The following is a 63,919-nucleotide window of genomic DNA, read 5'->3' as shown; positions in this document are numbered from 1 at the left end:
AGGACTAAACAGAAATTTTGGTAAAAGGAAAACAAAACTTGGTGGAAAGGAAACCTCCCTTCTTTAATCGCTCAAAGACTTCCAAAAGATTAGGGTATGAGGGAGCAAAAATATTTCCCATCACTCCCTCATTCATTCCCAGTATTCACACAGAAAACAAGGATTCCTTTAAGGTTTTTTATTCCTGTGTTCTTAATACTGAAAACTGAAGGACTTTTTTATGATTCTTGCTTGCAAATCCTAGCATACACATCATTACTCCTCACACGTATCTACTTGTCACAGGACAGAGAAGTATTCTTTTCTTGCTCAGTATTTACTCAATGTGCTGTCACCATAACATTTTAGACCCCAAACCAAAAAGATAGTGTAGTATCTGCCTCGCTGATATGGTGGTAAGAGAAGTCCATCAGAAAGACTACCAAAACCCCCTTACATACCAGAGGACGTGTATCAGCAGTTCCACAGCTGGAACTGACTCCAGTACCACCTTCCTACTTAATGATATTTAATTACTTTTTCAAGCACAATTTCATTTTAAAAAACAAAACAAAAAAAACCCAAACCCAACCAAAAAACCATAACTCCACCCTCCACATTTCCCCAGCATTCCCCACACGGAAGAACAACAGGTCTGCATATGTGCTAGACACAATTCCGTTCCTTTGCCGTTGAAGCCTCTGCAATATTCACACAAGCATGTAGTGAATCTCTTACTTCTGGAGACACTCATTTTATCCTGTCCTTCCAGGCAAATTAAACCCAAGCAACGGGAAATCCTATTTTAATCATGATTTGTATCAGCACCCAATAAACTATGACTGAAATTAATCTTGTTTTGTGTTTATACTTTGTGGTTTCATAAAGAAGACACAGAATAACCACCAATCTCACCATGCCTTTATTGCTTTACGTGCATTACTTTACAATGTTAGCAAGCAGTTTATGTAAGCATATGTAAGTTTTCCACCATTTTATTATAAAACCGTAAGTTTCCAATGATTCTTTCTATGACAGACTGAATTTCTAATGCTACTGAAGTACACTTAAAGGACGAAGAGTTGTATTTAACTAATAACTGCATTTAAAATGGGCTTAAGACATTGAATGCATAAGAAAATCCTCTCTACACATTTTTCACATTTAAACACTTCATCAAAATTAAGACGTTCCATTGTCAGTTATTTCATTTTTATGACCTTTAAGATTTCAGAAATAATGAGCCTGTCAATGAACCAAGCATTGACTTGGATTAGCTAAATAAACTAAAGTGACATAAAATTCTGGTCCTGCAACTCTGTCAAATCCGGTTCCAATATGTCAGTAACTTTTCCAGAATTTTCCCTCTTTTGACTCTAACATTTGGTCAAAAATGAACAACGTTGTTATGCTGCTAAGTGTAGGCCCTAAAACGAATTATTATTTTCTTTGCAAAATGGTGATTAAATAAAAATTCTTCCTTTCCTGTTCCACTTTGTCCACAACTCTTTAGTAATGGTGAACCAGAAGCAATCAGTTCAACTAGTTTTTTCAAGATGTGCTGCGTTCCAGCCTCTTCTGTTCCTGCTGCCAATGTTCTTCATGCTCCCTTACTTTCCTATCCATGTTCTTTCTGCTCTTCATTCTCATACCACCCTTCCACGTTGCTCCTTCCACACCAACATACAGCTTGTCCTCCTTCTCACTTCTTGCCCTCTCTGGTTCCCCCCACCTCTGACCATTTATGATTTTGCTAGTACCATCCTTTTCAGGTTCCTGGCCCTACTGCATGTCCATCAAGCTTCAGTCTCTGTTCCTCGCCTCTCCCCGAACATCAGTCTTCATCCCTCCGTAAGTATGACTGCTGCCTAAGCATTCTGGGGTTGTGGGAGAAGCACAGATAGACTATTTAGGATTAAACTTACGCAGCACCTACTGCTGTGGGATGCATCATGCTTAACTACTTGGGTCCAGATGATGACTGCACAATCAGGTGACATGCAAGGACTAACAGACAGGGAGATACTCATGTTACGTGGAATATTCATACAGTTTAGTTAATATTTGCTGAGTAACATGCATGAACAAGTTCTTCAAGAGTTTATGATTTGTTGAAGTTTCTCAAGGAATAGCCATATGCTCCATGTGAATGTTTATGCTCTCTTCCCCTCTCTCCTCTGCAACGCTAAATTCCAGAACCGAAGTGTTGATATGCTCTTAAATAAGCCAAACAAGCATTTTCCTCCCCTTTAAATTAACTTATTTACTTTCTCTTAAAGTCATTTTCAAAATGCTGAGTCATTTTAGTTTAAAGTTTCCAGACTAACCCTGCTCAAACATACTCATCATGGCAAATTTCAGTATGACTAAAACATAAGATACTGAAAACATCATCTCGAAAAAAAACAACCCCAAACCAGGTAACCCTACTGGCATCGCTACTGTTATGGCCTAGAACACACACAAATGAGCTAGAACACATAAATTAAGTGATCATAGACTGATCTGGAAGTTCAAGTTCTTTAGTTATAAAACATACAACACAGCACACATTTTCGTTCCCATATTCTCTAGGCATGTTAAACATATATAATGCTGCAATTTCTGTTTCATAACCACCTCTGTTTCCTTTGAATACAAAAGACTTGGACTTTATTTTTCAGTAGTAAGGATTATAATATCCTTTTCCCTTTGTTTTGTTTGCTAATTTGAAAATAGCTAAGCAGGATGTGAAGTATAGCCACATTTCCTAGCTTTCTCTGTCCTTAAGAAAAAACACAGGCAATTCTAAAAGCTCACATAAAATATAAACTGGAATTGATGGTTTAAAAAAATGGATCTCTCTTTTAGTACACCAGCAGTAAGCTACCATATTTTACTTTTTTGTCTGCATTTACTGTCAGCTGTAGAAGATGACAGTTACAGACCATATGTATATATATATTTTTTTTTTTTTTTTTTTTTTCAAAAAAATCACTTTTTGACAGACTGAGTACTTAAACGGCCTTCCTGTTTAACAGCAAATAGCTCTTTCATACATACATGTAGAAAAAACGAGAACAACATGGCCTGGAGTAGTTGCTATACTAAAAACGAACAAGCATGTTCATATGAAGGATGGTAAGCAAGCATGTGATGACAAGCAGACCTAAGTTTTATTTCAACTTCTAACACCAACTTCCTTTCTGTCCTTCAGTAACACACATGACTTTGGTATCCCCACGCTGCTGGCAGGGGAACCTGCCCTTTACCAACTTCATAAAAGGGTGCCAGTGCTCCATTAACAACAAAGACTGATACTTCCAGACTCTTGATGTCATCATTTTATTTTCTACCCCACTCCTAGTTCCATTTGATGATACCCATGTTCTACAGTTACAACATCTTCCTGAACAAAGTGAAGCACCTGCTAACAAATGTAAATACTTCAGCATTCAATTATCTTAGGGAGAGCTATAACGGTCTCAGTAAAATACTTTGGTAACATCTGGCAGCAAGTAAGCAAAGGAAAATGCTATCAGCAGCTTTTTTCCTTTCTCTTGGAGTCCTCTTGCTTAGAAGAGCAGTAAGTTGTTTTACATTTCGTACAGCATTGAGCTGTGGTAAAATAACCTCCCCCCAGAGACTTATTTGTAAACCTACAGACTCTGAACAAGTGACACTGAAGCAACCAGCTGCAAGAGAGAAGTAACATTTGTGGAATTTTAAATTTCACACACACACACAAAATTCAGTCTTACTTACACCAAAATAAAAATATTAATCTGCTTTATTGTAAGCTTCCACATGTGTGCCAGTTTTGCAGACTTAACATTTGGCTCCCAGACCACTACATAAGATTCTGAAATACAATTTGGACTACATCTCTTTTCATTCAGGACATTAACAGAGCCATTAGGACAAGCAGTTCCACTATCACGGTAGTGGTTCTGTGGATCATTCACCCTTGGCTGTTAGTAGAGGGCTTAATAACAGCAAAAGAGTTATTCTTGTCCAGGAAATTGAATTGCTCCTAAACACTTCTAAACTTGCTGTGGTAGCAATCAGAATTATTATGACTTTATTAAAGCACTGCATTTACAGTACAGGGAAAGGTATGAGAAAAATACAGTCGGAAAGCAAGATTCTGAAAAAGAAAATACAGCTTCTAAAAGACATCCATTTTACAAGACTGAAGTATTTAGAATAAACACATATATTTAATTCTAATTAAATTTAATTCTAAGCTCCTTTCAGTTGCGCTAATGTAAGACTGCAAGGACTTAATTTTAAAGCGTTATTTTTATGTTCAACAGACAATCCAAATCTTCAAAATTCTATCTAGATTAAGAAAGAGCACAAATCGAGGCTGTAAGTTACTTAATATTAGATTAACTTTTTACATGCCAAAGTGAAATTTCCAAATACAAAATAAACCCCCAACCAACCATAACAACAACATATATAAAATGTGACGAATTCTTAAGTTTTCCCATTAGCCCATACGAAATTGCAGTCCAGCAAAGCACTTTAACTACATGATAATAAGACCCACTTCAGACAGGAGACAGGTATCAGTATTCAGTTTATGTAGACAAGGATACACAGCCACAGATAAAAAAAAAAAAAAAAAAATACATGCCCTAAAATCACTCAGGAGATCAATGAGAATAGCCAGTATCAGTCTTCAAAGTCTCGGTGTGGTGGAAATATACTCTACACTACCTATCTTTAACCTGCGAATGAAGTAAACGGAGCTATGCCTTTCACCACTTAAATGAAGCTTACATTAAGAAAACATAGTGAAACCTACACTGAAGCTTTCCTGTAGATACTTTAATCATAAGATTACAAGAAAATACGTAAAGCAGTAACAGTCAACAGTTACTGTTGTATACACTATACTGTATATATACATATATACATATATATATGTTACTGTATATATACACTATACACTTCATAAAATAAACTGAAGATAGAACATACATGAAAAAAGATAACCAGAATTACTTATTTTGGATAGATTAAAAACAATGGCATACCAAGAAGCGTGAAACTGTTTCTTCAGACTAAATAAATTTGAAATGTTTGGGGTTTTTTTTACTCAAGTTTTTGAAAACTTAAATGTAATGATTATATATGGCTACACACAGACTCAGAAAAGGATAATTCTGCAATTTTATTTCACAGAGTTATTTAGAAAATGCACTCGCTGTTGCTTGATACTCTACCAATGACAAGGTCTGGAAATACATTGAAGGATAACTGACACAATCACAACAATTTGTTTCTTGGTTCGGTATAACCCATTAAGTTTGTACACGCAGCTAACAGGGACTAACCAGGACTCATTCTTAAACAAAACTTCAGCGCTTACCCAGCTGCAGAAGCTATATCACTTCTACTACACATATATAACTAAATGGAGATATATATATATATATATAAAAAAATAAAAGGATATAACCCCATGGCACAGGCAGACCATAAACAGTTTATATCCCACAGAGGAAAGGGAACAACCTGTAAGTGTATTCACAGTATGGAGAATAAGAAGGCACTTACACTATAGTTGTTATAATTCCCCTAATCAAACAATCTACACTGGTAAAACTTTGTGCAGAGCATGCTCTAGAAAAAAATTATGAACAGTACTATGAACTAACTATATGTTCATGTTTTTGTAAAGACTAAGAAAGAATTCTTTAGCTTTTTTATAAAACAATTAGATGAGACATTTAGCATACATTGAAAATTATCTACACCCTCCTGCTATCCTCCACAGGATGCTGGCTCAAGTGTTTTCCAACATCCACAGACTAGAACATATTGTCCATGCTCCCTATTCTTGTGATCTTTTTAATGGAATGCACGTATCATATTCCAAATAGGGGCAAGGACAAAAATGAATCTTGCCTTGACAGCTCTTAACTGCATGTGACACACACACAAAAAAAAAGTAATTCATTGCATGGCATAAAAATTCACTTGTAAGGGTATCGTACCAGATCTAGAATCTCATTCTCCTTCCCAAAAACCATACTAGTCATTTACTTAGGAAAAAAAAAAAAAGTAGTTTTAGAGACACAGTCACAGTATATGTTCCCATTTAGGACAACATAAAAATATTTAATAATAAAGACTGATAAGCTACACATATAAGTATCAGACAAATGTGTTAACTACTTATATTTTTAACTGATGAACTCTGGGCCATACAGCTGGCGTTGTGGGAATGAGGGAAAGCTATTGACTACTCCGTGGAGACCCGGGACATGTGGCTAATTGAGGCAATATTTCAGGATAAAACCAGCACTTGATTTATTATTGTTTACACACATCATAAGCAGGGCCTCTGGGCAATGTCAAGTTTCAGCTCCTAATTGCGGCTGTGTAAACACCCGGGAAGCCTCGGTCTAGGTGTCAAGAAGCCTCTACTGGTAACCGAGCCAAGAGACAATGAGGTCACATCGAAAATAAATAAAAGAAAAAAAATAAAAAATTTAAAAAAAAAAAGGAAGGAAGAAACCACTTCACGCCAGAACTGCGCACACTGCCCCAAGTGCCAGCCGCGAACAGAATCTGCTTTCTATGAATAAGAGGGGAGACGGAGCAGGGGGGGAGAGCATAGCCGAAGACACGCAGCCCCCGCTCTCCCGAGGGCCGGGCCGCCACAGAAGCAGCACCAGGGCCAGGGGACGAGGTCTGGGGGTTACCCCCCCTACACATGCCGGCCGGCACCCCACGGCGGGCTACGGGCGCCCGCAGCAGCCAACTGCCGCCGGCATCCCCCTTCCCCCCGCCAACGCCCCCTCCCGGGGCCGCGCCCGACCGGACTGAGGCAGGTGCGGAGGGGGAAGGCAGCTGCCGCGGCGGCTTGATCCCCGCCATAAGCGAGGACTCCCCGGGCTGGCTTGGGCCGGGTCTGGCACGACAGCGAGAAGAGGCGTGGGCGAAGAGGACCCCAGAGAGTCCCTGCCCCCCACCCGCCCCCCTCAAGGAACGCCTGCCAACACGGCGCTGGCCCTTTAAGCATCACGTCGCCTCCCCCCTCCCGTCGCCCCCTCCTCCTCCTCCTCCTCCTCCTCCTCCCTCCGCGCGGCGCCGACCCGCGGCCCGCGCTCCCTCTCTCTCGCCCGCCCGCCCGCCCCGTCTCCCCTCCCCGCGCGCGCCCGCGCGGCGCCGGCGCGCGCCCCCACAAGAGACAACGGTTACACGGCGGCCGTTCCAGAAATTTCCTCGCTCCCCCCCTTGCCCTCCCTGCGCCTGCCCGCCACCGCCCCTAACCCCCCCCTCCTCCTTCTCTGGGCCAGTTGCGGAGTAGCGGGTGCCCCCTCCCCGCTGTTCCGCCTGCCGGGCTTTCCCCCTCCACCCCCCCCGCCCCCCCCGCCCCGGTTCCTTCCCCAACCAGCCACCCCCCCCGCCCCCCCCCCCGCCGGTGTGGTGGTAGGCCTGAGCCCGGCCGGCGGTGGTGGCGGCGGCGGCGGCGGGCGCGCCGTGATGGATGGCTGGCTGGGAGCGGGTTTGAGTGACAGCGCTTACCTGGGTGCCAATCTTCGTCACACTGACAAGCGGCTGCAGCAATCGGGACCCGCACCGCCGCGACACGCGTCACCGCGCACACACGCACCCGGCCAATCGCCGGCCGCGCCGCCCGAGACGACACCACGCCGCGCATCACGCCTCATCAATATTCACCGCGGAGGGCGGGGCACGCGCCGGCGTAGGGAGGTGGCGCGCGATCGCCCCGCCCCGTCGCTGTGGCGGCGGGGCGGGGCGACCGCGCGCCACCTCCCTACGCCGGCACCTCCCGGCTCGCGGACATGAATATGGACGAAGGGGGCGGGTCCGGCCACGCCTCTCCCCCGGGTCGGGGGGAGTGAAACCACCTCCTGAGGGAAGGCGGGGGGGGTGGGGAGGGGGAGGAGGGAGATACCAAGTGGCTCCGCCACAGGGGGCGAGGGCGGCAGCCTCTCCTCAGCCGCGGCCCGTCGCCCTCCCTGCGGCCGCCTCCCGTTAAATGCGCCCCGTTTCCCCCAGCTGTCCTTTTAAGCGAGGAGTTCTGAAGGTAAGGGGCAGGAGAATCCTCGCCATTTTGCTGTTGGGGTCGTTTAAAAGTTTGCCTCCTGCAGATTTGCTGCTGTGCAGTCGGGTCACTGAGGCGACCTCTCATCTCCGGCCTTGCCCCTCGTTCCTAAGGGCCACCTGAAAGACCATCTCAGCAACCTCTCCCTCTCGCCTTGAGGGCAAAAGTTGCCAAGGAGGGGGAGAAAATGGCAACACACCGAGCAAATCTCATTTTGGGAAGCTCAGCTCGAAACCAGAGCGGGTTTTGTAGTCCCTCTGCAGAGCAGCAGCGGGGAATCGACTCAATTACCCTGTACGCTGGGAATGCCCTACGTTTTTTTTCAAGGTCCGTGCCACTATTCCTCTTGGTTTTAACAGCAGCGAGCCACCTAATTTCTTCTGTATAACACTGCCCTGAGCCAGGCCGCTTACAGAAGATGAGGTTAACAGGCCCGCAGCAGAAACGGCTGCTTCAGTGTTGCTGCAAGCCCCGTCTGCCTTCAGTCCTCCCAGCGTAACCGCTGAGTCCAGACCCTGCTCGGCCAACACAGTTGCTCTCCCCTCTTCAGGGATCCAGTCTCTCTGTGCACACTGCCACCATTTGTCCGCTAACAAAACCGCCGTTTCATCCTCTCAGTACACCGCCTGGAGCACTTACAGGAGTTCGGTTTTGAGCCATTTTTCCCCGCGCAGTCAGAAGCATGTGGTTGTTGGGCTTGTGAACAGAGAAAGAACTTGTACGCCTAGCAGAGAGAGTGGGAAAGAGAATGAACTATGCTAATCCAGAGTTGCTCGGATGTGTGAATAGGGTCTCAAAGTTCATGTGAATCACTTACATAAACAAGATTAAAAAAAAATACAACTCTTAGTTTGTCTTACTCACAAGAGCCTCTTTCTCTATTTCTGCTCTTGGGCTGTGTAACAACACCTCTGAGAGAGTTCCTGTGGCCAGGCTGGCTTCTACCGCAAGTTTCATCTCTCATTATCCCTGACACATTCATTAGTGACACATTCACTAGACAGTGCTTAAAATTAACTGGTTCCCATGCCCAGACCTGCCTCTACTTCAAATTTGATTCTCCTTGCAAACCCTTTGTTCTCCTTCTGCCTTGCCTGCACTTCTTTGGATAGGAGTTCACCGATTTCTTCTGAGAAAGTACAGATTAAATTCAAACTAATTTAGTTTCTGTTTAATCTCCTTTCCCAGTGATCTTCAAAGTCTTTCTTGATGCCTTTCCTAACTTGAAATTTCTTTTCTCCTGCTGCTTCCCTTTGCTTTTCCTTCCCTTCCTGCCTGCCACTTTATCCTCCCCAGCTCCCCCCTCAGACATGACAGGCGTAGAAATTCTTCATGTGCTGTCTTCCCCTCACCCCGGTAATCCCACCTCTTGGTCTCCTTTCCAGTTAAGGTTACTCTGTCTTTTACTCTCCTCAGCCTCTTACACTTCAAGATATCAATAAATATTCTAACTCTGTTGATCTTAAGCACGTGACTCCCCAAGCACCAGAATTAAGAAAGCCTGGTTCCCCACACATTTGTGCCTCATGGTTTGTTAACTTTAGGGTCTAAGGTGCAAACTTTGACTGAAATCCTTCCAAAGTTGTGGTCTACATAAGGTTTCTCTTTAGTCAGTGAATGCTGTTGCCTAAAAGCTCCTGCTGCAGACTTTCCATCATTCAAGGAGTACATGATACATCTTCCTGGCTCCACAACTTATTTTCATGAAAGTTACAGGACCTAAATTATTCTGACAGCTTTAATCCTATCTGGACTAAGTTGCAAGGTTCAAATGTTATTAAACGACATGGATACACCCCAAATATACCTGTACATACATGACATGACTATATAAACCTCATTCCCTTACGAAATTAACCTAAAAATCACCCTTGATCTAACTTGTGCCTTCCAGCAGCCCATCTCTAAACTCACTGAATGCACAGTTCCCAACCACTGTCAAGAGGTCCCTGCTTTTCATTTTATCTTCAGTTGTCTCTGACACACCCTCTGCAGGCTTGAAAGCAGACCTTAATTTTAAAAATATCACAGCTGAAATGACTCCAGGAGATGAAGATTTAAGAAAAGCGCTGTCGTGGTTTCAGTTGGGATAGAGTTAGCTTTTTTATTAGCAGCTGGTATAGTGCTGTGTTTTGGATTTGCGATGAGAAATGCTTTTGATAGCACACTGGTGTTTTCAGTTGTTGCTAAGCTCTCAAGGCCTTTTCTGCTCCTCACACCACACTGCCAGCGAGCAGGCTGGGAGTGCACAAGAAGTTGGGAGGAGACACAGCTGGGACAGCTGACCCCAGCTGACCAAAGGAATTTTCCATGCCATATGATGTCATGCTCAGTATATAAAGCTGGAGGAAGAAGAAGGAAGGGGGGGATGTTTGGAGTGATGGTGTTGTCTTCTCAAGTAACCATTACATGTGATGGAGCCCTGCTTTCCTGGTGGTGGCTGAACACCTGCCTACTGATGGGAAGCAGTGAATGAATTCCTTGTTTTGCTTATTTGCATGTGGGGCTTTCGCTCTACATATTAAACTGCCTTTATCTCAACCCACGAGTTTTTTCTCACTTTTGCTCTTCTGATTCTCTCCCCCATCGCAATTGGGGGGGAGTGAGTGAGTGGCTGCGTGGTTCTTGCTGCCGGCTGGGGTTAAACCATGACAAGCACTAAAAATTAACAAGGCTTTTGAGAGAAACCTGCAACATTTGGAAAATAGAAGGAGCTGGGAAGAGAGGAGCAGCGGTGGGAAAGAATGAAGAAGTGACCAAGAGGAGTGATTCAAAGACAAACAAAACAAAAAACAAACAAAAAGGGAAAGGATAGGTACCCCTTTCTTTCTTTGTTTCTAATAGTCTAAAAATGTGCTGTCCCTCTGCAGTTCTGCAAAAGGAAAAAGGTCCAATACATAGGACAGAAGACAAAAATAATGAGGAAATTCTCCATACTACACATTTTATAAGGATTATTACACAACTGATGTAGTTTTATGCTATGAACCTCCATTGGTATAGGTGTACTCACTTAAATGCAATGGTGAGAGTGTTGCTTTTTTTTTTTTCCTAAAAAAGCAAAAGCTACATGCCAGGGTGAATGAAATGCCATTTTAATATTTTGTACTTGCAAATTACAAATACGTAAAAATGAGGTTCTATAATACTAACAACTGCAAATAACAGAATACTCAGATTCTCAAACTTCTGTTACTTTCTTCACATTGTACGTATTAAATATGCTCATTAAGTACAGCTCATTCCTTAAAGCATGCACGGATATGTTTGTAGGGTCAGGGCCTTACTTGGTTACTGAGAACAGTCCCAGATTATAAGAGCATTCCTCACAGTTGGACCAAATATTTGCAAACTCTAAACTATGAAGGTCTTGTCTCACCAAATGAGAAAAGCACTCTCCCAAATCTATTATCTGAAACACACTTTCAGTTGCCGTTTAGTGATAGTAGGATTGTGTAAATGTATTGGAGGGCAAAACTCCATCCTACGTATAGTTCCTAGGTGAATTAGGCTTACTCTGCCATCGTTTGGTAATTTCCACGCTCTAAATATTACAACTGTATGCATAATATAACATTCATATGCATTTAACCTGTTCGGAAAAAGGAGACGTCTCATGGCTCTTGATTGTGTACTTTGCAACTCTTTCATAATTAAACTTTCAAAGGAAACATTTACATAGAGGTGAAGGCTTCCATGTAGGTGGCAGTAATCTGTACTTATAATTTATTGAATAAAGACTGTAATTGCAGTGATAAGACTGGAATAATCTAAACAGAGCAGGGTTTTCCCCAGATCCCCATAAAAATCAGGTGAGTTTTTAAGTGCTGATTTCTCAACAATGGGAGGCCTCTGCAGCAAACCAGTTTCTTCTTTCATCACTCCAAGAGAAAGAAGTATGTAATAAGACATGTCAACGACTTAGATGTCCTCTGGCTGTTTGGAGAGTGTTCCAAAAAGCAGCCTCTGTGCGCCCTGTTTGCAGGCACAGCACATTCACATCTGCAGCCACAACTTTACGTGGTATAGGAGGAGCCTGGGAAAAATGTGTGACTTATTTTATAGTGGATATGGCTTTTAAGATTTTAAAGCTGAAATTAATGAGTTAACTCAGTCTAAATAAATGGCAAGCTTTGCTTGAAGTAGATCATGGAGATCTGTGTAACTCAGCTGGGAACACTCCCTCTGGAGAAATTAAGAGTTCGTGTCCCACAGCAGGACTTGGGCTCGGACCAAGAGCTGGCACTGCAGTGCAGTACTACTGCAAGGAGTTTCTATGTGGGGATCAAGATGCCATCCTTTTGATGAGCTGTTACTGTCCTGTTTTTCCACCCTCTCTGTTCAGCAGAAAAACCAACGTACTTAAAGCCTTCTTCAGAAAAGGAAAAATTATAAATGTCTTATTCAACATTTCTCCTCTTGTTAAATCAAATTTGAATTTCCAGAGCTGTACATTAGCTGAATCACTGGCTGCATACTACTCACTCCATCTGTTTATATGGTTGAGTCACTGCATTACCGATATCTTAACACGTTACTTGGAAAGAATTTTAGGTGATCTGGAGGATAAAACCCCAAAGCTCTATAAGATAATGTTCCTGTCTGTATGGTCTATAGTACCACTGCTCGCTTTCTGCTATCAGAGATGTTAATTTGAACAAACTGCTATTTTAGGAAAAACAGCTTATCATAAAAGCACAGCTTCCACTTAGAAGCTGAAGACTGAGCTGTGATGCAGAAATCCACTGTCACCTCCCCATGTACAATGCCTTGCCCTGGGAACTGCGTGAGGACTTCCATGGTGATGGAACAAACATCTTTCACAGCCCAATGTATCTTTTTTTCCACTTGAGATACTGTAAACAGATTACCTTCTGAGGGCAAACTTTCTGCTTTTAATGATGCCAAAAGTTGAGAGTATCCTGTTGCTTGACTGCAAAGGTTCTTCAAAAATGTGTTAGACTTAAAAAGACATTTTCATTTACCTCATTGTGGAAAGGGGGATGGGGACAAAAAAAAGGGCAGAGGGGCAGAAAAGCAGAGTCAGAAGGACAGAGGCGGAATTGCTAGTATATATCTTGATTTTTATTTTATAAAAAACATAAAAAGAGAATATTTTGCATGAATCTCACCATGGAGGACTATGAATGCATTCGTGTTATTCTGGGAGTTGAGAAGCAGAAAGTGAAACAAACTGAAATAAAAGAAAACCAGTGAGACTAGTTTTACCTTCCAGACCAGGGGCTAGATCCAACTCTCACAGAAGTCAGTGGAACAATTCCCACTGGCTTGAGCAGGATTTGGATTCTGCAAAGTGAAACGCAGAAAAAATAACCAGGAAGCATTAATGAGAGGTTCTCAAACACTGGTCTACAGACCGCTTTCTTCAGTCCATAGAGACCTGTCTTTCCTCTCCATTACTCATTTACTTCCAGCTGCTTTTACGGGTTTCTGCATTTTGGAGCCTAGAAGAACTGAGAGGTGTTGGTAAAGGAGAATGAGAATGGCCGGCCAGCCAGCCTGCTCCTGACACTGTTTTGCAAATGTGCAAATGAAAGAGAAAAGAATTCAATTGCTGAGCAAATAGAGAAAAAATAAAGAAGGGAGTATCTGAAGAAGTAGAAGGCCATTAAACTAAGAGGATTAGGTGGCCTTCAGTGAGGATTAGATGCTTTGCTGCCTAATGCAACTGTCTAGTCAGGCACCTGAGCTCCTAGCACAAAGTAAAAGTAAAGCTGAGCTCCCCACAAATGTCTGCACTCAGCTAAAAGCAAATAGGAAATGCCAAGGGCAGAAGCGTTCCACAAACATTCCCCTTCTCGTCTCTGCCAAGTTGGGATTTGTGGAAATGACCATGCACAGCCTCCCCTGGGCTGCACGTAGACAAGCCCGTCTCTGATGGTCCACACTGCAGTACTTACACCGTATCTTCCAGGCCCACATCCACACTGTCCCTCCAGATGTGACACATGTTCCTACCATCACATCTAGCTGAAGCCCTTCCTCTTTGGAGCAGTCACACATCTGGACCAAGCTCTGGAGCAGCTGATGGTTGATGTTGGGAGCAGCATTCCCACTAACTCTTTCAGGCAGTTCCTCAACATGGAGGACTGTTGTCATCTGAGTACAAGGCTAATATGTGCCCACGTGATGGACCAGATGGAACTAGCTGGCACCCAATTCTTAATTTTAGGACAATCCTTCCTTCCACATGTACATGTGGGTCAAACTACCATGAGTCCAACACTGGCCAGTAATAAGTGCTTAGGGAAAGAGTGTAAAGGAACATGAAAACAACTGGGTCATCATTCCTCTGGTGCATCTTAGGAGCTCCTGGGGTTGATAGTTTAGCACCTTTCTGAATCAGAAATTGCAATCAGAACATCATATTCAATGGCCACTGACGGACTTCTCCTCCATTAATTCCTCTATTCCCTTTTTTAAACGTGTTTACAGACTGCAATTCTATAATGTCCTTTTGCCAGCCAGTGAGTCTCTCCTGGAGTTAGACTACCTAAGTCAGCCTTTCCTTGTAAGAAAGAGGAGATACAGGAGACTTTCGGGACATTTTTTCTAAGATTTATTGATGAGAAAACATTCTAGGAAAGAAAGGATACGGCACCAGCTTGCAGAGCAATAAGGTACAGAGATCCCTGTACTGGCTCTGCATGAAATAGCTTTGGATCTGGAAGAAGTAGAAGTAATACCAACCTCATGCTGTGCCCAGGTTAGTTGGTGGGCTGAGAGGCAAGGCACATTAGCTGGAGACTGAGTGCTATGCTAGCAAGGCAATACTGCTTCTGGGATCCAAGCTTGTATCCGTGCCAAGGTCTGCTCCTTCCTATGAGAAAGACTAGCCCATTCAGACCTGGGTTGGAGATCTGCAGCACAGAGCTGCATTGTGCCACACTGGCACATCCCAAGAGGCACGCTCCCAAATCTTTGCAATGCCTGAGGATACAGACCCACCTCCCCCATGGACTGTCTAACATGGAAGCTGCAGGGCAGTGACTGCTCAGCTCTTTTCAGTTTGCAATATTTTGTTTATTTCCCAGAGGAGGTGCAGATTCCCGGGGAGAGACTTAAGCCTCCTCCCATAGAAAGGGTGCATGAAATCCCACAGATCTGCAGGCCACATACCTCATACCATTGCTATAGGGCCTTCTACGATAGGAGCCGCACCCATCCCTTACTGAGATTCTTTCTCATCACATCTATTATTTATTTACCAGTGCAGATGACAATGCTACAATGCTCTCTAGGATTATTTAAGCACATCTGATCCAGAACCAGACCAGAAATAAAATTTGCCCTGGGCCATGCCCCGATCGCTCTCATGCTCTGCATCGAAGCCAAGTCACATCCTGCATCCATCAGAAAGCCCCATACTTCACATCGTGCTCTTAGGCAGGAGCTGAAATGCAGCCCCTGAGACAGGGTGAATTGCTTGGTGTGCCCAACAGCATGCTGTTGTCACACACCTCTTCCTGCTGATGTGACCTTGGTCAAGTTCTCCAGCAGACCTTGGTCTGCTGACCAAGATTCGTCCAGACTAAACGAGTAACTGTGGTCTAGCGAGCAGCACACTTACCAGGGAGAGGGCAGACCTAGGTTCCAGCTCACAGCCCCAGCCAACAGCTAATGCAGTCATGCTGGCTGGCTTTTCTTCTCTTATCCGAGGAATTTTGAGCCCCGGAGAAGACAGTTATTAGCAACTTATTCCCTTTTACTCATGTAAGGCATAAGTCACATCAGTAAGTGTTGGAGTTTATGTTTTTTAAATCTAGTAAGTGAAGTTCATGTAGATTGCATCTCCTTCCTAATAATCTGTATATTTCGGTAGCTTTACTTTCATAAATACGGCATTGAACAGGGTCAGAGAGAACACACTGGAATTGGCAGAGGCCTTTCAAAAAGTACCAGAAACAATACTGCTTATGGCTTTGTAACTGTTCACAGAAAGCAAGAGTCAGCATTGCAGTCCATTTCATAACTAACCCATACACTCCATAAGTAGTTTCAAGCATCAGAAAAGGCAGTGACGAAATCCACTTTTCATTGAGTTGACTCTTGTTATGCTCCCTCACCATTTCAGAGATTTACAGTTCAGCTGTCTCGAGGGTTTGCTTCCCTCAGTCCTACTTTCTGAGTATTATCGCTGAACCCTGTCAAAATTGTGCTTTTGTTTTGCACTGCCTTCTCCAATTCCCTTCTAAAAATGATCACTCTTTTGCTTTTCCTGTCGCACAGGAATTAAAAAGCTGTATCAAACCCAGCATGTTTATCTCAGTATGACATCCCATGTATAAAATGTGTGCCTATTTCAGATATCAATCTTCATTATTTTCTTTACTTCAATCACACCTAGGAAAACAATCACAAAACATGGAGGGCATTTTTTTTTTTCTTCCTCAGTACTATTTAAGAGTACTGTATGCATCCATAGGATGATGGCAGTCCTTTGACTGCTGAGTAAGCCTATTCCCTGACTCCACAGACTCCAAAGGCAGAAAGTAGCCAAGCTCCCATGCTGCACAGTTTGTACAACAGACTGCGTTTGCACAGTGACATTCAGTTCTATCTACTGGTAAGGACTGTAGCTTGCTTTTTCAAACTCGGGAGCAAAGTTTTACATTATTAAAGGCTTGGTGTTTTGTGTTTTTGTTTTTGGTTTTTTTTTCTGAAATTAGTATAACATAAGCTGCACGTAGCCAGAATCTGTGGTAACTATAAATTCCAGCTGCTCCCCTAGTAGACCACGTAGTGGTAGGATGCTACCGATATAATTAAACATCAAACAAATGAAAGCTTTCAGAGCCCCCATTTTCCTTTCGTACCTGGACCCAGCCTTGCCCCTTTCTCATACTCCAGTTCACTTTTGTATCACCGCCTCCGCTGCTGACAATACTTTTTTCAATGGGAATATCACAGCCGTAGCCACTGCCAGAATCTCTTGGCAAACGAGCTCCTTTCTGAGTCAGAGCCTAATGCCATTACAAGGTCCGCAACAGCTGCAGCAGTCATACATCTGCAAGTCATTTGAACATTTTATGATGAATAAAAACTATCCATTACATAGACCTATACATTATATATTAACCCTAATACTTATTCAGTTACACTAACAATAACCTTTTCCCTCTGCATGCTGTAAACTTCTTTGGCTACAGCATGTGTTAACAGAGATACTTAGAGCTCCGGTCCATGGTGGAGCAGTCCCTGCGTACATATTACCTAACTTATTCTACCTATTTAAGCACAAAATGGGATGATGGAAAGAAAGAAAGAAAGTGAATGTAAAGCTATAAAAATTCATACTGTGCATAAGGAAACCATTTTTATATAATTGCATGAGACTTCATACACTCATACAAATAGAGAGGATACAAAACAATGTGAAATGCAAAGGAAGAATGAAAACATGGACTCAAAATATATAGTTAAGAGACCTGATTATGATATGCACAGATCTCAAACCCATCCAGATGTCCCCAGCCAGCAACCTGATCCTCAACACTATAGCCAAGATTTGAAATCTAAAAAGTCAGAATACTGAAGACAGAGTAGCAGGGCTTATGGAAAAAGAAACGGGAGTTGTGAGCAGTTAAAAACCTTTAAAAGAATAATGATAATAAAGAAACATAAATGTGGTTTTGTGAAGGAAATATATACGCAGCCGCAAATTATGAAGTCAGCCCTTCAGGACATTACATTCCTCATGCAAGTTGCTGAGCCTGCTCAACATAAATAGGTGTAAAATGCACTCACCAGCTTAGTGACTTCAGGATAGAGTCCCATATGTGATTCCCTACCAGTGAGTCTTCTACATATGTATACTTTTACAACAGTAACTGCGAACTGGGCAAGACATACCTCCCTATGAGTTTCACCATAAGAGTTTTAAAGAGACAAGGCGAAAGTCTGGCATGACAGAAATCTATCATAATTTTTCCATGAGATTCATCCAGAGCCAGAATTTTACTAGCAACCCATATGCATGTAAATACTACTTCATGTTCATTCATTATCTATCATTTGCAAACTCTTTTTGAATTCTCAGAAATACACCTCTATTGCTTCCCATTCACTTCTACTTTGTATTTCACGTATCAGTTCAGTGCCCTTCATAATATCGGCATAGCTTTGGAAGCAGAATGTCAATTAACTTGTACTTCCACACTGAGTTAAATGTGTGGAGCTACAAAATAGTGCAGGTTTTAAATAAGAAGCAGCTATTAGAATAGTCTTACAGTTAGAGAAGTGACTTTTAGGAAATGTTTTCTTCGCTTGATCTGCTTCCTCTGTGCAGTCAGAGGCCAAACTGTTTATTTTACTGGCAATCCACCTTTATTGCTTTTGCTGGCTTTAATATTTCCATTCAAACAATCCACATATTAAAAATGAAAAAGAAAATCCTAACAAGGTTACAAACAGTTCATTTAAAGGGGATTCAAAAGATGTCCAGCAGAGATCCTTTTTGTGAGGGTCAAAAAAGCATTACATTTCAGGGCTGAAAAACCACCTTGCCTCTGACGAACGGGACGCTTTACTCGACACGGCTGAATCCCCGTGGTCAATTTGTGCAGCACCTACCTCCTGCTTAAAAAAAAAAGGGGAAAATCCTGGCCCTTGTGATTGCAAAGATAACTTACCAAGCGTGGCGTGACGCAATGATGTCTTTCTAAGTCAGCAGCCAGCCAGCTGTCTCTTTGCTGCTGCTCCTACTTTTCCCATGCTCCGGCAGAGCGGAGCTGAGCAGCCAGGCCAGTTGCACAGCCGCTACCGAGTCAAAGGGCAAGAGCAAAGCTTAGAATAAACACGTTGTTTTCACTCGGTTGCTTGAAGTGCTGCCAAATCTCTTAACATTAGCGCACATAAATCGGTGAGTATCATGAAGCCCGAGGCCCAAGCAGCTGGAATCTTGTAGTTGTTACCTGAAATCTTAATGTCCAAAAAAATAGCTTCCCCGTTCCTCAAGGCTATGTGGAAAATCTCAAAAAACACAATCATAAAAGTACTAACATCAAGGAAAAGAACTCCCAATTATTTTTTTCTTTAGTTCTCTTTTTTTATAGTCATCTCAAATTTGCGGGGCTGGGTGGGGGGAATCGGGGCGTCTTTCTCAAGATATTCAAACATGCTGTTTTCCAAACACTGTGCCGAAGAAAGCACTCATTGATTCTAGAGGTTAATCCTAAAGTTATTCAGAGGGGAGGAAGACTATGAAGATAAGCAGCTCAGGGCAGGAGCTAAGCAGCTGGAGGCAAGGTAGACGGGTCGATTTTTCTCTGCCCAACAGCAACCTTCAGGAGGCAGGAGTAGGGTAGAGTAGTGATGTTCCTTCCCTGGACAACAGCCTTGAAACGGTTCTTCAGCAAGGACTTGAGAGAAAAAGCTCCTTCTTCTTATCCAGCCGCCAAAAGAAAATGACTTGAAAAACACTGAATCCTTATGGCTAATGGGAGGGTGATATAAAAGATGGAGGCCATTGACTGGTGTCCAGAGACAACAACCTGGTATGAATTCCAGCACCATTTCACTTCCCAGCAGCTGGATTTCTCACCAGGGTGGATTGCTGGTTTTGGACACCTCCCCATTTTTTCCCGTCTGTTAACAGTCTTACACTAGCAAGTATTTGGAACAGTTGTAAAGCTTTTTTTGTATCTAAACAGCCTTGCCATTGCCTGAATGCAATTTCAAAATTGCTGGCATTTCTGCACAGACTATCTGAAGTGTATTTTTGTCATGCTGTTAATAAGCGTTGCGTCTCCTGGGAGAACCTCAGCTAGCTCAGTTTCTAAACGATGTACGTGCTTGACAAAAAAGATGTAAGAAAAAAATCTTTCTCCTTTTTTACTAGTTTTTATTCTGCATTGCTTGGTAAATAGACTTTGTGTACAAAGAGAAAGTTGGGACCACTAACTCCTCATCTATAAAGTGAGGATGAGAACCCAAGAAATTGTGTGACTTGCCAACAGTTACGCAGGCAGCCAAGGGTCTCACAAATGAATCCAGAGCCAGTCCAATACCTGAGTCATAAGGACCATCCTTGCTCTCAGTTCCTACATTATCCTTCTGTTTTCCATATTCTAAATTTCTTTCCAGCTCCCCTCAACATTTCTCCCAGTCCTCAAACAATAGAATATAGCTCACTTTTAGAGATACCCCAGGAGAGTTTGGGAAACATCAATACAGTTTGGAATGGCCTAGTCTGGCATAATTTTCAACTGTATTAAGTGTAGGAGATGCTTTTTTGGAAAAGGAGTCTGAAAATGAGAAATTAAAGCATGAAGGGGTGGTTCTTTCAAGTCCCTTTCCAAGCCTCCAGGGAAAAGTAACTATTGCCCCCTTCTTTGATACAAGACATGAGCATTTGCCTAGGACAAAGTGTGTTGTGGCTTGCATGTTCCCTCTCCAGTGCTAGACAGATGCTGTCACAGATTTCAGAAACCAAGTGCATCTATCTCCACTGTGCAAACAGCCAAACAGAATACCAAGAGCACCTCATAACCATGGGGACAGGTAAGACAGAAACTGAAAATTAATCAAAAACTCAACCAACAAAAATGAAAGCATAAATAATCTTAATTAGCTCATTTTTTTACATTACTGGATACTAACTGCTTTAGGAACTATCTATCCAGACTTGATAAAACACTCAGATTTGGATATGGGTACTCCCATGTGAACCACAAGTCAGACTGGAGAAACAAAAATGACATGACTGCTGCTAAGAATTATAGGCATTAATTTTAACTAAGATACATGGCATGGGCTCTGTGAGTATTAGCAGTTAACATGCATATAAGCTGTATTCTGTGATACTAAAAATTTACAGAACCATGTTCCTGTTAATCTATTTTGCAATTAAAAGTTTGTTGAGAGTACAGGGGAGACCAAAATAAATTGAGAGCTGACCCACTGACTCCATACACTGATCCAAAGTTTGTGGCATATTTTATTATCATAAACACACATGCTTAAACTTATGTCCCTAACTATGCATTAACACAGTCTTTTCTATCCCAAAGCTGCCACGTATCCTAAGACTTTCGGAGGTGGGTATGAATATCCAAATGTAATTGAATGTGTATAAGCAAAAAAAATAAGGGAGCTCAAAAATATGTGCAGATTGTATTTGGAGTGGTATCATCCCAAGATGAATACTAAGGATAATATGTAAGCATCAAAACCACAGAATCATAGAAAAGATAAGTATAAATAACTCCATGAAATAGAACCACATGAGAGGAAAAGGATAATCTGGAAACTTGAGGGGAGGGATATTTTGTTCAGAGTCCTAAGAGTTTAATTAAAATCATCCAAAGTTTAAAGGCGTTTCTCTCAAAGGATAAGATTAAAACAAATAAAGCCACAATACAAGAACACCATGGCTGTAAAGTCAATCTCTCAAACGTTCAAAGGACCTGGACTAAAGTGCCTATATTACCCTTATTGTGTTAGTTCCTTTTGTCTTAACTCTGTATGCAAACAGCAGCATACAATACAGAATGGCACAGGAGGGTTGTAAATCACAGGCACATAGCAAATACTTGGGCTAAGAACGATTCCAAGACTTTTTTTGTTTGTTTTTACAGCAGGACACAGTGGGGCCAGAACCTGCCCTGCACTACAGTTGCTGCATAGCATCTTGAGAAACAGGAGTCTCCCAGGTCCCTTCCCATTCACTGCAAAAGATTCCACGCTAAAAATCAGGAAGATTGACATAAACCCCCTTCTAGCATGTTTTACCTTGAAGCGTAAGCTACAGGCAGGAAGATAGTCAGGGACCACTTAGGCAACATGGGTTGCTACAGAACAGACTGGGATGCGCTGAGGGTACACTGTGACCACACAAAGATGCAAATAGCCCTGGAGTATGTCACACAAGATGAGCCTGAAGGAACGGAGGTTACCTGGTCTCGAGAATAAGGGGGACCTTATTACTACCTTCAACCACCTCTTTAGAGGGTATAGAAAAGACCAAGGCATGTCAGAGACATGTAGTAAGGATCACTGTCAGAAAACCAAAAATTCTAATTAGATAATAGATAAAGGTTTTGCTTGCTGGGTTTATTGTTTGTTTTTTAAATCATGATGGTGTTCAAATGCTGGAGAAGGTGACCAGAGAGATTGTAGGATCTCCATCCTTGAAGGTATTCAAAACTCACTGGACAAGGTCCAGGCCAACCTGATCTAATTGCACTTGCCACCGAGCAAAGGACTGATCATCTCAAGACTTCCCTTCCAACCCCATTTTGCATTATTCTAATGTTACAACGGTACAGGATACTGCGAACATGCTTTCTACTCACTCACTGCACAATAGTCATTGATTGGACCCAGCAGGAATTAAAACTGTTTGGGACAGACAAGCGGCTGCTCTCACCAACTTCTCCTACTCTTCCTCCCAAATGCCCCAAAACCACAAAATCTCACCAAAGCACTTTATGAGCTGTGGGATTATGATAAGCATGAAGCTGAGAACTCCTGCTCTTCTACGGATCCTCAGCAGACTTGGACAGTCTGGTGACTATTCTCAGCTCACGTTTTCATTACTGTGAGTAGCTGAATGAAGAACTGCATGTCATCCTGAGATAGCCTTAAAACTTCTCACCATTTTTTCCATCACATGTTAAGAGCAGGTTTAACATAATTGTACAAGTAGCTTAGATGATGGCATCTCTTGTGGTGGAAGAAAGATTAAGGGCAGGTTTTTATGGCTTATGAATTTACAGGAAGCCAGACAGAGTGAGATACACTGAATGTGTTTTGATTATTGAAACATAGGAACATACTGTGGAAGATCTGTAAGTGCACCCATTTAAAAGTCTCATTTCCCAAATTTAAAATAAATCTTGAAGACAGCCTTATAGATTGCAGTGCTTACCATGACTGGATGCCAAAAGAGGCACCAGGCGGACCAAAAAACATCTTGACCTTATAATAACTATAGCGATCACCACAAACTCTGCTTCTGGACCTTGGATTAGTGGGTTTTCAACTGCTGTCCAGAACCATCTGGGCTCCTAAGTGACTTTTGAAGATCTAAGTGGAAGGAAATTATGGAAAGCAATTTTATTAGCAGTTTTCTACACTAAAAAAAATATTATATAATTCAAAGGACTTAAAGTTTGAAAACCACTCCCTTTGACAAGGCAAGTAGTTGTTTCATCTTTTTAATGAGAAGTTAGTGAATTCCACTTTCCAGATTTTCACGTACTCCCACAGTAATGCTATTTACACTGAAAACCGCACTTCTGAAATTTATGCTGGTTTTGAAGAGCTGGTTTTCACAAAAACTAAGCTGAGATTTAATTTCTTTCCCATTTGAAGTTTTCCAGGAATTATGTTAATGTCCTGGGTTGTACATTCTTTAAAACAAGGTCCCTGACTGTATCTGACAAGTGCCTAGCACAGCAAGACAAAGTTACCAACGTTACAGAATTTGAGCATGTTGTATCACATCCTGCTTGAAATTTAAATGCTAGCATATGACTCAAACACAATAACATCTGATAATAGCCAAGTACAAAAAAATGAAGCCTTTTTCACTGAAGTCCAGGAAAACACAACAGTGGGAAAAAGTCTTGGTGCCCTTCCTCACATTATGTGCCCTTCCCGGAGCAGACTGGTTCAGTGAACAGCACAAACATAAGACACACACCGTATGTATCAGAAGACTTAGGAAGTTGACTTCCAGCTTGATTTTAAAGGTGCAGAAAAGATCACCGGAAGACACTGAGATGGGATTACACAGATAGGAAGGGGATTCACCATTAATTTTTGCTGTAATCATGAAACACAGGGAACAAAATGCCTAGCCCTAGAATCTCCTTAGCTAGAAAGGCAGCTAAGGAAAGCATAGGAATTGACTGAAGGCAAGACACGCTTCTGTTTCAACCCACTCCTCCTTAGCTGATTAAGTCAGCGTTCATAACACCAACCTTTCTTAGAAATAAAAAGGGCACTAGGTGAACAAGTCTGACTCCAAACAGCTAACAGTCACAGCTACTGTTGGTAGATTTAGTAAATACATAAGCATATTAATAGACTATGTTTAATTTTTACTGTTTAGATTCTCTCTGACAATTTGCAGTCTCCTTCTGCAATCACAAAACAAATAGTTAGGAACACAGTTCAGCACCAACACAAATCTAAGCTACAGGGTTCAGGTTACTACATGGGGTCTCAGTTAATAACAAAACAGCTTTACTGGGGCCCTCCGGTGGGCCCTTAATAAAGGAAGACCTTTTCCTTATTCTTTCATGTTTTTAATGTTAACAGCAAATTTCTTTCCCTTTTACAAGTACAGTGTATGTGGTACCACTGGTGTCTCAAAGTGACTTTCTGCTCTTTATTCCTAAGCACGTGGATTTATATATTTGCTGATTTTTAAATTTCATAGTTAGAGTCAGTAATATGCTTTTTAGTTTTTACAGGACAATAAAATTGCTTGCCAGAAGTTTCTGACTTAAAATTCTCCACAGCAGATTGATGTAGACCTCTTGATCCTTCTTACCGCGTTTTTGCCAAGGCAGAGTATAAAATAGCTGTTCTACTAATTGCACCCAGGGATTTGCGTCCAATATCCAGATAGACTACTAAAGCTGACTCCGTTTTCCCTTTGATCTTGCGTATCCTGTTGCTTGAAAGAATACAGACAGGTGATGGAAAATGCTGGAGCTATTGCAAGTACAACTGCTCAAAGACCAATTAACACCAAAAAACCCAAAATGAACAAGAAGCCAAAATGGAACTAAACCCACAACAGCTGGTGGTCATCAAGGCAGTTTTCCCAGAGGGCAGAAGACTGTTACTAATAGGATGGAAATACAAAATTTACTGAGACCAACTGTAATTGCTGATACTGTATATTGAGAAGTGCCTCATTTCTCACATTTTCTGCAGAGCAAGAGTGAAGCTAGACAGCAATCTTAACTTTTATTGTGGGGGAAAAAAAAGTGGGAACTGAAACATAGTCCCACTGAACAATTAGTACCAGGAGCTGATTTTGCCGTAATGCTATTTTCATCACATTTAAAAATAATAGCCAAGTGATTCTACCCATAGAAATATGTTCTCAGAGTTTAATCAATGTAGTATAATTCATTAGGAACTGCCCACTGAGATTCTCTTACATTTTAAATTATTTCAGTTACTGCAGAACCTGGATGCTAGAACCCCCAACAGAAGAGTCAATGAAGTTGTACGTTCTCCCTTTACAACACCAGAGGTTTTGAGATGTTTCAATCACATTACATTAACTTACATTCCTATACTAACACAAAACATACACTCTTGCCACAGGAGACAAATACTTCTTATGCTGTTTCCAGCCAATGATTTTAGCTTCAAATCCAGAGTAAACATAACCTTTAGAGCTGAGAACACGTTTGTGTGCAATGAGAACAGCCTGCTGCATTACAGTGATAACAACACCTACTAAAATCATGGCACATACTGAACAGACATACGCACAAGGGTCGTTATGTTCTTTGACATGGTACCGAAAGAATGGTCAGTATCAAAAGTTTGGAGAGCCTGAAAAGTCAAGATTTTTTTCCCCATTATCCCCAAATAATATATACTGAGAGGTAGAAAAGCTATTTTTAATTAGTGATGATTCATTTGCAGCTCATTCACAAAGGTCAAGAAGTGAGGGACTCCCAAGACCCAAGAAGAACTGTTCAAAAGCAAAAGCATAACTTATCACGCATTTATTTATTATCTGATTTATAATACAGATGAAGCAACAGTGCTAAATAGAACAATGTATCATTCTGCCTGCACACTTGTTTTAAGTGTGGTTCCTTCAGTGCCTTGGTGATGGTCTTCCAGAAGATGGCTGAGGCTGCCTGAATTTTGAGAGAACCGCAACAGAATCAACAAAGGTATAAATGTTATATTCATGATGCTGAAGGTTCTTGTAGGTAGAATTATCAAATTCTTCTGGAGCAGGCTCAGCGACTTTTGTGGTCTCTGTGAAAACAAACAGTAACTGGTAACTATAAGGATGCCACACCAGAGAGCAATATTCTTAATTACCGAGCCAACCTTCATATACTGTCAAATCCCTCATCCAGTCCACATGGAAAAAAAAAAAAAAAAAAAGAAGTCAGCAACTATAACAAAAGCATCACATTAGTATGCAGCAGGGCAACAGGAATCAGTACAAGTCATCTAATACAGCACAGGTTTTCAAATCCAAACTACCACTTAATGCTGGGGGAGGATAGGGAAGAACATATAATTTATATTTGGAAGACATATGTCTGCATTTCCTGGCTTTTTCATAGTTGCTTTGGTTTTCACTCCAGACAGAACAGTAGGTGACATTCTTCACGAACCAGAAGAGGCAAAGCAGCAGTACAAATGATATATCATCATGTCAGACCATGAGATACAGCTATTAGAACTACTTTACAGATTGAATTTTTATCATGGGGATAAGTGATGGAATTGTTGAGATCTCCACAGAAATATTTCGAATATGGTTACACTGAACAGTAATATATCGAGAGCCTTTGATGTAAGTTTCCTTTCTTCTGAATGTAATCTTCTAAACTTTGTACCAGCTCTTCTTCCTAAACGAATAACCTAATAAAGTTATTCAGAACTCCTTACTTCATCTTAAAGCCAACATTAACTCTTAGACTTTCAGAATATTATGCAAATTTAGGCAGTACAATTTACATAAAACGTTCCCGTTACAGTCTGATTTTACAACCAAGGAAATTGGAAGAAATAAAATATTACTCCCAATATTAATTTATTGTCATATACCCAGAGTTCTAACAACAGGGAAGACATAAGCATAATCTAGTGAAAAGCTTCGTCATATAAATTTGTATGTAATGGTTTAGGTTAGATCATATTAAGCTTCTTTTTGTAATACAACCATCTACAATAAAAATACAAGAACTCAAGCAACTGAATACCAGAATTTCCCTTTAATTATGACATAATTATTGTGATGTAATGCTATCAGTTTAAGAGCACATATCCATAACATTTAGCAAGATTTGCTTATAAAACACAATGTAGTAAGCCACGGGCTTCAGCAGAACAACACACACAACCTATGAAAGGAAATATCCCTGTGCCCACTGCTCAGTTCCTACTGAGACAGCTCATAGGAGACAACACTATGGATATAAAAGCCGGATGATGCGGTCTTTGCTGCAAATAGCCCCAAGAACACACAAGCGTGGGCAAGTGTACCTTCAACCTGCAAGAGACAGTTGTTCCAAATTAAGAGACAGATGCTCAGGAAGACAAGCAGATGGAGTCTCATGTTTCCTGCCCAAACACACTGTACTTGGCTTCTCGAAGGAAAAATTTATGCCCGAGTTCACCCTCCCCATACTTCAGACTTCATCTATGCCTTCTCTCTTAAAGAACAAGCATTTCACAGAATATTCTTCCTAAATGAATCAGAGGTGTATTTCTGAGTTAACATGCTACTATTTCACTACTTACTTAGCAGTTAAAGTGAGCAGTTTTTGCTGACTCCTTAGCATGCCTGCTCTACAACGTGGATGACATCACCTTAACATCCAGGTTTGTAATGGGAAAAATTGCTTTTACCTCTTCAGTGTGCCTGCTGCAAAATGTGCAGATGAACGAAGGACAGAAGTACAGATTACAGAGGGTATTATCATTAACTGTGAATATTAAACATGGAAAAGCAGCAGCTGCTCTCAAAGAAGGCCTCAAAAGGAAGAGAGAACAAGATACGCCTGGAGATACCACAGCATCTCCTAGATTGGAAATGACACCAGTGACACTGTTGAACACGATGTAGCTAGGTTTGACTCTGCTACCCCCTGGCACCCAAAGGCATTACACCAGCAGTAAAAGGGTGCAAACTCTCCTGCACTAACCCCCACCTCTCCTACAGACACTGCAGCAGAGTCCTCCAGCGGGTGCACAGCACGTACCCAACAGAAACATTCCTGCTGTCACAGCATTACCACTTCCAGCTTTACAATTATGCTGCTTTTACTTCCAAGTAGGCAAATTCTTTAATTCAAAGCAGCAACCAGAAGGGGGAATCTTAAGAATGGCATGTTGCCTAAGTTGAAAGGCAAGAACACTAAGAAACCACAGATCAGGATAGAGGGGCATTTGCTATTGAAATACACAGGATAAGATCAGTAGGTAAGTTAACAGGACTGGTAGTAAATAAGAAGGCTATATTAGGTAGGGAAGCATAGCTAGGGAGATGATTATATGGTGCGCGATGCTCTTTCCTAAAACAGATCACCATCTCCTCCCCAGCTCACTATCAAAACTGGGTTATAAGGTCAACTGTGTGCTACTTCAAAACACAACTCGCTTACAACCTGCCAATCTCAGAATCGATACCTGTTTCTGGCATTACGCTGTGATTTCTTGAATTCTACTGAAATCTGAAACACTGCAAGATTTAAAAAAAAAAAAAAAAAAAAAAAAAGAGAGAGAAAGACAGCAGGATTTAAGCAAAAATCAGATGGCATCAAATTTGGCTCAGGAGAAAGGCAGCTACCAAAATCTTCCAAGAAAAGAGAAGAGGGAAAACAAGTTTTGTCATATAAAACCCATGATTTTGCTCACAGTGGAAACGATTTTGCTCAGAGTGGAAACAATCTTGTTTTCATTTTATAAGTGACTGGTTTATGAAACTATAAATACAGTGAAATGAAGATCACTTCTTTTGACAGCATAACTGGAAACAGCTTATAACAATTAGCTATGAACAAGAATTTATCTTCTGGAAAGTCACTGCTACATGGTTAGCTTCAGTATAAAGATCAGAGAATCATGAACAGAAAAGATTTGGAAACCCTTTAAAAAAAGTGAAACCCTAGTGCAGATGAATCAATACAGTTCAAAAAATTTAAAGTTGTACCCTCTATTGTGCTTCCTTCTCCAGCCTGGACTCCTGCTTCCTGAATGGTCTCCTCCTTTGCTGTAGTGCCCATCACCAGTGCTGTGCTTTCAGAAGTTTCTTCTAGTTTAGAAGCAGTTACTTCTTCTGCTTCTGACTCCTGTACTTCCTTCATCTTTTTTTCTTCTCCTCTGGATACAAGTTTTTGCTTTTTGTCTTCCTGAGTCACTGATGAAGCTTTCAGCTGAATAGCTGCTACTTGGGTTCCAATGGACTTTTCCTCCAAATAATCAGATTTATGAGTGATGTCAGTCAGGTGCTGGCTTTCAACCAGGTATGGTTCCAAAACCAGCTTCTGCCGATCTGCTTCTTTCAGAGGCGATTTTACTTTGGGGTCTCTTGCTTTGGATTTTATTTCATGGCTGACTGATGTTTTAGAAAATGTGACCTGCTTGACAGGAGACACATCAGTTGCTGTTTTGCATGGCTTCTTCTTAGCTACATATTCTTTGTGGGATTTCTGGGACAAGTTCTCTTTTGCTAGCATTGACGCCTTTACCGCTATGTTTTCAGAAGAGATGGAATCTCGTCTAGGAAACTCAACTTTGGTTTTGATGGCAACTTCTGAATCATCATCATCATTTTCTTCCTCAGAATCTGAGCTAGAATCTGAATCTGAGCTGGATGAAGATGAAGCTTCTTCCTCAACTAACTCTTTCCTCAAGCCTCTTTCTGTTGCAGGTGTAGTTGGGTTTTCTTCCTCAAGAGAAGGACCAACTACTCGCTGAGGAAATCCAACCACAGTTTTTCTTGACATGAATATCCTCATGTCTTCAGAAGGTTTTGAAGCTTCCTCGAGGTTAGTACTAGATATGCTCTCACCTTTGTTTGCAGATACTAGGAGAGAGCTAGAAGACAACATTTTAGGAAATTCAACTGGTGCCTTGATGGCTAGCAGCTTGGTGCTTCCCTGTGGTGCCACTACATCTAGGAAACGGCATAAAGAGGATTATCATCATTATATCCAACACCACTGTTAATTACTGAGCTTAGTCACACAATTTTAACTTTCTGAGATAATCTGGTACAAAAAGCAAATGGAAAGTTGTTATACTAAATACAGGCATTATGAAGCAGAAAGTTTTAAGACATTTTAAGTTACAGAAACTACAGTTCTAGTTAGCAATTAACAGCTTTTGCTGCTGCGATGCTGAAACTTGTGAGAGAATGCCTTTTGCTCCTTGCTTTGCTAGCCTCCTCGCAAGAGCTCTTTTTCTCTGTGTTTCAATTCTGCATCACTGAAAAAAGGTTTACAGACACCTTCCTATCTCAGATGAACACTAAGCTGGCTTGTTAGCCGAGCTCTTCAAGTATGCTGCTACAGAGATAATATTTGTCTATGAACAAGCCAGCGAAGCAGAAGACACGGTGAACAGACATAGCAATAGCCAGCCTCTTGCAAAAGTTATCTTTAAAGAAGTAGGGCGGGATGACTCCCACGACACAAAGCAGCAGAATAAGAGACATCTGAGGCCAAACATGAAAGTATTACTTGTTCAAGTGTCCATGTGACCTACCATCTGAATGGGGTCTAACACAGTTTAATATAATTTCCCCAAGACCTTATCTCCTCCAGTCTTCACCACCTCCACTTTCTATTTTTAGTTTGAGACCTCTGTTTAAAAACATGCTAGAAGATCTCCTAATGCTTCATGTTCGCCTGCCTTTATTTCTTCTTCCTCATGGATACTTTCATTAAGCTAAATTCTCCAGACATGGAGCCAACAGCTGAAGAGAAATCAGCAACTTTCAGGCCCTTTCAAAGAGTACCAAATAGCCCTTGGATGCTTGTGCCAATGATATCCTCAAGAGGCTGATCAACAGCTAATACTGTTGTGGTTACAGAAAACAGGAGGACAAAGAAGGCTGGGATCACATTAAGAAGATACACCGCCACTGAAATTTGCTATAGCAAACCCAACTCCATTATGAGTTGCAATACTTCCAACCAGCAGTATAATTCAACAGATTTCCAGTCTATTGTGCAGATTTATCTGCACCGTTTGGAAACCCAGTCAACTTTACAGGACCATAAACTAGATACAGTTTTCCCCCTTACTAGTATTTTACAGTAAGGGGTTACTATAACTAGCTCTGAATTGAAGCAAGTTTTTAGCAATGTCCAAATGAAAACATCACAGAAGAGACAGACACATGAAATTAAAAGCAAAGTATTTAAGAAAGAAATACAGAGCTCTTAACGTAAGTACAAATGAAAAAAAATATCAGTTTACTATACAGGTAATACTTTTGAGTAATTTCAGACACATTCTTCTCTCTGCTAGACGGAAGGTGCAGGGCAGGGAGGGAGGGCAGGGCAAAGTAGGAGGATGGGCAGCCACCTTTGAAAGAAGCCTGACTCCCTGTGCGGACTGACACAGCCAAGCAGCAGCCTATGGAAACTAATATGTGAGGGAGCACCACTCAAGGTTTAAGCGTTCTTCAAAGAAGCATACAGGAAGGTCAAACTAACACAAGAACACTCAAAGGGATGACAGACAAGTGAAACCTGAGCAAAGGTTGAAGAAATATTAACCTTAAAGACATTTTAAGAAACCAAGAAGGCAGCTAACATTCAACTTGACCATTAATAGTAGGCGTTATTGGAAATATACTTTAAGTAGTAACATTTGGATATGTGAAAGAGATACATGCTTCAGCTTTTAGTCATAAAGTCTAATACAGTTGGTACCGGCACTTTAATTGGGGTACTTCAAACTTTGTACGACCTGATCTGCATTTGCATTGCTTTGACAAAAGAACAATGCATCCAAATCAGTAACAAGAATATTATTCCCAGATGCATTCTTACTGATGCTTGTAACATCAGTATCATTATTGGAATGTGTTTAAAACATGTTTGCACTCAGAAAGCTGGCAAGCAGAAATTGCAGATCTATTCCCCATCGCTGACTTGTAAGTAAACATGACCATTTTATCAAAGCAAAGAAAATTTGCACAACCTGTTCCAGCTAGAATCTGAAAAAGACAGTAGCATCCCATACACCATATGAATCTAGAAACTGATGCTAACGTACATCTCAAATATGCTTAAAATAATGCAGAAAGTAGAATAAAAAATGATTAGTTGTTTAATCAAGCTTACATCAATCTATGCAACAAAGGCTTTCTTAATGGAACAACCAAGCTTTTATTTGCCTTGGCATTTAAGAAGCTAACATTAGAAGCCAGAAGTCTGCATTCAACTTCTCTTTCAGTGATCTTTTCAACAGCTGTCAACGAGTCTGATCACTCCTACATGCGGTCCCACAGAGCTTTGCTATTTAAGCACCTGGATCTATAATTTGGGATAGGAACCCTTCTCACTCAATCAGTGAGCCTCTATTTACAGCATTTTTGCACAACATATCCCTCTTTGAAATTCGTATTCATGTTTTGACTTTGGTCAGGGACAGAAGGGGGTCAAATACTTCTGAATGTCACATGCACTGCAGCATCCAAACCCAAGTGTAGGTACAGCCTTGCTGGCAAACCTATGGGGTGAGAAGCATTATAATTAAATTTAACACAACCGGGCCATGGTAGTTTTCTGCAGCTTCTCAGCACTGTTGCCTGGAGCAGATACTTGGATCTTGCAAATCTCTCTCTCTTACTGTAAAATGGAATGCTTTTTGACCCTCATAATCCAAACATTTCAAAAGACAAGGGGGAACATCTTAAGTTCAAAACCAGACTTTGCACCTCATTAAAAAAAGTAACTTGCTATGCTTGTTTCCATAAAATTTCAGGCAACTTGCAAAGAGTCTTTATATTAAGACAAAAGCAATGATAGCTCTCCTTAAGTCTGGCCAAGCACCACAGCAGCTAACACATTAAGGTGAAGGTAAACAGGACAGAGGTGTCAAGCTTGTAGCTATTTATTTACATAAATATATCCCACGCAGACCCATTCCTACCAGACCTTTAGTTTTAGTTTTCTTATTATGCAGTACATTTGAACAGAAATCCCTATTTACATGGTGATGACCTTTCACTTTCTTGGCATATGCAGCAGCTGTTCAGAAATGCTGCCACGCACATTTCTAAGCTATTCTTGCCAAGTGCACCTGGGTCGAGGCAATCCCAAGCACAACTACAGGCTGGGCGGAGAATGGATTGAGAGCAGCTCTGAGGAGGACTTCGGGGTCTTGGTGGAGGGGAAGCTAAACGTGAGCTGGCAATGTGTGCTTGCAGCCCAAAAAGCCAACCACACCCTGCGCTGCATCAAAAGAAGTGTGGCCAGCAGGTCAAGGGAGGTGATTCTCCACCTCTACTTTGCTCTGGTGAGACCCCACCTGGAGTCCTGCATCCAGCTGTGGGGCCCCCAACAAAATAAGGACATGGACCTGTTGGAGTGGGTCAGAGGGCTAGAGCACCTCTCCTGTGGAGACAGGCTGAGAGTTGGGGTTGTTCAGCCTGGAGAAGAGAAGGTCCAGGAAGACCTTATAGCAGCTTTCCAGTACCTAAAGGGGGTCTACAGGAAAGATGGGGAGGGACTCTTTATCAGGGAATGCAGTGATAAGACAAGGGCTAAGGGTTTTAAACTGAAAGTGGGTAGATTTAGATTGGATATTAGCACGAAGTTCTTTACTGTGAGGGCAGTGAGGCACTGGAACAGGTTGCCCAGAGAAGTTGTGGATGCCCCATCCCTGGAGGTGTTCAAGGCCAGGCTGGATGGGGCTTTGAGCAACCTGGTCTAGTGGGAGGTGTCCCTGCCCATGGCAGGGGGGTTGGAACTAGATGATCTTTAAGCTCCCTTCCAACTCTAAGCATTCTATGATTTAACGACAACCAAAGGGACCTGAACTTCAGACGGGCACTCCCTGGTCTGACGGGCAGATAAACTTTTATAGCAGCACCACAGGGTGCAAAAACCTCCCGAGGCTGCAGGGCAGGGCGGTTATCTCCTTTGCTGTCTGAGAACCAGCAGAGGAGGCTCTCCTGCCCGAACACCCGTTTGCATCTATTTATAACCCACCACTCCCTCAGGACAAAACAAGCATCTTACTCGCTGGCGGCGTCCCGGAGCCCACCGGCCTGGTGCACAGCGCCGCCGAGGGGGCCGCCCCTCGCAGCCCGCGGGCCTCCAGCCTCAACACCTGCAAGGCACCATGTAAAACACATGAACGAAGCGGGACAGAACGCAACTCCCGGGTTTATGAACGCGGCGCGCCCCCCTCGCAATCCCCGAAACACCGCCAGCGGGGCCGCGTATGCGCACCTCCCCTCCCCCGGGCCCGCTACGCCGGTGTCGGCCCCTGGGGCGAGGCGGCCGGCACCGGCGCAACGGGCCCGGGGGAGGGGAAGTAGCCGACTCGGTACGTGCCACCGAGAGGAGCCGAACTCCTCCTTGCCCCTCTGCTCTCCCCCCGCCCCGTCCCGTCCAGGCGCCCACCCTGCCCCTTACCTCACGGGTCGCCGCCCGGCCGCAGCCCAACAGCGAGGGAGCCGCCATCTTGGCCTGGGCCCGCACGGTGCTGCGCGGACACCGGGGGCGGCCCCAAACCCTCCCGGTGGGCGGGGCCTCAGTGACCAGGCCCCGCCTCCCGCCCGCGGGGTACAGCCCTGACGTCGTTGCTTCGTGCGGTGACGCCTATAGTCTGCGCCCGCCGTGGCGCGCACGTGGCTGTGTTGACGCATGGAGGGTGGTGGTGGCGGCGGCGGGGGGCGCAGCCCCGGTCCCGGTCCGGCGTTGGCGCTTCGCGGAGCTCTGATGGCCGTCAGCGGCGGCGGGCGGCTCCTGGCGGCGCGGTACAGGGAGGCCGGGTCAGTGCTGGGGCGGGGCGGGGCGGTGGGCCGCGGCGCCGAGCGGCGGTGGCGGCAGTGGCAGTGGCAGTGGCGGTGGTGGTGGTGGTGGTGGTGGTGGAGGAGGAGGAGGAGGAGGAGGAGGAGGAGGGGGAAGAGGAAGAAGAAGAAGAGGAGGAGGAAGAGGCCGAGGGGCTTCAGGCGTTCCTGGTGTGCGCGTTCTGTTACTGAAATACCGCTTTAAAGTCTTAACGGTTTTCTGGCCCGGTTATGCACCGCCAGGTGCACGTCACTGGCGCGCGAATGGCGGGATGAACGCTAGCGATAACTAACGCGAAGCCTGACAGAAGTAAAATGTGGCGGTTACTTCGGCGACAGGTGACGATGTCTCTTTTTGGCGTATGTGTGCAAGCCAAGGGTTTACGCTTCTGTAGCGCTTTGGGAGCCCGTTTCGCCGGGGGGGGGGGGGCGGAGGGGGGGGAGAGGGGGCGTTTCTCGAGGTAGGGGTCAGCGGCACAATTAACCGCGAAGTAATGTCATGTTAGAAAATAGTTGACGCTCTGTGGTTAAGCTCACGGCTGTCCTAGTTCCAGCGGTTTTAGTCTGCTGTTCTCCCTTTGCAGTGATGATAGCCTCTTCGTGTACGATTGCATCAATGCGGAGAAGACGACCTTAGGAAATAAAGGGTAAGAAAAATCTGCTTAGGCAGATCGAGGCAATCTGCTCTTTTCCCAGAGGGCGCATCTCCTCCTGAGGGTATGTGGCACTGAAGATAATAAAAGGAAGTCACGGGATGACTCCCTGATCAGGTGATGGCTAGGTGGTTTCTGCTAACCCTGATGGATATATGTGTATGTATTTTATTTTTGTTTCTGTTTCATCCCAGAGGGAAGACTATACACTTTTTTTGGTTTTTAGAGAAACACCAGTAGTATAATCAGTGATTCTGTATGACTCTTCTCGGTCAAGACATTTATGGAAAAATGCTATATTTTTTATTAGACAGTTAGGTAAAAACACAAGCCAGTACACAACTTCTCCTTGACGTCTGTTCTCCAAGTCATGAGATTCAAACACTGAAAAAATCTTTCTTAGTTTAAATTCAACCTCTGGACATTGTTTTACCTGTAGCCAATTTTACTGTTTTCCCCTGAATTTGTCTCAAAATCTGACAGACAAACCGTAGCAGGTTTTCTAAGCAAGTAATGATACAGGCTAAGACCTTGTATCAGTTTCATTTTTCTTGGCTTTTTTCCTTGCATTAATGTTCAAGTTGGCTCAACATTTTTAAATTTTTAAACATTTGTAATGTTTTAAGCATTTTTAAAACGTTGTACTTTGTTTTTCTTGCACCTCCTTGCTGGTGTGAGAACAACCTTCTCTTCGTAAGAATTTCAGTAACTCTCAGGTTGTAAACTGTTGTTCCCCTCCTCTCTATTAGACAGGATGGAAACACGACAGATAAAGGAAGTGATGACATCCTAGCTTTTGCCTTCTCCCCATCAGGAGATTATTTTGCCTTGACAGATGACAGCAAACGTCTGATTCTGTTCCGTACGAAGCCTTCCTGGGAGTGTATTAGTGTCAGGTAAGGAAGCAGGCTGCTGCATGGCACTTTGTTATGGAGTTATGGCTGATTAATTTAAAGTTATAAAAGAGTAGTGCTTGGGATGTTACCATTTGTTGTCACTAAGCTTCCTCTTTTTTCCTTGTACTTGCTCAAATAAATTTAGCCTTCATGGGAATTGAAAGGTATTTGTCAAGTGATGTGTGGTATGCCTCTTGTCAAGAATGGGAGTGCAGATGTTTATATCATTGGCCAAGGAAAGGATATCTCTTTTCTTATTCCAGAAGACAGCATTTGCATCTTTAAGAACTGAAAACTTTACCCACTGCCAGTGAACGCTAAAGATGGGCTTGTAAGAGTGATACTGAGCAGTTAGTCAGTGCACTGTCCATTTCTATTGATTTGGTGGAGAAGATGTTTTTGGGGAGTTTATGAACTCCCCTAAAAGCCTATCTTTAGACATGCTGCCGACTGTTTCCCTTCTGTAGTTTGATCCTCTTGAGAAAAGAGTCTGTAACTGTCCACCAGAGGTCCTCCAGTCACAAGTTTTCTGCCCCTGCTGCTTGTGACAATGGTCTGTATAAAAGAGGACCATGAAGGACTTCCGAAGAAGGTACCTCCGCGTGTGATGTCTCTGCTTCTGCTGGTCTCTGACATATCTGAGGCTCTGGTTGAAAAACAAAATTTAGTCTCTGTCAGCTTGGCTGTGTGTGTAGGGTACATGATGGACCTTTGGTGGGTTAACCAGTGTTGTAGTGCGTAAACAATCACCAAAAAAAAACCCCAAATGGCAAATTCTGTTCATTCTGCATTCTGTCTTCCTTGCTGCCTTGCTCTGTATGTCTTGCCCGTAATATGCTATTGGCTAATTGTTTGATGTTTTAGTTTTCTGCGAAAAGATCAACTAGCACCACCACAGCTGGATTTTTTGGGAATGTCACTACTTCCTGTTAGGAAATCGGGAATACAGGCAAAAGAATGCCAAAGTTGAGCTGTGTAACTTGTGTCGGTGTTTTGTGGCAAGCTGTATAAAAGGCTTCACGCGGTGCTAGCTTTTGTAGTCAGCTGATTTCAGACAAGGAGAACTTTTGAATCTTTGTGCTTAAGATCAAAGGCAGTACAGTGAACTTGGAGCAAGACTTTTCCTTGTTGGTAAGGTAACCTGTTTTGAAACTGTGCTGCCTGAGCCTGCAATGTATTAGTAGGCATTCTTGTCTTATATGTTTTGTCATTGTTATGGTGTTCCTTTAAACAGTCACTAAAAAGTATTAGAATTTCTGGCTTCCTACCTGAAGTACAGTATATTGTTCTTTTGCCTCCGGATGGTCACTGAATTTCAGAGTAGGTGAATGGAAACGTTCATTCCCTATGATCCCCGGTGTCCACAGTCCTATGTTAACACACAGGACATAGAGGGGTTTGGAAAAGAGATGTTGTGAAAAGAATAACAGTCATAACAATAGTTTTTAAGTTGCAGAAGCATTCTCCAGACTAAGTAAGTGGTTAAAGCTTTTTTAAAACTTGTTTTCTCACATCTGTGGTCCTTACATTTACATGAAAAGTTAAGAGAACTGTTACCTGCTACACTGGCAGCTGGAACTATAAGGTACTTGCAGATGATGAGGGAAAGTCAGAGTTCAAGTTTAGGGCTTTGCCTGGACAAGGTACCCTGCAACTGTGTGTCTCTGACTCTGGCTGCGAGGAGGAAGAGTCCTTGAAGGTCATAAGGAAGACTTCCTTTTATAGAATGAAGTGGCAACTGGAAAACAGTTTCATCATAGTTTTTAGATGTGTTGCTGCAAAGGACTTTTAGTCGGAGAACTCCTACCTTGTCTTCTCTTTCCCATGTGTTTAACTTATATTTTTATTATGGAGAGTGCAAGAAAGTCTACCATCTTTCTGGCAGGCTGCTTAGGCAAAATGCTCAGTTGAGAGAGTACATAAGCAAAATGCAGTCATGCAGCTTTAACGATCTGTCTTTTTTTCTGTCACCTCCCCAGGTGTTTGCTATGACATAGTTTAGTCATTTAAAAGGTCTCAAAAGTGCTATTTTGGCCCCACACCCTCCCTTAACATTATTCTTATTGCTGCCATTTCAAGAATATTGCATCTGAGAGCTTTTCATCCAGTCCCTTGGTTTGTTTAACTGGGTCTGAATCCAGACTTGCCGAAACTGCCATCCAGCACTGTTCAAACTATGCCATTTTTCTTTCAGGTCCGTGAAAAGGAGATGCACTTCCCTGATTATTACAGCTGCAGATGATAAGATTCTGGTTGCAGACAAGTCTGGTGATGTCTATTCTTACTCAATAACAGACCCCCAAGCAGAAGGAAAACTTGAGCTGGGTCACTTGTCTCTGCTACTGGATGTGGTAAGCGTGTGCCTCCATGTAGTTAGTGTACAAGCCTGCATTAGTGCTTGTGTTTGGGTCTTTCATTGCTGCTCTTGTCTGAGATTTGGGAGGGTTTTTTTTATATAAATGAAGTATGTGGTCTGGGTTTCTTCCTACTGAGTTTGTGTCTGCAGAGTTTGGTAAGGAAACAAGCTTACCAAAGGGTTATCTATTCTGGGAGTGCGAGTGTTCAAAAAGTCTTTGTGTTACTGTCACAGAAGACTTGATGATGGAACGTCTATGGGAGTTCACCCAGTCTGTCATGTCAGTTGAGCTCTTCAATGTAATAAGTTTCTTTCTTTTTAAGATGTAGTGGGACTTCTGCCTGTAATGTTGGAGCTCAGTGGCTTTCACTGGACTTGGTAGTCGGTGTTGCTTGTCTTAGTAAGTTACTGTCATAAAGATTTATGCTTCCACTGTCAGTGGAAAAGCATGGCTTAATGCTTGCAGCTGCCATTCAAAGTCAGGAGACACAGTTTACTGTTGCTTTTTTTTTTTTTTTTTTTTTCTGGCTGGCTATGAAGAATTATGTTAAAGCAAACATTGAACTACTGGGCATTAAAACTCTCCCTTTACCAACAGGCGCTGAGTCCTGATGACCGGTATATCCTAACTGCAGACAGAGATGAGAAGATCAGAGTCAGCTTGGCAAAGGCTCCTTATAATATTGTGTCCTACTGTCTGGGACACAAAGAGTGAGTTTGTTGTGCAGTAAAGTTACTGTATGCAGCTCTTCGCTGTGCCTCAGTGGATGAAATTATTGTCTCCTCAAATCACATTAAACAACAGCTAGATCTATGTTAGAGTCAAAATCGTTTGGGTTGGAAGGGACCTTTAAAGGACTTGTAGGTTCTGTGGTAATACAAAAAAAAACCCAAAAGGAAGGTTGGAGCACTCTTTCTGCCTAGACATTAGACTGCAGTGAGCCCTTTCTAGTAGTTGGTGTTTTTCTTGAGATTGGTTCAATTGCTATCAGCAAGAACACTTAGGCAAGTAAAAGGATCTGTGGAAGATGGATCGTAGGGGAAATCGCTTTAGAAAGATGATGTTCTGCTTTGTTACAAAGTCTAGTGAAGTGCAGGGTTCACTCTGCATAAAAACAGGAAGGATGATCTTTCCCTTCCTTTCATTTCTCCTCAATCCTGAAGTGAAGGTCCTTATAATCACAGTGATCTGAAGAGTGGAAGGCAGCAAAGGAACCTGCTAGCTAGACTGATGTGATTCAGATGAGCTTTGATTTGCTAGGAGATGGGTAGTCCTTTTGGTATAGTAATAGGGGTTATCTTCTAGCCAGTGTATCAGGACTTCCTTTTCAGCCTACAGGAGGGACTGTACTTTCTGTTTTCAGTAGTTCTTTCCCATGAAGAAGACACAACTGGCAAATAAACTTTTAAAACACATTTCCCTATACATTTTCCTGCTTAAAATGTCTGTGAGTTGTGATATTTTCAAAGTCTCTTGACTTTTGCCTTCCACCTCTATGTGGGTTTGTGGGCTTTTTGAGGTTTTTGTCAGTTGTTAGGGTTTCTGAGTAGGGTGGGGGGGTTGTGCAAATTCTTTTTGGGTGGCCACTGCTACATTTTGAAGTTTACATTGACCAGGTAGCAGAGAAGACATGACCCTGCATAGGGCAGAGAACGCACCTAATTCTGCTTTTCTGGCCGCTGAGTTACTGGGGGATAATGCCACCGTTCCAGGCACGTTTTTTTCCATAAGGTGATGTAACATGGTGCAGTCAACTTGCTAAGTCAGAAACAAGAGTTAAAGAAAGGCAGTGCGACTGGGGAACCTGAGATATGGGTAGCAACCTATCTAAACTTAATCACCAAGATGTTTTAAGAGAGCATTTAGGACACAGATTAATTTGGAGTGTCAGTCTGATTTTAATAACATCATTTGGTAGTCCAACCTGTGTAGAATTGGCATCGTATAAAAGAAAGAGACTACTCACATTAAAGATCTAAGTAGTCTTTGATCAGGTCAGTTTCTGTACCTACTGTGTACACAGTTGTACTTTCTAATGAATGGTCAGAAAGACACTTTTAAATGTGGGCTGTTGTGTCTGCACAAAGAGTTCATTAGTGGCTGCAGAGTGGAAAGGTACTTAGTGTAAATTGATTAACATATATTTTAAAAAAGAAATATTTAAATTAGGAATGAATAAGCAGATGATTACATACAGCAGCTGTAATTGTCTTGTTTCGTGCTCGTGGATTTTCTTCTTTCAAGGCGGTGCATGGTGATTCTTTCTGGATCTGTTATGCCTGCATGCACCCGCCATTTCTGCTTTGTCATGAAAGTTTGTATTACAGTGACGAGATCTCTTCCTTCTATTTTTTTTCCTCTTTCTTTTTTTAAATGGCCTTAAAATTATACCTGTTTTCAAAAGCAAGACTGTACCTCTCAGCTAATGTTCTGCTCAGGTCGCTACATTTTAAGTTGCTGAGCTCTCAGGTAGTCACAAACTCCAGAAGATCAGGTCCTCATTACTTAGTGAAGAGAAGTCATGGTAGACATAGCAATATTACGTACTTCTGAAAAACAAGGTTTCTGAATGAATGTAGACACTGGTGGTAAATTGCCACATGCTTGTTTTAAAATTTTTTAAAGATTGCTTTTGAGTAATCTCCAACTGGGATTGGAGAGATATGGTACTCTGAAAGCCAAGTCATCGCTGTTGTGGTTTAAAAGCATCTGGTGATTCATGTTTTTAATGTGCGACATGAATTGTGAAAGGGGAACATGGTACCCAAGTAAATCTATCTGCATTGGCAGTTTTTGGTCTAAATGGCAGTGTTCTCAGTCAGGAAGAAGTCAGTAGAATTCTTGGAATGCAGGTGGGGAAATAATTTTTCTATTTGAGTAGAAGGTCGGTAGTTTGTGTAGTACATATACTATATTAAGTACTGCAGACATACTTTTTTTTCATCTTAACTGGCTTGATATGGAGAATCTGTTTGATTGTCTGTTATAATATTCTCTTTAAAATTGGTGTGTTCTCTTATTGTATGTGTTCAAAGACCAGTGTAATGCAAGAGTTCAACTTTTGACTACTTCCCCTTTAGGTTTGTTAGCAAAATACTTGTAATACCCAACTATCCTGATCTTCTGTTGTCAGCTTCTGGGGTATGTATTGCAATTTCTTCAAAAAAGTATTTTTATTGAAAAGTTTAGACTTTTAAAAACATTGTTTGCTTGTGTTTCCCCCAAGTTCCATGGGATACTTGGAATAATCTCTCATGGTTTCCAGCATGCCCTCTCTCTCCCTCCCTCCTTCCCTTGCTCAGCTTTCTCTTCAGTGTTCAGCCATTCTATTGCGAGATCATATAAGCACCATTTACTCTGTTTACAGCAAGGCAAGCTTCTTATTAAGGTCTCTGGGACAGAGAAATCACAGAGTCATCAGTGATTTCTATGCAAAACTGCATAGGAAACAAATAAAGTTTTCTGTGAAGATTATAGTAATTCTTAGTATTTGGTTTCAGCTGCTGCTCTTGCTTCCCTAAGCTCTTGTCTCTTGTTCTTCTAATTCTTTAAGCAGCTCTAGTGTTAGTGCTGCATGCAGCTGTATTTAATTCCTAGCAAATGCTCTTTGATGACTCTCTTTTTCCAGAGAGGTGTTGAGCTTCTCTTCAGGAGGTTACTAAATCAAATGAGAATTCAGGTGATAACAAGAATGGGGCCAGAGAAGGGCAACGTAAAAGAATTGCCATTAAAATGCTGTGCACGTGTAGTACTGTGTTATTTTTGTTATGTGCTCCTCCAGCTACCCAATTTCCACTTCAAAAGGAGAATTAAAGATAGCATGATTGCTTTATCTGCAATTTGAAGTCTTAACTAAGTGACTATTTAGCAGCTTCTGTGGGAAGCTCTTCAGGGAAATGGGGTTTAGCTGAAGGCCTCTCTTGGCCTGAGGTGCTGTTAGTAATCTGCTTGTGTCCACTTCTGTCTGTCCAGGACTCAACTCTGAGACTTTGGGAGTACAAAAGTGGGGAAGAAGTGTACTGCTGTCATCTAAGTAGCATTTGTGGGCCTGAGACAACCAAACCTGACCAGGTATGCCCATGTGTGTTAGTGCTTTTGCTATCCTCCTGATCCTTGTGACTCCCAAACGTGTTTCTTGCATTTTGTCAGGAGTGCCTCCTTTCTTTCAGTGGGTTTGGAACTTATGTGAGACCTAGAAACTGTTATAAAAGCCTGGGATTTTGGGAAAGTCTCTGAGCCAGAAAATAACCTGTAACAGTGGAAAGATCTAAAAAATCACCCATTTTTAAACTACTTAAATTGCACCTTTAACGCTTGAAAATTTTATCTGAGCAAAAAGAAGCTTTGTAATGTTTGTAACCAGCCACCTGCAATAGTACTGCCCTGTGGAGTCAAAACACTGGGCTTGTGCCTTTGGGTTGTTCTGAAGCTGCACGGAGTCCAAAATGAAAATGTACGAGTCCCATGTGAAAACTGAATACCCCAGGAGGTCTCCTTATCCTGCAGCCTATTTGTGAGTGTGTGATACATACGCTTTTGGGCTGCTACTGTGATCTGGGTGCTAATCTGATTTGAGAAGTGGTTCTGGTAGTACTTGATTTCTGGTTCTGTTCGTTATTGTCACGTGAATTGGCATATGACCTATTAGCAGTAAAACAGCCCTTGTTCTTGTCCCTGCTGTGTACATCATGTTAAGCCAGCTGCTAATCTGTTGAGTCATTTAAGAGTTGTTCATCATACCACCTGTGCTGCTGGGTGTGTTTTTCATGTGAATCTCTAAAAAAATACTTCGTTCTCTGAAGACCACAGCTGTCTCCCAGTTGGTGAGTGAGAAGCGTGTAGCCTTGTATGGCTCTTGGGCAAAATTGCTGTGGAATTCGCATCCAGGCTGAAATTGAATTGAAAAGTTTTGTCTTTCCTCCCTTGTGTTTTGTTGTGGTTTTGGTTAGTCCAAATGTGTTGTGTGCAGCCTCTCCCAGTAGTCAGGAGCCATTCCTGGATATCTCTCAGAGATTCTTTGCTGTTTATGTAGGTCTGACCTGATCTTGTTAGTGGGATTCCCAGTTACTGAACTGGGAGTACAACCCACGGAAGGACCAAGCTTCTAGGGACAGACCTGACACGGGTTGTTTCTGTGCAGAAGACGTCAGCAAGTTGTTCTTCGTATTGGAGTAATAACGTGCAGCTTTCTGTCCCTATGTAAGCCCAGGAGAGCAGCCACTTGCATCACAGCATTCAAAGCTTGGATACTGGGAATCTTGGGGTTTTTGCCTAGAATTCCTGACAGCAGAAATTCTAGGTAGTATCTATATGGACAGTTTAACCTGCTCGTGAACTTGGAAATATATTTTAAGCATGCCTGAGCCAGAGACCTCCTGTAGACATTCATGAGGTCTCTGGCTCATCTTAGCTTGAGTCTAGTGCTTGAAATCTTTGAAGTAGCTACTGCTGGGTTTTTTCACAAGCCAAAAAAAAAAGGGGGGTACCAAATTAGGTGACAAGTCCACATAGCTGGTATCCTCTTGTAGTCTGGGTGCAGCAGGATTTGAGTGAGGAATGGAGAATCAAGTTTGAGGCAAACCTACAAAATTACTTTGCCACTTACAACCTTCTGGAAATAAGCGGCTCGGGGAGTTTCAAAACCAAAGTGTTCAAAAGTAGTTAATAAGAGTGCTCTGTTGAAACAGCATAGTTTGATGCTTTTGAATCCGTGTCTGCAGTAATGTTGCAAGGCATTTCTTTTGCGGGTTAGAATGGTTTTATTTTAAAATACTTTGCCTTCTAGCTTTATTGGATCATTGAGAACTAGTAAGCAACTAGCTGTGAAGTGGGGAATCCTATTATTGATTTTAAAAATGCTATTTGTTGCTTAGACTGGCTTAGCATTTTGTAAGATAGCTTGCATGTAAATTAACAGTGCTTGATCTCATGCTGAATCCTAACTCCATTGCATACAAACAAGTGTATCAAAAATAATACTCAAGTGTATAATGGGCCTTGAACGTAGCACTGGATAAACTAACAAATGTTAGGGAAAAAAACAACTGGTGCTGCAAGCAGGAACTAATTTAAATTTTTTTTTTTTTTAAAAAGGCAAAAAGCTCCAACTTAGAATGCTTTTGAATGTAGATCGGTAATACTCCCTTTGCCTCCTAACACACTTGACAAAGACCCCTCCATAGCATACTCTGTGTACTGATAGAGTCTCTCAGTAGAAAGTCGGGGTTCCCTTTGACTGTTTGAGAAATCTCAGTTTAACTTCTTTACCCCAGTGTGAGTAAACAATGAGAGAAAGGGAAAACCCACAAACTGAGTTAATAAATATAACAAGTCAGTTAATAAACTGTGTTCCTGCAGTGTTTTGCAGTTCTTCTACCCATTGGCATGTTTTAGTGTCTCCTAATGGTGGTTGTGAAAGCCTTGGCGTTCTTTGAATCTGCAAAATTCTGCTTACTGCCAGCTGTTACAGGCGTCTTAAACTCTGTCTCCGATGGCATGAAATTTGCACCATGCTTGAGGGGTGCAGAAGACTCAGTTGACTTCCAGAGTTTGTGTGTACTTGGAACAGTGATCAGGCAGTGTTTCAGTGATTACAGAAAGACAGATTTAAACCTTAATGTGGTGCATTGCTACCTTTATGCTGCATTGCTACACAGCTGTAAATATGTACTTCTGTCAGAACAATTACTGCCTCGCTGGCCAGCAGGACCAAAGGGGAAAGGAGACTTGTGTTTGCTGGCATCATAGTGCTAGAAATGCCAGAGATGACGTGTGGTGGTAGTATTTAGTTGTGTTGTGTATCCAGGTGTATCAAAGATCATCTTCACAACCTAGTGTGACATTTATAGTCTGAATTTAAGGGAACAATCTCTCGTCAGCACTTTTTAGATTGTAACTAGCATGCTGTCTGCAAATGACTCTGGCAACCAAAGATCACATGGGGATATAAGTGTGTTTTTCTTTTGCATTACATTTAATTTTTACCATTGATAACCGCTGTGAATGCACTGAAGCTTCAAACACAACTTGAAGCACAATGATAATGGAATCATCAGTAGTGGTGGGTCATGTAAGCCCATAAATGTGGGCTTATTTTGCTTGGCAGATGATGAATATATGTCTGTTTTGGGAATGTAGGAGTGTTTTAGAGCAGTGTAGCATTGGTTTCAGCTGATGGGTTGCAGGTCCCCAGTTCATTTTCCCACTGGAATGGGAGTAATTCTCTAATTTCATAGTGCTATATAAATGTTTTTTTCGTGCTTTGGAGCTCTCACCTTATCTGATCCTCTTGACAGCAGAAGCTTGTTTAAAGTCCAGAACATGAATTGCACAACTCTACCTCAGTGTTTCAGTACACTAATTTTTCATAGGGTCACCTCTTCTCAGAGATGACATCAAAAGTTAATTTTTAGGTGTTGGCAAGCTGATAACAATGTCATATAAATGCTGAGTAAGTTCAGAGAGTATCAAGTGAACATCTGTTTATCGCAGACTGCTCTTGTACCTCTTCTGTAACTGATTTTGTAGGCTTGTCCTTGAACTAGATACTACTCTGGGGCTTGCATTCACTTTGCTGATTGTTAGCTTGCCCACACGTGGAAAGGAAAGAGCTTGCAAAGAAAATGCATTTTCTTGTCTCTGTCCAGCTGTGAATAACAAGTTGGTTCAAATCAAAAAAGCCTCCTCCTCTCTCCCCCGCAGTGAGAGTGGGGGAGAGCCGCTGCATACTTCCAAGTTCGCAGAACCCTTTGTCTCTCTGACAAAGCACTCAGCTGCGTAGGTGGGCACTTCCCGTCGCTGCGCTTGCCCTGCATGTTTGTCCTGAGACAGGCAGAGCTTTGTCATTAGAAATAAATATCACAGGTCTGGATTTTTTTAATATATATATCTTGGCTTGTTCCCTTAAATGTCTAAAGAACCCTCTGGTGGTTTACAGTAGGAGCTGTTGTTTCTACTCTAAAGCTACAGTGTAAATGGCTCCATGCTGCAATAACTACATTTAGATGTATTAGCCACAGAGAACCTTTCTGATTCAGCCCACTCATCCTACCCGGTATTTGGAACCATAAGCATTTTTTATGTCCGTCTTAAAGAGGGGTCCTGGGTCCCAATGCTAAATATAGACTAACAGCTTAGTAGTTCTGCAGAGTAGCAAGAGATTAGTCCCATCTGTTCCCAAGAGCTCTGAAGCATATCATCCTTTTGATAATGTTTTTTATAAAGTGCTCCTCTTCTGTCCAAACAGGCAATCGAGTATGTGAGTGAAAAGTGTGTGCACGCTGTTGTTCTTGCTTTTCCCGCCATGAGATTGTATCACACAATGGATTTTATTTTTCTTATGTGCTGGAGTTGCACTGTGCAACCCTGGTTTTCAGCTATATTTATACCATAAATTAGCTTTCTTTCCTGCAGTTGGTTTATCTTTTAGTAGTTGCATTCTGTACTGTTGACAAAATAGTTAGCTTCTGGTATTAAACTTGCTGACTTGAACGTTTGGAAGCTGTACAGCTTGCTTTGCCTTTCCTGCATTGATTGCAAAATCCTGAAACAAGCAGCCTGACAATGCCTATCCATCAGCTGGTAGCTCAAAGGGTAAAATCCTGTGGTTACTCTGAAATCCAGCTTAACCTGGTGAACCAGAGGTTCTGTCTAGTGACCAGTGTGATGTTAGGGAAAGAGATGAGGGCTGGAAATGGGTAAAAGGAAAGAGGAATTGAGGATGCATCTGAATTCTGCCAGCAGGGGCTCAAGAAGGTGTCTTTTTCTTGCCCTAAAGTGAATAACTCACTACTTCTCTAGTAGGAAGGTTTTATTAATCAGAAGTGCTGATGTTATTGCTCCTTATAAAGTCTACTTGAGAACCAGCCTTTTGCCTTTGCAGTTTTGTCTTTCACATTGCATAACAGATACTTTTGGAAAGGCACCCTAGGGCATCTTCTTGCAGTTTCTCTGCTCCTCCCAAGTTCTTACTTCCCACTCAAGGAGCCTCAGTAGTTATATATTTCAAGTAGTATGGTCTGTGCAGCAAAGGTATTTCCCCGATTCTTTCCCCCCCAAAAAATATATAACTTCTAGATTAGGAGTGTGGTGTGAGGTTTTTGTTGTTGTTGGGTGTGAGATTTTTTTTCTGCTTTGAGGTTTTTTGTTTTTGTTTTTGTTTTAAAGGAAAATGGCCTCAGGCAGTCTTGCCTTGTTCTTCTGAACACATTTTCGATTAAGTGGTATGGATTCACCAAGACACAGGTTGAAAACAGAGACAACACAGCAAGGATATTAGCTATGCATCACTGTCTTTTTTTTTTTTTTTTTTTTAACAAACATAACAGCAGCTAATGGCTTGTGTTTATAATCTCTAAACTGCTGGTGTGATATTCTGGCTGAGCAGGCTTAATGTTGATGTTTTTGCCATTAGCATTGCAGGAGAGAATATTGAAGGTGGTGTACTTTCATCTGTCTGTTTGTTAAGAGTAGTTCACTAAAACCTTTACATTTGATCTCTGGATGGCTGCGAAGGGAGAGGTGTGGAAAACTTCGTAAAACAGCAAACACTGGTACAATTACTGTAAATTAAGACATCTGCTGAATTTTAAAGGCTAAGACAGGAAATGGAATGTGAATTTTCTGCCCCAAAGTGGCCTTAATTTACAACGATGTTTCTTTTTGTTTTCCTAATAGAAGTACCCTGTGTCAAGAATAACCTACTGCTGTCAAAGTGGTTATGTTGCTGTTCTCTGTGACTGGTAAGAATAAATGGAATAATGGCTAAAATAATCACAGTTCCTGCACAGGCAAAAGCAGCTTTCCCTGTTGGCTGTCCTAATGTTCCTCTAGCCTGAAGTACTTGGTACTCCAGATCTCCAAGCATCCCAGGCATGCCTGTGGCCTCTGAGTCTGTATCGTCCTTGGTCTGAGTGTAGAGGTGAATGCAAGGGTTTACCCAGCTTAGGTAAATTTTGCAGACTTTGTGATGTTTTTCCTTTACGGAAGGAAACGCAAGGCTAGGATGAACGAGAGCCCTGCTCAGTGGTGAGGAAGTCTACCTAAATCGCTGTGCCTGACCCGTGTGTTTTGGGTCTCATTTCGTTCAGGGTGCTGTGGCGATAGAGCGGCCAAACTTCTGTTACTGTATTCTGCTCCTGTAAATGGGCTCAGCCATTCTGTTTAAAACCACAGCATTGCGTCAGTTGAAAAGTGTGGAGAGGCTACATTGACTTTCAGGTTCAAATGTATGTGTTTGAGTAAGGAGAGAGTGCTCAGGAACTGAAGGGCCCAAGCACCAAGGAACCTTGCAGATCCAACTGACAGGAAAATGTCTTGCGGGGACGGACAAGCCCTCTTCCCCTCTCTTTCCACAGCACCTTAAGCCTGCCAAGGAAGCTGTTCTTCCTGACAAAAGCTTGCCAACAGGAAAGGGAGAGATTGGCAGAGCTGCTTGTATAGTGAGATCAGCAATCTGTCCGCTCGGTGAACTTGCTCTTTGCCAGAGCGAGGAACCTTAGCTGCTTCCCATCACACCTTCTGCATGGGCATCCAAACTGGCCCTGGAAGGGGAAGCCATGTCAGCCAAGGGCTGTGCCTGTGTCACTTACCCCAGGGGCCGCGCTGTGCTCTGTGTCAAGCTTTTATTTCCAGCTCCACAGCCCTGTGTTTCTGAACAGTGCTGTCACGTGGACCTGGTAGGCAACTCAGGAGCCGAAGCATCCTGCCTGGCACACTGGGGACCTGTCCGAGGGAGGTTAAGAAGCTCTGCACATAGAGGCTGTGGCTGTTAGAGGAGGGAGCATTGGTGGGAGAGGGATGAGTGCAGTGCCAGAGTCCTATTCTTCAGCTGTGTTGAGGTTTCCTATCTCCCTCATTCCTTCCTCCCCTCCCTGCCATGTAATTCCTTTCCTGTTTTATTTTGACTGGTGCTCAGCTAGACGTTCCTTCAAGTGAAGCCCTGTAGGCCAGTGTGCTCTGATGCAACACTCCTTATATAAATCCCTAGTAATCCTTATGAAATTCCCTTTACTACCTTTTCTTTTAAAGAAAAGGCAGCATTGACTGCTTTTTCTTTCATATAACACTTGAAAAGCTATTTGACATGTTAGGTATTTACAGCTTCTGCCTTGGATCATGTAAGCAAACTGCACTTGAAGTATTAGGGTATTTTTTGCAATTCCTAATGGCTTTGCTTTGGCTCTGTTTGGAATTAGAGTGGGTGTTTGTAGTTTGCTGTACAAGTGATGGCTGTAGGTGGATTTGGTAATAATGGTAATTAAGTTTTTCCTTTCAAAAGTATTCCCACAGTCTACGTCTTTCAGCTTGATGCCATTGCCCAGAAGCTAATTTACAGACAGCAAATCTCTTTGAAACATAAAGTTTGGGACATTGCATTTGAGGAAACGGGAGATCTATGGATTTTTGAGGAAGACAGTGAAGCTCCTCTTCAATTGTACAGACCATGTGATGGACAGTGGAAGGTAGATACTTTTGTTATGCTAATGTCCTGAATGTTTTGTGTTGTTTTGAGGCCATAACAAAAATGGAGTGAACTATGTTCCATGGAAGCTAAATGGCACACTTCTCTCTGTCTTGAGACTGAGTAAGTCATAAATACACATCTAATTCTACTTCTGTCACCTATGTATAACGCAAAGACACTGAGAGCTTGTTATGAGTACCTGTCTCATCTCTGGTAAAGCTAACATCTGGCATAGTGGGATCAAGCAGAGTGGTTGTCAGCAGATGCACTCAGTACATTAAACCATTGCCTGTGCTTTCTGTATGCTACACTTGATTATTTAAAAAAATAAAAAAACAACCTACAAAACAACAATATCCCTTTGTGGTTTTCTCAGGAATGCTTTCCATACAGCCTTCCCTGTGCCTGCCTCTGAGGGATTCTTTTGCAGGGGACAAGGCATTCTGGAAGCATTAGGGGATTTTTTTTTTTCGTTGAGAACAGAGAGTCAAATTTGAGGGATGTGCTATCAAGTTCTCTATAATAGTATATTAAACAACTGGAAACTTGTTTGTTGTCCTTGTTAAGTGTCCAGCTAATTATGGTATAGTTGTGAAGTGGTTTTAAATGAAACTTTTTTGACCCTTGCATGCTCCTTGTGATATTCCTCTTCCTCACAGATTAGTAAGTGGGGAATCCATTTTCTTTTTCTTCAAGCTGCAAAGCTTCCCCAGCAGAACACATGATCTCAGGCCAGGTTTCTGTAGCGGTCCTGGAAATAAAGGAGCCTAAAAGACATCGCGGAGGGCTTACGCTCCTTCTCCTTTCACTGTACTCATCTGAGAGCTGTTGAATTTTTCAGTGTGCTGTGAAACATGAAATTGTTTATTATTCCCAAAATGTCATGCAATGTTCCTTCTTTTCTCAGCCTGTAACTGATGACAAAGGATTACAGAAGATGTCAAAATATCTTCAAGACAATTGGACAGTGTTTGAAGGTGAGAAATTTGTCAGAAAGGCCCAGTAAATGCAATTGTTACAACTAAAGCATAAGACTTAGGAGCAAAATCAGAGTTGAGGTCAATTCAGCTGGCTGTTGGAAGTTGCTTAATATTTCAGTTTTCTAAGTTACAGCAGATGTGCTCGCCAAACCGCTTTCCATCATTTACAGGAAATCATGGCTAACTGGGGAGGTCCCAATGGACTGAAGGGTGGCAAATGTAACACCCATCTATAAGAAAGGCAAAAAGGAGGATCCAGGTAACTATAGACCTGTCAGTCTAACCTCGATACCAGGGAAGGTCATGGAGCAGGTCATCTTGAGTGCCATCAAAACCCACATAATGGGCAACCAGGGGATCAGGCCTAGTCAGCATGGGTTTATGGAAGGCAGGTCCTGCCAGACGAACCTGATCTCCTTCTATGACAAGATAACCAGAATATTGGACGAGGGAAAGGCTGTTGATGTTGTATACCTGGACTTTCGAAAAGCATTCAATACTGTCCCCCATACAATTCTTGTGGAAAAACTGGCTTTGCACGGCCTGGATGAGCATATGATCCACTGGATCAAGCACTGTCTGACTGAAAGGTCCCAAAGAGTGGTGCTCAATGGATTTAAATCCAGCTGGCGGCCGGTCACAAGTGGTGTGCCTCGGGGCTCAGTGTTGGGACCATTTCTGTTCAATGTCTTTATTGACGATCTCGATAAGGACACAGGGTGTATCATCAGCAAGTTCGCAGATGACACCAAGTTAAGCAGGAGTGTTGATTCCCAGGAGGATAGGGAAGCTCTACAGAGAGACTTAGATAGATTGGATCATTGGGCCAACACCAATGGTATGAGCTTCAACAAGGGCAAATGCCAGGTTCTGCACTTGGGCCACAATAACCCCATGCAGCGCTACAGGCCTGGGGAAGCGTGGCTGGAAAGCTGCCTGGCAGAAAGAGACCTGGGGGTTCTAATTAACAAGCGGCTGAATATGAGCCGGCAGTGTGCCCAGGTGGCCAAGAAAGCCAACAGCATCCTGGCTTGTATTAGAAATAGTGTGGCCAGCAGAAGTAGGGAGGTGATTGTGCCCCTGTACTCAGCACTGGTGAGGCCACACCTCGAGTATTGTGTCCAGTTTTGGGCACCTCAATACAAGAGAGATATCGAGGTGCTGGAGCAAGTGCAGAAGAGGGCAACGAAGCTGGTGAAGGGCCTAGCAAACAAATCATATGAAGAGCGGTTGAAGGAGCTGGGACTGTTTAGTTTGAGGAGGAGGAGGCTGAGGGGAGACCTCATCACTCTCTACAACTATTTGAAAGGACACTGTAGAGAGGTTGGTGCTGGTCTCTTCTCACAGGTAATTAATGACAGAACCAGAGGGAATGGCTTCAAGCTCCAACAGGGTAGATTTAGACTGAACATTAGGAAAGAATTTTTCACAGAAAGAGTGGTCGGGCATTGGAATAGACTGCCCAGGGAGGTGGTTGAGTCCCCATCCCTGGAGGTGTTTAAGAGACATTTAGATGTGGTGTTGGGGGATATGGTGTAGGGGAGAACTTTGTAGATCAGGGTAAGTGGTTGGACTCGATGATCCCAAGGGTCTCTTCCAGCCTAGACAATTCTATGATTCTATGATCACTCCACCTGGTATGGAAGGTATCATGAAGCACGTTTAGGTTACTGTTACCACAAAATGATGTAGGTATTTAAATCTGAATTACAGCATTATAACTGTTTTACATAGACACCTTATCACAGGGATGTATCTAAACACCCTATTGCAGAGCTGCTGGAGTCTGTCTTAATGCTGTGATATCAAATAGTGTTGTTTGTTGTGTTACCTGGGTGTGATACCTTATCAGAAGTACAATGGAGATAGTAAGAATTGGAATAGCCATGGGAGAAGCAGCTTCGTTGTAAAGATGAGCAATTCGGGTCCACCTTGGCAAGGCAGATTATATGAAGCTTGCTGTGGCTGGAGAGTGTGACCCTGGATGTGACTCAGGGATGAAATTGATTGGTATCAGGGTTGGTTCATTTTGTTCTTGATTTCTGCCCCACCTCCAGTCTCTGGCAGAAAAAATAATATGTGATTTACTAGTTCAGAAGCACCCTGTTTTCAGGATATTTTGTATTTAAAAACCACCCAACTTCACTTAAAAGCTGGAATTGTGGCAGTGATGGCTGCAGGATAGAGAAGGGTTGTGTTGTGGCATGTGCTAGTGGATGTCTTATTATATATTGAGAGTTGATTAATTGAAATCTCTCTCCTGTACTTTGCTGAGAGACTGGGAACCTTCTTCCTTGAAAAAGGTGTTACAGTCCGCACTGGTCTCATGTTCTGTTCTTGGTGGTCATAGGTAAAGGTGATTAACCCACGTAGATGGAAGAGTTGCAGGAACGTGCAGTCTAATGTAAAGTCTCCTTAATATCTAGTATTAAGTTGGTACAGTCTTTGAAATCTAAAAGGAACTAAGGAACTCAGGTACTCCTTTAGAACAGACTGTTTGCATGTAGATGTTGCAGACTTGATAGGTACAGCCAGGCAGATAATTAGAAGTATGAGATCTGAGTGAAAATGAGCAACAGAGAAGTAAAAAGAGCAGGCAGGGGAAGAGGTTCTGAGCATAATTAGCCAGCATAGCAAGTTACTGTGATACACAGCAGCCGACTGCATCTGCAGCTGGGAGAGGAGGACTGCTCAGATGACGGGGTCTATTATTGTTAATTAGTAAGGGAGGCTCACTTGATGAGCACTTATTCCACTGCATAATTAGTGCTTGAAAAGGTAGTTACTTCTTTTAAAAAAGGTGATCGTTATATTGTTTAAACCCAGTCTTAATGCCTGCATATCATCTTTTTATACACTTGTTTCACTTGACTGATGATTCTGTAGGATTTAAGGTCAATCTTGAAGTACATGTTGAACAGTTTGACATTATGTTCTAATTGATCCCAGAAAAAGACAGAACAAGATTTAGCGCAGGCTGATCAAGTACAGAGTAGCATGGATATTCAAACTGACAGCATGCAATTTCTCCCAGGGCTGAAGGCCAATAAATTGGTTGCTATGTGAGTGCAAGACCCTCGAAAGTAAAGGCAGGCGCTTTACTGAGTACCAGTGAGGGCAAGTTGTTCTGTTTGTGTACCAAGAAACAACGGGAAGCTGGACGTACATTACTGTGGAGCAGCACACTAACGATACTGGATTTCCGTGGCCTTTAAAATCAAGAATTTTTGGAAGTGGGAAAAGGTAGGAATACAAAAACAGCTAGAGGTTTCTGGCTTTGTCAGGTGGCACTCAACAATTTTTAGAAATGTGGACCTAGCCCAGCTAGTCTTGTTCTGTATTCTCTACAGAAACAATCCGATTGGGGTTTTTTGGTTAGTAGTTAGTTCCCTGTTAAACTCATCTAAACTTACAGTCTTGAAAATGATGTCATGAATATTACGGTGAATTCGCAGAAGGTGCAACAGAACTGTTGGGGTGAATATTCAGAAATGTGTGTGCGCTGTAGGACCTCACTGTTTGGAGTCTACTTTTTTGGGCTTCTTTTAAGTTAATACTCTAGGAGACAAGTCAGCTAAGCACTGTTAGGTAGCATATGCCCTTTGCAGTGCTTAGGTCCTGGGGAACAACTCTGATGGGATGTCTAACAATAAGTTGCAACAACACTCACTTTAAAAACAGAAGCCTTGAAATCTGCAAGTGTCCAATATGTAAAGAGAGCTGTGTGGCCTCTCTGCTTCAACGTCAGGTGCTTGCCTCTGTGTGAATTTTTTAGCCTAAAAATGGAGGCTGTGCTTGGCTGTGTGAATGCAGGACAGATGCCTACCAATATGAATCAGACTTACACGGTGTAAATGCTGGTACTTAATAAAGTGGATAGGACCACAGTAAATGAGTTGAAATGCCACTATCTAGAATTACAGTACAAGAAGTAATTGCTAATACTGCTAAGGGAATTTAAAACTTGTGGTTTTGCTTTGCTCGATTGCAGGTTTTGTTGGTGTGGAGAGACACTACGACAGTCTCTACAAGGCCTCATTTGATAACATGGCCGCCTATCTACAGAGGAAAGAGGAGAGGTTACAGCAGCAGAAAAAGAAAAGGCAGGAGGATCTGCAACGTGGTTCGAATGGAGAAACAAAAAAGATGAAGACTGAAGAATCGTCGCTATGATGCTGTTGTTAGCTTGTAACGTTTGCCTTGCTGAAAAGAACTGATCCAACTGTGGACTGTTTTTAAATGTAAAAGGAATTATGGAATAAGCCTGGCTTAAGCTTCTGTTCAGATTCAGGTTTTCAGGTAGCCTGATATGAAAACATCCTGCTTGCAGCAGATAATGCATTTACAATATGCCTAAGCTTTTAGCAGCCTACAAGTGTTAGCGGTTCAGTCCTAGGAATCTCTAATGCATGATATATTAATATTGGAGATGGTATTTTCCTTGAAACGGGATTTTCTTTTTGCCTGCTTTGTTCAGGCTTTCTTCTTCAGGTGGAAGTGCACAGACTAAAGTTGATGTGACTTTTTTGTTTGTTTCTTTTGTGTTGGTTGTTTTTTTTTTCTTTTTAAACTTTTTAAAAGGTCTGTTAGGTACTGTAACTAACTTAGTGTACCTGGCTATTGGAAAGGGAATGTAGCAAAGTTCTTGCTGTATATGAAAGGTTTTAGTTGAGACTTTGCCACCTCTGTTTTTACCCTTCACCTTCGGTTTATATGATAGGGATTCTGCCTAGCTTCTAATCCATTACTTCTTGTGGCATATTTCTATAAGAAGATGTGCAAAAATAGATTTTATACACTGGAAAGTAAAAGTAAAATATGTCAGTCAACTTTGTGTTATTGGAAGATCCTTCTATTGCAATATGATCCTAGTGTGTCTGTGAAAATGATTTGAGAGCCCTATGTGCAAAACTTGGAGTGCGTTCTACTTCTTTCAACAAGAACTCTTTCATGTTGCAATTAGCCAAGAAATACACCTTTTTGAAAAGTTATCAGTAAGAGCCTTATGGGATCACTTGTTGCTTCATCACAGGGCAGAAGATACGCATTTATCTACCAGATGGCATAATGTCTATATGAAATATAATGTACTTCATAAAACCAGATGTAGAAATCTGTACAATCCATTAAAAGTATTCAGAATTAGCCCATGAACCATGAATAGTTTTCTAGGTCTCTTTATATAGCTGTCCTGTTTGGAGTATCCGGGCACTTAAAAATTTTGCAGTCAAATTTTAGTTGCACTGATGTGTAAGACATTGAGATGTAGTTTGTTTTGAAAATAGCAGGTATTCAGCAGTGAAGCAGAACTTGCTGTTTATGTCTGCTCAAAATTGCAGTCTTGTCCTTATTTTGTGTCACAGAGGCCACGAGTCTTTCTTGTGCTGTAGGATATCACACGGATTTTCATTATCCTTCTGTTTGGAAGTGTCTCCTTAAGCATAGAGCATTGCCTGCGTTAGTACAGAGCCAGTCCTTCACCCTCAGGGTCTGATTTCTTTTGGTGATTGCTTCTAAGTAAAGAACCTTCTGCCTTGTCAAAGGTCTCTTTGGACAAAAATTGTGAAGTGTCAAGAGTGGTATTGTCTGTTTCGGTTAAAAGTCTCAATTCTGGCAGATGCTGCCTTGGTGTGAAAAAAATGTGAAGTAGTTTCTACTACGTGTGCAGTTACATGACGTAAGAATGCAGTGTTGCGTCCACAGAGATTATTGTCTCATGTAGCAGCTCAGCCCCTTTTGTCCAATATCCACATACCGGTGATCTGAAGCATCTTGTTTGGGTATCACCAAATCAATTGAGTGCTCCTGGATTTCGCTGGGTCTTAGACAAAGAAGGTGGTAGGTGGGTATATTTGGGCTTGTCCAGGAATTTTAGCCCCTCAGGTGCAATAACCTTTTTATTTGAGAGTCTGCTGAGATAAATGGACCTGACTTTACATAATCTGGAGCAAACAGTTTTGAGCTGATGCGTTTTTCTGTCTTTCAGGAGAGTGCCTGAACAACCAGGCTGTCCTGGTGGAGTGGCTCGCTGGCTGTCATGGCAAAGAGCTGGCCTAGCGTGGAGGCCCACCCCTAGGACAGGGTTATTGTCTGAGCACCCTGAGTGCCTGAAGGCTCTTATGCTACATGAAGTCCTTGCCATTTCTTAGAAGTTGGCTTGGGCAGTTTCTTGGTTTGTACTGTTCATTGGTGAGGATCATGTTCTCATACATCTGGTGTCTGTCCTTAGCTATGCTGTATTAGAAGTAATTATTTCTGCAGCGCATCATTGTGTGTGTCTACGTATGTGATGTCATATAAATGGAGCAAATGCTTTCCTATATTTAGGTTGGGAATGTGGTAAAAGGATTAAACTTAGAGCTCAAATGCAGACATGGGGTCCAGCTGCTGATTTGTAGCCTCCCCTTCTCCAGTGGAAGATGTTGAATGATGGTAATGGAGCTCAACAACAGGTATGCAGGTTTCCTGGTAGTTTGCTTACATCCCATGCTGATGAGAAGCTAGGATTAAGAAACCCTGTAATTTCAGTCTTCTGAAGCACAGTTGCATGTGTGAGGGGAAAACCATTGACTGCATCTGGACCAGTAAATAGGTTGGTACAATGCTAGTGATGCATATTTTTCTTGGTCCTCAAGAAAGGATGAGAAATTGCCATGTTAGTGCTTGGTATTATGGATAAGAATGGTGACTCGGAGACTGAGATACCTGCTGTATGGTGGTGACTATTAAAACTTTGTACTTCTTGTATTCATCTAATTTAAGAGGGGGCTCTAGGGAAAGCAGTTGGGGAAGCAATTAAGGAAACTCTAGCCCCAGGGTGTAGCTCTGTGATTGTTCAGGTGAGGAGTTTGGTCATGTACACATCCAGTAGTATGGTCTTACCAGAAACGGTCCAGTACTCATGCTGCTTGTGAACTAGACAGGACAGGAGGAAAAAAGCTCTGACTAGTTTTTTTGATAGTTGTTGGTGAAGAAATGAATCTTTACCCAGCATGAAGCCTGCTGATATAAAACAAAATGCAACATTTTCAAACAAATGTGAATCTGCAGCAATAGTCTGTGTTGGATCAACTCTGCATGTCATGAGGTAATACTGGTTTTGAGGTGGTATGAGCTAAAGGCAGGGGTATTTTTGTGTCACCAAACCGTTATTTTAGCCAAGTCTTCTGAGATTGGGAGGGCTGGTCCCAGGAATTTCTCTGGTGCTCTTACATGAGCATGGGAGAGAGATGCAGGGGTGCTGGAGGCTGCGAGCATGTGGGGCTCTCCTGCAGGGGCTGACAGGGCAGGTCACCTGTCTTCTGTGACAATCCTACTCACCACAGAGGTTTGTGCCCAACACTGCCTTCTCTTGTGTGGCTTTTGATATTGAGCGTTACGAGTCCATATGCATAAACAAAATCATTTCTTTCTAGAGGAGGAAAATCTTTTGAGGAGGACACTAATAACTGCTTTTAGTGGGTTGGTCACAGATTCTGTATGGGTTTTGGGGAGAAACGTTGGTATTGTTACACTTCTAAAGGATAAAAGGCCACTATGTTGGCAATTCGTATCCCCAAAGGATATTTGTCCCCAGCTGTTTTCTCGGCGTGGGATAGACCTTGGTGATCTTCGCTGGCTGTGGGCTGCTCTTGTGGTCCTCACCATGCTAGCTGTCCTGGAAGAAACCCCAAATTTCTTCCAGTGCTTGAACTCATGACAGATCGTGGTGTGTGGGAGTGAGGTAAGATGTGACATCTGGCAGATGATTCAGGCCTTTTTGTTCTTTTTCCCACAAGCTTTTCTTTTCTTTCCTGTTCCATTTTATGTTTTCTTTTCTGCATGCAACAGTTTCTGAGCTTAATTTGTGAGGCTGTGCGTGTCTGTGGACTGCTTTGACTGGTTTGTGAAAAGTGATCGGAGGAAGGAAACTTGCTGGAAGGTCTAGATCCACTGTAGTGTGCCTACACCTTGAATGGAAAACAGTTAGACACACGCAAATCGTTAAAAAGGAGTGAATACCACTGCTACAGAGAGCGGGACAACACTCCTCTTCCTGGTATTTGAACTATTTATTTCTAGTGGTTAAACCTGATGTCGATTGCTTGTTTATTTTCGGAACTTGAACCGAAGCCTGTATGTGTGCCTAGCAAAAAGGGGATGGGTCAACTAGGGTGTAGGTTTATAGCAGAACTGGGAACCTTCAAGCCATGGTGAGTGGTATTTGTAGGCCACATAAGTTCACCGCACACTGTGCTAGACTTTTTTTTACAGTGATTGTGCAAGTCCCCTGCTTTTCTCCTGAGCACTGACAATCCGAGGAGCCTTTAAAAATGCAGGTAAGGAAAAAGTTGAAGCAATACTGAGTTTCTTTTCCTCAGCATTTTAAACCGAAACATATGGTGCCTCCCCCCATTGCTGGGATTTCACTGAAACCCCTTCAGCAACATGTTGAACTGAGTGATTCTTTTATCTGTCCTAGCAGGAAGGAATCCTAATCAAACGCAGCCCAGTAGCATGCTTTAGAACAATCCTCACATTTTTAGCAAAACCTCGAAAGCAAATTTACTCTATAAACAAAAATCTCTGTAAACAAAAATGTCCCTTTCTTTAAAAAAAATAATCCTGATGCAACACAGTTGCTTTACCCTCAGGCTAATAAAATTTGCTGCCAATTTTGATCCACTCCAAAGTCTGTTTCAGCTTTCTTTGCTCTTTGCTGAAATATTTTTGTATGCAGTGTTTTGATCTGAAAAGGAAAAGCCCTACAGGCTTAGCTCTTTCTGGTTGTCCTTGCTGCCATCAGTCCTGGTGATGTGGTGTGAATGAGGCCAGGATGACTCAGCTGAGTGTGGTAGTTCGCAAGTGAGAAAAAAACAGGCTGGACTTGATTTGTCAATAGTTGTAGATGCAGAGGCCGGAAAGAAAAACGGCTAGAGAATTGAATGGCATTGGAGGCCGACAGATCTCGATTTCCAGTGTGTTTGCACAAGTTGCTGTGCATCTCTGAACACCGGGGTTCTGGAAAATCCTGCAAGAACTAGAAGTAAAAGGCTCTCCTGCTCCTGAAGTGGGTCATTGCTTGATACCCCATATCAGCATTCTTTAACCCAGTGACCTGCATATCCCCTTCTCTCAGTCAGGCCAAGGTTTGAGTAGAAATGCTGTGTGGGGAAAAAAACCTCTCGGTGACTAACGTGGCTCTGGAAGGCAAAGGAGCAGTTGAAGGATAAACCAAGGGCTGCAAGGAGATGAAATGTCCCTGCAGAAGGCAGGGACCTGCATGTGAAGGTCGTGGCTGAGGGCACACCTGTATGCATGAGTGGGCAGCGAGCTCTCGCAGGTCGGTGCCAACTGACCTGGGACGTGGGTGCTCTGAGCAGAGGAGCAGGGCGCAGAGCACAGCCCCGCAGCAGCCCCTGGTTGCATTCATCTCCATCCTGCCGCTCAAAACGAGATCGCTCGGGCTTTTTGATCTGCACGATGATTGGGTTTGTCTTTGCTTTTCTCCCCCGGCATCATCCTTCACTTCAAGTTGAGTCACCCACCCCAGCAGGGGCTGCAGCAGCGGCGGTTCTTCTTCTGGGCACCTGTGAGCACAAGCCCAGTTTCAGTGCTGAGGTCCCCAAGCAGCAGTGTCACGGCTCGCGGCCAGTGCTGGGGATGCCGTGCCCAGCATGTGGGCAAACGCACCTCGCCACCAGTGGTGATTGCACGAGTCGCATGCGTAGCATGTGACACTCGGCAAGCCTGTGGTGTGAGGCCACCGCATCCTGCAGGATGATGTAGCAGCTAAAATCCATCAGAGCCGAATCTCCAGATCGAGCTACCCTGGCTATGGGTGCCTCGGTGGCTGGGCCACAGCTGTGAGTAACCATCATGCAGATGAGGAACGTGTTAGAACACAGGAAGTTCCGTTCAAATACATGGAAAAACTTCTTTACGGTGAGGGTGACAGAGCACTGGCACAGGCTGCCCAGGGAGGTTGTGGAGTCCCCTTCCCTGGAGATTTTCAAGACGCGCCTGGATGCAGTCCTGAGTAATGTGCTCTGGGCAATCCTGCTTTGGCAGGGGAGTTGGACTAGATGATCGCTAGAGGTCCCTTCCAACTCTGAAAATTCTGTGATTCTGTGATTCTGATTCCTATCTCCTGTCAGAAGGTCAGAATTGCAGGTGTTAGCTCTGGTTGTGTGAGCTGATGCTTTGTGTTCAAGACAGCTCACAGCACCAGCAACATATTTCTTTTAATGTTATATTTGGCCCCACCCTCCCTTTTCTGTTAGTAGGGATAATGGATGCATTTTTGCGTGTGTGAGATAATGTGAATAATGTGAACATCGGGGAGCAGCTACCCTCCATTTTCCAATTGGTACTTACAGCTTTGAGTCTCAATGACTTTCAGTAAGAGTCTATTGAAGTCCATGAGACTGATGTTCGTTGGATATGGAAGTTGGGCACTACTGGTTGTTTACTTTGACTTTTAATTCAAGCAGTACATGATAGGTAGATGGAAGTATTAACTCTAGAGAATCAGTACGAAGCAAATATGAGTAGGAACAAATATGACATTAACACAGTCATGGAGCCCCCCAGCTCCTGTTTACAGCAAGGCTCGAGCTCTCGATGGAAAAGCTTTGTGCACTTGTTCACTTGTCTGAGTTCGATCAGGTTTACATCTGCAAGCATGATATAGGACTTCTGCATACTGTCCATAGGGATACAAAGAATAATTTAATAGTCTCATTGGAATGGAAATCTTCATTTTGAACCATCAGACCTAGTCATATATATATATATAAAAACCCAACAAACAAAACCCCCCAACCATTAGTAGACCAAAAGTGCTTTCTAACACAAAGTAGGAAGACCCTCACCTTGTGTTGTATCTTGCTGTCATCCTTTGGCTGAAATTTCACTTGTACACCGGAAGAGAACAATACCCATTAAAAAGCTTGTGGCCCTCACCCCTCTCAGTTGTGGTGGGAGGAGAAGGGGACAACCTAAATCCCGTGCAATGGCCAGGGAGTAGTATATGCTGGCACTGTCGACTTTTCTGTGCCTTATGTTAAAGATAAGAGTTGGGTGTAAGCAAGTAGCTGTTGCTGTTAATCCTTTCTGAAGTGGCTACTGGGGGAAGGCAGTTATGAAATGCAGTACTCAATGTGAAAAACACCAATTAAAACACATTCCATCTGTGCAGGCTTTCAGGAGCGTAGCTTGATTAACTGCCTTTACAGCTGTGTTGTAACCCACCGGGGTTTTGTGCTTTTAAATAAAAACTGTGTTACTGTATTTTCTCATCAGCATGTTGTCAAGATGGTGGCATCCGATATTAATTCTAGTTAGCTTTCTGCAATGCTGGGTGTTTTGGATTTCTCCATTGACTTTTCCCCTTTATAATTGCAGTATTCCACATTGCAGTGCTTCCTTTGCTCTCTGATATTCCAAAGCTCAAGAAAGGTAGGATGAGACACACCAGCTATTTAAATAAAAAACAACATTGGTCTGTTTTTTTTTTTTCCTATTTCCTTGTCTATGCAAGAGTTCATATTATCTACGTACCATTTAAATTTACCTGAAATAATAGTTCTTCATCATATCTAAGGCCAACCAGCCATTAGAAAGTGAAGGCTTCTTATCTTCAAGGAAATAATAATTGTAATAATTAGTCACTGTCATAAGATTTGCATGTACTGCGTTTCCGGAATACTTACCAAGAAATTCTGTTTTGTAAACAAGGCAGAACTGTTTTGTGTCAGGCAACATCTAGGAAAAACAATAAAAATCACCCAGCAGTTCTCAGTTTTCCTGAAATTTCATAAGAGAGTTAATTTAGAGAGAAGAGTAGTTTCTACCTGCTTGTTTTAATACAAAGACCTAGGAACTTTTGTCATTATGTCACAAGACTAAGTTTTCAGCCTTTTCCCGCTTTTGCCACTGCCTTCATTACAAAACAAAGCAAGCTCTCCAAAAACCAAAACCAACCAAACAAAACCTCCACAGACAAATTAGGACAGAGGGTGCCAGGGATCCCTCTCTGCTCAGTGTAAAGCCACCTATATAAGAGTTTAAGTTGCTTGTCAAAAATAGTCACATCAAATCAGGCTCTGTCCCTTTTCTAAACTGCGTGGTACAGCCAGGAGGAAGTTTTGGTTTTGGTTTTGTAACCCAGCGCAGGTAGGACCTACAGTAAAAAGAAATAGAAATAAAAATAAAACAATTCTCCTGACTCTTTCACCTTTGCAGCTATAGAAAAAATCCTCTCCATAAAAGGTTTGTGTCTTAAAACTCAAAATGCTCATTGGTCAGATGCAGCAGCTTGGGCAACAGTTGGGTATAGCAGCTGCATTTAGACGTGTCAGGTACCAGCATGGGAAAGCTGCTGCTGCATTTTTGCTTCCTGTTAATAAGCAACGGGTATATTTAGGAAAGCACCGAAAACATGTTGAGTAAGTCGAAATGGAAGAGGCTTTTTCACCCTATCTGCTTTTTTTTTAATTCTGCTTGCTGGGAAGCACAAGAGAGTGCAGCATTATCCAGATAGTGTAGGGGAAATCCATGTGTGAATTAATAACAGCTACTGTAATTCTTAGGAGGTTCCCAGTTCACTTACTGCCTTGTGGCCTCACGTGGGACTTTGCTGGCACCAGGTAGGGAATGCCCTGTCTTGCTCCTTGCCTGCCCTGTGTCACCCTGCCCTGGCACCCATCTTTCCCCACACTGCTACGGAGATGGCAAAGTTGGGGGATCCAGTCTGTGGCTGGACCTCTGCTGCATCCCCTTCTGGGAATGTGCCGTAGAGCAAGAGCTGCTCATTGCCCGCTGGG

General features: G+C 42.5%; 2 protein-coding genes across 3 annotated transcripts; one reads left to right on the top strand and one right to left on the bottom strand.

Annotated features, from left to right (window-relative positions):
- Positions 1-25,752: 25,752 nt before the first annotated feature.
- Positions 25,753-34,508, bottom strand: NDUFV3 (NADH:ubiquinone oxidoreductase subunit V3). Of its 2 annotated transcripts, XM_082480005.1 has the most exons (4): positions 34,387-34,508; positions 33,988-34,078; positions 28,941-29,906; positions 25,753-26,029 (listed from the first exon to the last, which is right to left on the bottom strand). In XM_082480005.1, the coding sequence occupies exons 1-4, from the start codon at positions 34,432-34,434 to the stop codon at positions 25,863-25,865; spliced, it is 1,272 nt and encodes a 423-aa protein (XP_082336131.1). In that variant the 5' UTR covers positions 34,435-34,508; the 3' UTR covers positions 25,753-25,862. The 2 variants fall into 2 exon arrangements, with proteins under 2 accessions (XP_082336131.1, XP_082336132.1); XM_082480006.1 differs by lacking the exon at positions 28,941-29,906.
- Positions 34,509-34,616: 108 nt separating this feature from the next.
- On the top strand, positions 34,617-56,249 carry WDR4 (WDR4 tRNA N7-guanosine methyltransferase non-catalytic subunit). The gene is made up of 11 exons (XM_082487205.1): positions 34,617-34,745; positions 35,348-35,410; positions 36,166-36,312; positions 38,507-38,663; positions 39,267-39,379; positions 41,750-41,810; positions 42,642-42,740; positions 48,345-48,409; positions 49,948-50,131; positions 51,041-51,110; positions 55,105-56,249. Exons 1-11 carry the CDS (start codon positions 34,618-34,620, stop codon positions 55,284-55,286), a joined length of 1,269 nt encoding a protein of 422 aa, XP_082343331.1. The 5' UTR covers position 34,617; the 3' UTR covers positions 55,287-56,249.
- Positions 56,250-63,919: the final 7,670 nt, after the last annotated feature.

The sequence above is a fragment of the Vanellus vanellus genome (genome assembly GCF_965231255.1).
Source record: "Vanellus vanellus genome assembly, chromosome: 1".
Taxonomy (NCBI): Eukaryota; Metazoa; Chordata; class Aves; order Charadriiformes; family Charadriidae; genus Vanellus; species Vanellus vanellus.
This window is presented reverse-complemented; position numbering and strand designations above follow the sequence as displayed.

Coding starts and splice junctions, on each gene's coding strand:
- NDUFV3 (XM_082480005.1), bottom strand. CDS start 34,434: ATGGCGGCTCCCTCGCTGTTGGGCTGCGGCCGGGCGGCGACCCGTGAG. Junction 34,079..34,386: donor GCCGGGCGGCGACCCGTGAG/GTAAGGGGCAGG, acceptor GGTGCCTTGCAG/GTGTTGAGGCTGGAGGCCCG. Junction 26,030..28,940: donor AGAAGGAAGCACAATAGAGG/GTACAACTTTAA, acceptor TTGTTTTCACAG/AGACCACAAAAGTCGCTGAG.
- WDR4 (XM_082487205.1), top strand. CDS start 34,618: ATGGAGGGTGGTGGTGGCGGCGGCGGGGGGCGCAGCCCCGGTCCCGGT. Junction 34,746..35,347: donor GCGCGGTACAGGGAGGCCGG/GTCAGTGCTGGG, acceptor CTCCCTTTGCAG/TGATGATAGCCTCTTCGTGT. Junction 42,741..48,344: donor AGACAACCAAACCTGACCAG/GTATGCCCATGT, acceptor TTTTCCTAATAG/AAGTACCCTGTGTCAAGAAT.